Below are 72,089 nucleotides of genomic sequence, written 5' to 3' on the forward strand. Positions count from 1 at the left end.
AGGGCTAGCTTGGACATCTGTACTCGTCGTGTGATTAGCCAACACCAATCATGACCGAGGAGCTCATCAACGACCAGAAAACAGTGACCCATTATTGAAGAAACTGCCTATTTTCCGATCTCAATCATCAGAAGATAAAGTATCTCCACTTCCATCATATGACGAGCCCTTCCACGATCCCATCCATTTTCGATATGTTGCTTGAATCATCTCTTGGTAAGTGTTCTCGAGGTATGACCTCGTTCGATGCGAGATTCCGAGTTGCTACACTGAGGGAAGCCCTACACCGTACGATAAGATGAAGAAGATGGTCATCCTTAACTTCGTCTATATTCCACCAGGGAAAGGAGCTTGATCTCGGTGCTTAGATACGACGTCCAAGGGCAGGTCGGCAGGTCGGTGATTCACTCAAAGGTTAAGGAAAAACTTGACCATGGCTCACTAGAAAATTCAAGTCGATAAACTACTCTTCGGGATAGCTATGTAGGCCACCTCGGATGCTCGACCTCAACCTCCTACTACATGTTTCCTCTGATCTCAGAAGGTAACCGCGACATGTTCGAAAGATGACCATGACATGGGTCTATTCGAGACCTCAGCCGAAAATCTCAGAAAATATCAACGACACACTCAGGATACAATTCCCTCTACAATATGAACCTACTAAATAGGAGGTTATCATCTACGTCGCTGCACCTTTCAATTATAAATACGAGTTTCTCCAATGGTGAAAAGGTACACACAACCTAATGCGTAAATCACACCCAAAATTTCTACATTCAACTAGACCTAGTTTGTTTATCTGACTTTGGCATTGGAGGGTCCCCTGCTACAGCTAGGGTCTCCTTTGTGTTCTTTGTGTATAGGTATTCGAGGATCCAATGAGAGTTAACCAGATTTCTGCATCAACACACTATTTAGGTGGTCCGGATAGGCGTGTATCTATTATGCCACGTTCATCGTAATTAAATTATGGCTAAAGCACCATGTAGCCTAATCCAAATTTCCACGGAGAAACGGTTGCGGATAAGATTAGGTGAGGCAGGGCTGACAGCTTAATGGGTGAGGCCCTGACTGTGGCTCCATTTTGATGTATTTTTTATATCCACTCCGTCCATCCATTTTTTAAGATTATTTTAGGATATGTTCCAAAAAATGAGGTAAATACAAATCTCAAGTGGACCATAACAAAGGAGAACAGTGGTGATTGAACGTCCACCATTGAAAACTTTCTAAAGCCTATTGTAATGTTTATTTTCCATCCGACCTATTATAAGGTAAAATAGAGAAAAAATTAGCACTGTAGATGAATCCATACAACGCCCTTTTTTTAATCGCCAATCGGAAACTTATCTGACCAAAGGCGATTGTTAGGGTACGGACATTGATTTTTTGACGAAAATACCCCTACCTATTAGGGTAAAGCAGCTGGATAAGGCAAGGGTATTTTCATCCTTCTGGGTTCGTCCGTACAACTATAATCTACTTTGGTGCTTAAGGTTTTGTTTGGGTCCAATGAAAAAATGTGGGTAGTACATTGGGTCTATAGGATGCAAAATCCCTAAAACAGGCTGGGATAAAAAGAATATATATACACTCACATGAGACTATGGCGGCTCCAAAGAAGTTTTTAATGGTGAAAATTCAATTCGTACTGTGTGGTCTACCTGAGGCTTGGATGTACTAAATTTTTGGGAACATGTTTTTAAATGATCTGGAAAAACGGGTGGATGGCATGGATATACAATACATACATAGAGGTGGGACCCACGGACAGTGCCTCACCCATTAAGCTGTCACCGCTACCTCACCTAATCCGCCCCCGAGGTTAAACTCTCGTGATGTATTTACCACCATTTTGAAAATAGTGGTGGCTCAGGAAACGGATTGCTGGTGTACCACACCACCGACCTAGCTGGTGTGTTAACGTCAGCAAGTTATGTGAGTCCATCATAATTTATGTCTTGTATCCAAACCGTCCATCCATTTAACGAACTAGTAGTAAGTCTTGACCCGAAAAATAAGATAGATCCAATGATCAAGTGGACCACACTGCAAAATGCAATTAGGGATTGAATGTCTATAATTGATACCCTTGTTGGGGTCACAGAAGTTTTGGATCAATATATTTGTTTTTCCTCTTCATCCAGGTCTATGTGACCTTATGAACAGATTGGATGGAAAATAAATGTTATGGAGGGCGCACGATTGTTTATGTTTTAACGGTGAGAATCATTGTCCCACTACTATTAGTGGTATGGTCCATTTAAGCTATGCATATTATTCATATTTAGGTTCATGCTCTAAAATAACCTCCCAAAATAGATGAACAATGTGGAAATAATAAATACATCATTGTGAGCCCATGTAACATTCATCTACTTTCCCTCAAAATCTGATTGCCTACTGAGTTACTCAGCAAGCTCTTATCGTGCTGAGTAAACCCAGTTGGCCCACCTTGAATGTATGTGGTCTATCCATGTAGTCCATTTGCTTTTTCATCTAATTTAAAAGGTTGAGCCCAAAATTGAAGTATATGCAAAGATCAAGTGTATCGTAGGATAATTATTTCCACCATTGAAACCTTGTTAGGCCCTACGGTGATGTTTATTTGCCATCCAACCTTTTCATAAGATCATAAAGACATAGATGATAGGAAAACACAAATATAAGTTTCATCCAAAACTTACATTGCCCCCAAGAAATTTTCAACGGTAGAAGTTCAATTCAAATGTTTCCTATGGTGTGGTCCACTTGAACACTGTATATGCTTTATTTTGGTTTCAAGCCTTAAAATTATCTGGAAAAATGGATGTACGAAGTAGATAAAATACCTAAATCATGGTTGACCTCACAAAATTTACTCAATAGGCTTGTTTGGCCAGCAGCATTAGGTGGGATTAAGGTGGATGGAATCATACACCCTGATCCATAGCTCAAAGTGGTAGACTGAGTGAAAGATGCAGTGTTTCAACATTGAGGTCTTAGTATCAATTCCCTAATGGGAGTGGCACAGTGATGTGTGAATTGATAGTAGGGTGTACTAACAAGCTACCACAAAAGAAAAACAGGTGGATAGAATCATAAAAGTTACAATAAATGCATGAGTAGGGTATTGTCCCTGGATTGAGTGTAACCCATGTTTTTTAATAATATGTTTGGAACGTATGCATTCAAAAATAAATCCCATATTTTACTTTCAAATTGCACTTGGATTGAACCTGGATGAAGCAAAAATCCGTCATTCATGGGATTAGCAAAATCTCATCTCACACTTTCCAACACGAGACTTATTTTTCAAAGCCTACAAAGTTAATTTTAATCCCATCTCACATTACTTCCAAACATGTCATTCCCAACTTCAAAGTGGGATTGCCAATGAATCCCATTTAATATAACTTAATACCACTATCCAAACAGACCCTGACCAGTTGGAGCTTGGAACTCATGTACGTGTATACAGGCCATCCAAACCGTGAGGAACATTGCGATTGGGAAAGGCTCAGAAATTACACTGATTACCAAAACTTAACCGTCCAAATGTTGTCTACCAACATCATGGATAAAAGTAAATAAGTGACTGGGCCAAATTAGCAAGGGCAGAATCAGACGGTACTATTGCTTCTCGATATAATTTTTTTTTGTGCCCCTTACACAATCGGTTAAGCCATTTGAACGGTTTGGATTGCGATGCAACCATGTCATCGGTGCGAAACAATACTCACTATCATTTTTTAAATGGTGGTGAACAATTATACGTCCCACGCCAAGGAACGAGACGAGAAGTGTAATAATCAATCTTACTTCTCGCGAGATGAGAAAAAAGAGAGAGGAGAGTTGTACAGCAAGGTCCATGTTCACGCATGTGCAGGGAGATTGATATGGTTTTGAAGGAAAGGAGATGTGGGCCCCACAAGCAAGCATGTGGTTCCGACAGAGTTTGTTATTAAAAGGCCAGATGCGGTTCATAACGTCCATCTGTCTACGTCTTGACAGAGGAAAGATCCATGCCCATGAACCGAGGACTTTCAAATTCCTGATGCAACTTGAAATGTCCTGGGGAACCATCATGTGCAAATGGGACAGATGATTCGGCCATCCAGAAGGTTCATCTTGTGGCCCATACTTTGGATGGTGGGCTTCTTAAAATTCTCACAGATTAGATGCTTCTAACCCTTTCAGCAGTGGCCCAGAAATTAAAGGTAAAGAAATGCAGCAATGGTCCAGAACAAAGGCCAAAGATTTCATAGCTAGTATCTTTTAAACTGAAAATATTTTTGCATCATCCCCATCTTCGGAGCGTTGAACCATGGGACCACTTGTACGACGTGGATGCATCGGGACCCACTCGTTGCATCAGGAGAGTTATGAACTAGACCGTGCTTCGAAGTAATTGCCACGTACATGTCAGTCCACGGACTGGATCGGAACCGTCCATTTAGTAGCTCCAATAGTGGATGGGTCATAGATGAAAAAATCACCTTAATTGGTAGCATTCAAATGAATGCCGAAAAACAAATGAAAGGAATTAATTCCATTAGAGGGTGAGGATGGTCCGATCAAGGCAAATTCTGTTTAGTGGCCAGTCTGCATTGATTCATGCGGAATGAACTGTCAGGATCAGGATAGGATATGATACATGTAGGGTCCAGGATACGTGGGTAAGAAAGTTCCATTCCTCCGGAGGCATACGATATCTTCTCCTAACCACTGTACTGTACATTGAGGTTTAATGCGGACCATTGCCATCCGCTCCAAGAGGATCTAAAGAAAAAGTACATTCCCTAGGGATCTGATTCCAGGAAATAGTACATCAGAGGGGATCCTTTTAGGAATGGACCGTGGACCAGTAGACTATAAACCGGACAGCCGTGTGTAGTCTAGCGTATTCCTTCAACGGACTTCCGCACCTTTTTTTTTAAAAGATGGAGGCGACACGTCCACCATACACGTGGCTTGGAAGGAGACAAGGGAAATCCGAAACATGGCTAATCAAAGCCATCTGATTAATTAGCCCCACTAAATTTGAACCACGTGTCACTTGTACCCAATAATTGATGGCTAGGATTATCCAAAAACAGTAATTTTGGGGCAATAACTGCTCCTAACTTTCTCCACCCAGATCCATAGCTCAACTGGCAGACTGAGTGGAGATATCTCGTTTCAACACTTGAGGTCTTGGTATCGATCCCTAGTGGGGTTGGCTAACATGGAGTGTGTGTACTGGCATGGGTGTGTACTAACAAGCTAACCCGAAGGAAAAAAAAAAAAAAACCTGTTCCTAGCTTTCTTATTTTGTTTGAAAGGGTGAAATGTCCATGAAAAAATAAAATAAAATTTATACAACTGGTATGATTGTGAAAAGAGAAGGAGAATGGAATAAGTAGTAGTTGTGACTGCTACAAGGATATGATCAATATTGGGAAAGACCTCAACACTCTGGTAGATGTGACGATTGACCCGCAATCATCAAGAAACAATACATGACGGCATGTAAGTAACTAAAATCAAACCTTCTAACCTATGGCTCCAAATTTAGATGGATCGTAGACCAAAGAGGCGGATGGACATTTAATGGCAACGAAACTAGCCAATTGATGGACATTTGATGGAGGGATTAAATGGAATATTCAGCAGCTGGATTTTTTTATGACTGTTCCAGAAATTTACTATAAACTGGGGTTAATGCATGCCACGTATACAATTGCTTAGCGCTCAAAATCAATTATTGCCCCCCGTATTTTTCTCATTGAGCGTTGGATTTGGGACAGTAATCTTCCCATATTTTCTCATTTCTGTTCCTCCCCACAACCATCATGGTGGGACGAACTGAAAGAAGGCTGCAGGCGCTGGCCTGCTTGTCAGCAGAGAACCCATGAAAACCGTTTTTCAGTCCAAAAAAGGCCCTTAGATGCCATAAAGAATGCACAGGACATTGCGGCCCACTGAAGGAAAAATTGATTTCTAGTCGGCTCTGGTTAGCACCCAAATGGTCCAGCAGGCCACCCTCAACCCACAAAGGCTAAACCCAGCTGATGTCATATCAGGGGCTGGTAAATGCCCATCAGGGCATCAGCGCTTGCAGACCATGCACTGGGCCGACGCAGGTAATGGCCCCACCCCAATTGTTAAGGTCCAGAAAACAAGTACTTGGATCACTCTGGCCTGCACACCAAGATAATGGAAGAGGAACATCAGCAACAACACATCCCGGAGCATTCAAGAGAACAAATAAAATTCATTATCGAGGACAGTAGCCATGATGCACTAAAACAGCTGAGTACCAGCATATCTCCCAACTTCAAGAAGCAAACCTAGTTCCAAGCACAAATCAAAAGAAACAAAACTCAACCTCTACTGACTTTTGTAGCCCGAAGATTTTAAGCAACAGTGAACCTGTATTACAGAGTTAAGAGTCTGACTATGCACACGGTTTCAAGTGAGTGAGAAAAATGAGACAGAGAGACCCTCTGCTAATAGATTTTCTGTGCCAGCCATGATGTTATGATTTGATGCTGCAGGCACTGTTGGCACTCCCTCTGCCTGACCTGATATGGTATTTGAACAAAAGAAAAGGCAAAACCAACAAGTTCCTAATTACGATGATACCCTTTGCTTCAATTCATGGATATTTTTGACGTGCCTCTAACCAGAGCAATCCAAAGGGGATCTCGCCACCCACCTCTCAAGAATCTCACATGTATGTTTCACACTTAAGGGTTGAGATCCAACTGCCAAATCTCTCTCTCTCTCTCTCTCTCTCTCTCCTCTTCTTTTTTTTTTTTTGGCACTGTACAAAATACTTCTTACAAGTTTGAACGATAGATCCCAGTTTAGTCAACACCACCTATGTTTGCACATTGGCACCTTAGACGGAGGCTACACCTTGGAAGCTCTTGCGCTTGCACCGACACAAATACTCAGGGATCGGCCCTTCCTCTCCAACGACCCATGGATGCACTCTTACAGCTTCCAAGACAATCCGCTGTTTTGGATCTGCAATATAAATTTACAAATATTTAAAAAATAAATAAATAAATAAAAGATAAACAACATTCAAAAATTGAGGGTGATAATTGCATATAACTTTTGTACCAAGCACCCATCTGAACATGTCATGGTGAGGGCAACATCTGGACCACTTATCCAATGGCCCCACTATAAATTGCCCATTACCCAACAATCATTCCAATCAGAAACTCCTAGCAACCTCTGATTGGAACAGAGCCAAAAGCAGGAGTGGTTTTCTTTTTCTTTTTTGGTTTCTTTTTAGAACAGAACCAATAGTAGTGGTCTTCTTTTTCTTTTTTCTTTTTTTGTTTCTTTATTTTCATCATATCGACAGATTAGCACTGTCCGACCAAAGCAATTTTGTACAAGGGCAAGATCCAGATGCTCATCCAATGGCCCCACTATTCCAATCAGACAACCCTAACAACCTGATTGGATCAGGGCAACAAGTGGGTGGTGGTCACTTTACCTCAAATCAAGGTTTATGATTGTCCAACCAAACCAATTTTGGGCCACAGTCCATATATGGTGGACCAATGGATGATTGCTAAGCACCTTGCACACATCTGAACACGGGACCGCAAGGGGATGTGCGTGATGCAAGTCTTATGCAATCAGCATTGACCTATAAAAATTGCTCTCTCCAAAACTGAAGTAAACTGTCAAGAGAACTGATAGACCTTTGCAGAGAAGCGCTTCCAGTAAGTTCTTCAGCTGCAGATTGATGCCATCCGGAAGAGATAATGGGTTCTTAACAATCTGAAGCAGTGGTGTGCATCACTAAACTTAGTCACTAAAAAAGCTCAACCTGAAGAAAGTAGCAAAACAAAAAATAAAAAATAAAGGCGTTAAAAGAGCAGAAGCAGGTAGGACCTTGTCGTAAGTATCTTGCAACGTGTCCCCAAGAAATGGGTACTGACCCAGCAACATACAGTACAAGGTTACTCCCAAGGCCCATGTATCCGCAGCTTTACCATGGTAGGTTAGCCCTGTTTGGAAGAAGTTTCACAAAAGTATCAGTACAGTACATAAATGTTATTGAGTGCACCCAAAGCAACTTGCACAGGGACACATCATGAGCGTTGGGGAAATTTGGACCCTGAAAAACCCAGCAAACAGACACATTTCTACAAACATATATTGTTAAAGAGGGAATGTATTATTATATAAATATTAGTTCATAGATGCATAAGATATGGAAAGATGTATCTGCATACTTGAAATGCATTAGAACTGTATAAATCGATATTGCTAAATTACAAGAGAAGAAACATATATTGAGGTTTTGCCTGACAGGTCTGCAACAATTTTTTTTTTTTAATTTTATTTTATTTTATTTTATTTTTAAGATGTTGCAACTTGTGTCTGATAGACCACCAAATTCTACTTTAAAGAACATGACTGTCCTTACATAGGGTGCCTATTCTGGAATAATTTTCAGAATCATGCCTCACCTAAACAGCATTCTGGTGCAGTGAAGACGGGAGTTCCCGGAGATCTCCGAAGAACGTCGTTATTGTCCTGCAGACAAGAAGCAACTATGAAAAAACAAAGAGTGTTTTCCATACGAAGAAACACGAAGCAGTTTTCGAGAGAAATGGGATTGAGTTAGACATTGCAATGCATGTTTTTATTTTATTATAGCATCTCATAATGGTTCTCTTTTTTTTATTTCATCTATTAATGGTTAGTTGAAACACACCATCGAAAAGAGAGAAATAAAAGAAAAGAGCCATGTCATTTGAAACCCAAGAAACCACCGAAGTTTGTGTTTAAGGCAGAAAGCATTCCAGTGTATTTTTATGTTCCAAATTTTCAAATCATGTCCATGTTAGATATGCTATCATATAACATAAAACCTTGTAAGATCTTTTTGCATATGCACGTGTTTTTTTTTGTTTGCTTTGCTCTGATGAGTTCTAGCAGTTCATAATGCTTCGCTATCTAACATGCAGTGTTAAAAGAGGAATATATTTTTTTACCAAACTCCACTGTATCAAAGGGACACGGTTTAGATACTGACAGTGCCAGTAGCAAAATTGGCTACTGAAGTGACGTCGCCAAGTTCTGTATGCCCTACCATGATGCATGTGTTGTATCCACACCGCCCATCCATTTGGAGAGATCATTTTAGGGCATGAGGCAGATCCAAAGCTCAAGTGGACCCCACCTAAAACAGTGGGGGTTGAATGCCTACCATTAAAAACTTCTCTCAAATAAACATCTTGGTGGGCCCTAGGAAGGATTCAACAGTGGGCGTCACTGTCCCCACTGTTTTCTGTGGTGGGGTCCAGCTGAGCTTTGGATATGCCTCATTCTTTTCCTCATGTCCTAAAATGATCTCTCCAAATGGATGGACAGGTGGATACAACACATACATCATGGTAGGGCCCAGAGAACTTGGTGATGTCACTTCAGTAGGAATTTCGCTACTGAACCCATCAGTAGGTAATCAGCGTCCGTATCAAAGCATGAATTTTGATTTCTGCCTAATAATTTGAAAATGATCTGAAAGGCTCTAAAAGGGCAAGGGGAAGGCCTAAAAGGATGTGGGTGGAGGTAGAAAGAAAAGACTTCAAGACCAATAGTTTAACTTAAGATCAGTGTTCGTAATATTTGATACTATCGGCCGATAATATCGTTATCACATGCAAGCGATAAGAAACCCCCAAAAAGCACTTGGAATTTTATTTTATTTTTTTGAAGGATTCTTTGTATTGTGCGATATATCGCAAGATATCACACGATTTTCGTTGATATTGTCACGATTTTCCTCGATATTTGTAAGGATATCATGCATTATTTGCAGATTTTATGACAGACATTTCGACAATAAAAAATGCTGGAGATGCCGGGGTTCCATAACTACCGAAAAATCGAGAACAAAATTTTTAAAAATGAAAATATTTGAATCGATGTGAGAGATGGGGTTTCAGTGCATGTAGAGAAGAAGATTGCATAATCAGAGCCCTCTTTCTTCTAGAAATCCATGAGATTTGAGGTTCCGGAAGGATCGGAACTCTCTTTCTTCGAAAATGCCATCGGAAACGACGAAATTTCAGGGATTTTGGGTTCCGGAAGTACCGGAACCCTCTTTCTTCGAAAATGGCTTCGGCCGGTCTTTGTGAGAGAGAAATCCGATCCCTCTTTAACAGGGAGTTAGCATGTATGTGGTTTATCCACGCCGTCCGGTCTTTTTAAATGGTAGATCCGATACTCTTTAACAGGGCTTTTGGGCCCATCGTGAATAATGCATCTGGCTTGTCCACGCCGTTGATCTGTTTTTCCAGTTCGTTTAAAGGGTTGAGCCCAAAATTGAAGAATATCAAAACCTCAAATGGACCATATCATAGGAAACAGTGGGAATAATGATTTCCACCGTTGAAACCTTTGTAGGGCCCACAATGATGTTTATTTGTCATCCAACTATTCAAAAGACCACAATAACATGGATGAAGGGAAAACACAAATATAAGCTTAATCCAAAACTTTTGTGGCCCTTAAGAATTTTTCAACGGTGGATGTTTAATTCACACTGTTTTCCGTGGTGTGGTCCATTTGAGCTTTGGATATTATTTATTTTTGGTCTCAAGCCCTAAAATTATATTATAAAATGGATGGAAGAAGTGGATAAAATATATAAATCACAGTGGACCCCATAGAGTTTACTCAATAAAGTTACACTGGACACGGATTTGATGTGGTACGCGAGTTACACCGGACGCGGATTTGATGCGGAAGCCTTTCACAGGAATTTTCGCACTGGAAACCTATGTGGGGCCCAACTTGATGTTTGTGAGAAATCCATACCGTCCATCCGTTTTATGAGATCATTTTACTGTATTAGACCAAAAGTGAGTAGGATCCAAGACTCAAGTGGTCCGTACTAAAGGAAAATCTGGTTAGGGAAATTCCTACCATTGAAACCTCCCTGGGGTCGACACTGATGTTTACACACCATCCATACCGTTCATAACGTCATTCCTACGGGGATGAACTGAAAACACAAATATTAGCATTATTCAAAACTTCTGTGGCCCCACAAATATTTCAACTGTGGATGTTCAATCCTAACATTTTCGGCCCACTTGTGTATTGGATTCGGCTCTTTTTGGCATCATGTCCTAAAATAAACTCAAAAAATGGATGGAAGGAGTGTATTTCTCACAAACATCACAGTGAGCCCCACCTAGGTTCCCGATGAGGAACTTCATGCAAAAGGCTTTGGCAGCAAATGTGCCAGTTACAACCGTAGGCGTAGATCCACCGAGGTGGATGGGACTTTGATTGTGGGGCTCACAGTGATATATGTGTCTTAAATCTACACCATCCAACAGTATTGAAAGATCATTTTAAGCTATGATCCCAAAAATGAAGCAAATCCAAATCTTACGTGGGCCATACTACAGGAAACATTAGTGATTGAATCCCTACCACTAAAAACTTTACGGGGGCCGCCAGAATGTTTATTTGTCATCTAACCTGTTGATAAGGTCACAAATATCTGGATGAAGAGACCAAAAAAATACAAGATCGACCTAAAACTTTTGTGGCCCACATGAAGCTTTTAATGATCGATTACCACTATTTCATGTATTATGGTCCACCTAGGATTTGGATCTGCATCATATTTTGAATCATTGCCTAAAATGAGCTTCCAATAGGTATGGACGGTGTGGATGTAGCCACATACATCACGGTGGCCCCCACAATCAGGGGTCTCACCCACCTCGGCGGAATGATTCAACGAGGATTGCATACTGACAACGTCAACAGCGAGGTGGCTACTGACACTACTCTGTGGACCCCGTACGATATGTATGTTTTATCCAACTTGTCCATCTATTTTTCCAAATAATTATAGAGGATGAGCCTAAAATTAAAGGAGATACAAAAATCGAGTGGACCACACCACAAGAAAACAATGGTCATTGCATGCCCACCATTAAAAACTCTCTATGGCTTACTATAATGTTTATTTGGCATACAACCTGTTGATTACGTCAAGCACACTTGAATGAAGAGAAAACAGAAATATCAGCACAGTATTGTCGATTTTTGGAGCAACAGTACTATTCCCAGCCACGTTGAGATGTAGACGATGATTACGAGCCACCGCGCAACTCTATATGGGTCTAGGCCACAACCAGTCCCCATCATTGATATGTATGTTTATCAATTTTTACTTCTTTTGATTTTCAATGAATTGGTTGTGTTTTCATACATGTCTTTGATACATTTATAAATGTTATGCATTCAATTTAAATATAGTTGCATTAGTTCAATTAAACATCGCATAGCTTATATGCACCTTTTTAAAAAAATGTTATGATTTAAAAGCGTGTATTAAAGTCTTTTTTAACAATCTCTGAAGTTTCATTGAAAAATTCAATCATTTTCCCAATGTTTCCCCATGTTTCCCAAAAAGTGCGATAAATTATGTGATACAAACGATATATCCTGTGCGATAACCGATACATATTTGTATCCCAAGGGTGTGATACATAGCGCGATACCGATATTTTGAACACTACTTAAGATATGGTCTGAGATAGAGAGGAATTGCGGGTCAGGACTCATGTAGCTGACCCAAATTAGTTGGGGTAAGGCATATATGATGATGATTTGATAGTATTAAGCACCTTACAAGGATGCTTGGGGTGAAGGATTTGGAATAGGGATGAAATTTACCCTCTTTTTCTTTGGGGGGGGGGGGGGACGTCTCACATGCAACTAGCTGTAGATGCTACTAGTTGAGGGTGTCAAGCCCAGTGTTGTCATGTGCATTCGCACAATCGCATACATTGGCTCAGATCACGTATGCCATGGCATACTAAAGTATGAGATGGTTATGCCATGGCATAATTGCATAACCATGGCATACTCCGGTATGCAATGGCAGAATGGCCAATGGTCAAATTTCTTATAGATTGTAGTAAGTTGTAAGCTATACCTTGTAACTTGTATTGTATGCATCAACTCATCAAGATTCAAGTTATCAATACAATTTCTATATTTTTTGTTTTCAATAATTAGTTCTTTCTTAGTGTAACTTGTTGATTGTTTAAATTTGTTTTGTTATATATAATATAATATAACTCAATGTATAAATGGTCTAATAGTCAAACTACAACAAATTGGGTAAATAAACCCAATCCAATCACTTGTAGTAATTAGACAATTTTTCTTTTTTTCTTTTTTTATGATTTTTTTCATTTTTTTATTTTTTAAATTTTCAATAAATAAATAAATATCATCAGCCTGAGCGATCGCTTATTCGTTTATGCGATGGCATAAGCAATCAGCCCACCGTGGTGTAGATATGGCATCCTAAGATTCCCAACAGTCTGGCATGGTTCCCCATAATGAAAATGGTATGCTACCAAAATCATGCTCAACCTAATCATCAACTACATGAATTTCGAAGATTTTGGATGGTTGTTGATTGTTTCCTATCATGTAGCCCACATGATGATTGGATCAGCATACTTTAACCATCTGATTTTCATGATGAGGCAACCATGTCTGATGAATTGAATGTCCAACATACAAAGTGGTGGGCCCCACATGCAGCTTGTTGCAAGTTTTTAATAATAAATGCTCTGCCATTGTAATAAATGCTCTCTAAATCGACAGATTTGTAGTTTGATTCCCAAACAGTGGACTTGAGAATTTGCAAATCCAAATCCAAAGAAAATCCACAAATCTGACATTTGCCGAATTCACATTCTTATTTCCTTGATCCCAAACCGGAAAAAAAGGAACACATGCACCTGCATCTCAGGCTGCTTTCTTTGAACATGTTTAAAAAGATATGAGTAATGTAGCTGTTTACCTCAAAGACCTGGCTGACACTAAAGTCTCCTATCTTCACTGTCCCACTGCTCGTGACCAGAAGGTTATCAGGTTTAATGTCCCCATGCACAATATTCTGTTGGTTGAAAAGAATAATCAAGATGTGACGACATTAATAATATACAATGGTTAACAATAAAAATTATTTTACTAGCATGCACACATCTATATAGAAATAAAGAAAATAATGTCTACATAGCAAGCACAATGCCAAAAATACCACTGGCCCTGAATTGACATGAAAACAATGTCAGGCAAAATCTATGTGAAGAAACAGGGGATCAGATGTGACCAGTGTTTTAAATATCGACGATATCAGCCGATATATCCCACGATATATCTTGTATCCCACATGTACGATACGAAACACACAGGTAGTGCTGATATATCCCACCTATTCGATCCAGTGAGCATTTTCAATTTTTGATCTATGTTTTTGTTATAAATCATGTTAAACCAGCGTTAAATGGTTACAAATCTATGATTCTTCATGTTTTCCATGAAAAAATAATGGATTTGGAACTTCGATTTCGAGATTTGGGGAAGATGGGTCAAGTTGCGGAAAATTGAGAAAAAACAAAATTTCTCACAAACCAGTTGCAATCTTTATATCCAAACACAAAATTAAACAGGTATGTAACCCGATCTAGTGATTCTTCTTTTGCTTTTGAATGTATTGCTTGTGTTTCCATAAATGTCTTCTTACATTTATAAATTATATCAATAGAATTTGAATATACTTCCATCAGTTCAGTTGGAAAGCACATATATTAGGACCCCATACAAAGGAAACCCCTATAATGTGCACTTTTTTTGTAATGTTTTGATTTCTAAGTGTGTATTGATGTCTTTTTCAACAACCCCTAAAAGTTTCATTGAAACATTTGACCAATTTCCCAATGTTCCCATGTTTCCCAACAACAACGATACATTATGCGATACAACCGACATATCCCATGCGATAACCGATATTTATCCGTATCCCAAGGGTGCAATACATTACGCGATAACAATATTTAAAACATTGGATGTGACTAACTTATACCCAACATAAACCATGAAACGAAGGTCATGCAATGTACAAAAATCCAAAAGCTTACACCCAATAGGCACTGAACTCTGGTGATCAACACACTGGCTGCTTAAAAATAGCTATGGTTTATCAAGCTACCACAGCTTTCTGATAAACAATCAACATGTCCCCCAATTCGCTTACTTGTCTCAATCTCTAAACTCTAGGCCAGCTAAGCATGTAGTGGCTATGACACCTGCTCCCCAGCCGTCTCCCTTCTTATAACTGAAGAAATAAGTTTATAGCTAAATTAAGCATGGAGTGGCAATAGATTCAGATAGAGAAGCGCAAAAGCACCCATTTCAAAATGATAACAAGTATAAATGCTAGGAAGCATGAGCGGGGGCAACAAGTCCAAAACATGATTGGAAGTTAATGCGGACATTAGTGGTGCACCCTTTAGAGTGTACCAGAGGAGGAGACGTCGCCAACAGAGTACCGGAGCGGATGAGTTTATGTGGATGGACGTTGGGTCCATCAGACCCATTTTCTGACGTGCTACGAGTGCAGGAGCGGCATGACCACACCGTGACCATAGATCCATGGGTCGGATTTCACACCCTACTACACGGGTGTTTTAGTTCTAGGCGTTTTTGCTCTTTTCCCTATTTCAGAGGCTTTATTGCACTTTCTTTACTTTTCATCTTTTATTGTTATTTTTCTTGTTTCCAAAAGCTTTAGTGCACTTTTACTTTCCATAGCTTATATATACGTTGTGAGAAACCCTATTTTGGATTATTATTGAGTGAATAGAAATTTGACTCTTTTCTTCCTATTTATTCAAGAGATTAGGGTTTCAGGATTGGCCCTTGGGTGTTGAGGATTCCACCCCGATTTCAGGTTTCCTTCTTTCTAAGATCTTCGAGGTGCAGGAAAAGGTAAGAATCATCTTCCCCCTCCTTTTCTTTTGATGACAAAAGGACCTATACCTTCTTCATCTCAAACCCCTCATCCTTCACCCCTTTCATTCCTCACTAGATATCCCCTTTCTAGTTCGAACGGAAATGAGGGATGGTTAGTCAATAGAATCAGATCTAAGCTTAATTGTGTACTGACTTATGCTAGATCCGGGTATCTTCATATCCCGAGGTTCTTCCTTTTTGCTGTTTACGTGATCTTATGCTAAGGGGCATGATCCTAATGGAATAACCTCATCTTTGTATTGAGATTTACCTAATCGCTTGGATTGGAAATGGTTACTTAATTAGTGTATTTATTTGAATATTCCTTAACCTGATTATACATGCATCTAGGGTTAGGTCATCACATGTCCCTGCATCAGAAGTTGGAGCAGCACCTCACTGGAAGGTTTGGGTGCAACTAGTCATAGCCGGGCCACCGAAGTCTCCGTACCAAGAATTGTATTCCTTGCCTTCCTGTTTCTAGTGAGTACTACACTTATTGGGCTAGGACTGGGTTGACGTGAGCTTGGATTTGAACTGGTCGGGCCAGACATATTCAAAATCCTAATCTAGTTCCCCATAATCAAATCCATCACTTTTTTTCAACCCTCGGCACCTCAATAGAAGGTTCGGGTGCAACTAGTCATAATCAGGCCACCGAAGTCTCCATACCAAGAATTGTATTCTGCGCCTCCCTGTTTCTGGTGGGTACTACACTGTTATAGGGCTAGGACTGGGTTGACTTGAGCCTGGATTTGAACTGGTCAGGCCAGACCTATTCAAAATTCTAATATGGTTCCCCAGAATCAAACCCATTACTACCCCTTTAGCTTTACCCACGTCAATGGCATATTTCTATGCGGGTTTTACCAAAAAGGGATTGAGTTATTTCAGTAAATACATTCAACCAACCCCAATACTTTTACCAATTAACATCCTAGAGTGCTAGGACAGCCGATTGCCAGCTTTATTGGGTCCTCACTGTGGCTTTAAATATCAGCATTGGACCCTGTAACCCCGTGATGATACGACGTGGGCCAATACAGCCCCATATCTGCACATTCCAACCATATCTCTATTTAAAACCATGGTCCCTGTGACTAACACAACCACCCATGTGCCTGCAGTTACCAAAGGTGAAGACTGACTCTAACAATCTTATTTAAAGTTCAAATTTCTTAGATGATGAAGATGATTTTTTAACTTCAAATTTCTTAGATGATGATGAAGATGATTTCTTAACTTCAAATTTCTTAGATGATGATGAAGATGATTTCTTAACTTCATGAGCACTTTTTAATTCCTTGAAGAAAGAAAATGTAGCTTCTCAACGCGACTCAAACCGAGTCACTCACCATGAGAAGGGCAGACTTTATTAAAAAGAAAAATGGGATGAGTGAGAATCAAACTCGTAACCTCTCACATGGTGAGCAGCACTTCTAACCAGCAAAGTACATGCAGGGCTGTTGCTTTATGTTTTGTCTTTACTTGCACTACATTTAACTATTTTAAATATTTATTAATTTTCCTTTTAATTTCAATTTATAATAATTAAATATCATGTCGAATCGGGTCAAGTCTTCGAGTCAACTGTCAACCCAACCCAACCCAACCCAACCTCGAGTCAAGTTCTCATTTTTGAACTATGTATGGTACTAGGATTTCAAAGAATGATGAATGAGAAAATTGGTGTGCAAGGTTTGTTATCCTCGTATTGGGGTGGTTAACCACGGAGGGTTTGAGTTTTGAGGATTCTTGTAAGTTTTGTACCAGCCATTATCTTGGTATAGACTGATACTAACCCGAACCTGTTTAAACAGGTCCATGTCCAATTTGAAACCCATTTTTTAAATCAGACAGGGTTTAGGTCTAGCATATCAGACCAAGTTATGGCGTCAAGTCAGTTAACCAGTTTCGTAGGGCTATGTAATTTATAGTATCATTTATCAGTGTTTCTGAATAAAATTGCTTGCATGTGCAGCATGAGCTTTCTTGAATGACCTTAGGCAACTTCTGGTGCATCGTGAGCTTGCACGAACCTGAACCTTTGTCTTTTTCTTTTTTTTTTTGAAAGGTTGCACGAACATGAACCTAACTGAACCCAATGTCCAAAGACCCAACAGGTTAATTGGTTAGATTCAGGTCAGTGACCTCAAGTCAGCAAAGCCCATGAAAACAAGGGGTAATGGTTGTGTCCTGTAGAAATCAAGGTTTCAGAGCAATAGAGATCCCTCGAAACTCCAGTTTTTTTTTTTTTTTGACAGATAGCGAGAAATTTTATAGATAGAAAAACAAAAGGGGACTGACCAGCTGAGATAGCCGATCAGAAACTCCCTAGAAAAACCAAATTACAACCCTTTAACTTATCCACAGCAGAAGCCCATTCAACAATAGAGCGGAAAGCCCTACTGATAGTATCCTCTATAGACTTGGAAGTGTCATTAAAGCACCTCCCATTTCTTTCTTCCCACATGGCCCACCAAACTGCCAGGAAGGACATCTTCTAGAGTTTAGATCTTTGATTGCCACACTTAACACCCTGCCAGGCTTTCAGCAAACTGCAAACCGAATCTGGAAAAACCCATTGAATCTGAAATCGAGACAGAATTTCGGACCAAATGCGGTATGTGAACGGACAATGAACAAATAGATGATCCAAAGATTCTTCATTAGCCATACAACATAAGCATATATTTGTGATGCACATGCCTCTTTTTCTCAAGTTGTCCATTGTGAGGACCTTTTTTCTTAGCAATCAACCATCCAAAAGAAGCTATCTTTGGAGGCACTTGAAATTTCAAGATATAGTGAGAGTAATCTTCTTCAACTGAATGAGGATTCCTAGCAATATGCCTATATAAAGATTTGACTGAAAATAGCCCTTCTTTGTCGAGACGCCAAACTAATTTATCTTCAGAAGACTGGACCGGATTGCTACCCTGAATACGATTGAGCAAAGCGACGTATTCTTCGACTTCTTGGTCACAAAGATTTCTTCTACACAACGGGTTCCAAGCAACTACTCCCACTAGGATCGAGTAACATGAATCCACTGATATAGACTGGTTTGGAGCGAGACGGAAAATACACAGAAAAGCTGATGCAAGCATATCATCACCCACCCAAATGTCTTCCCAGAATCGAGTATGATTACCATTTCCGATTGCAATTCCTGATCTTTTAAGGACTGCCGCCTCATTTGATAAAATTCCTTTCCAAAGAGCCGAGGCTTTGTATGAGGAAGAATTCTTTGTCCAACACCCCTCTACCGAGCTACCATACTTGCTTTTGATCAGATTGTTCCAAAGAGATCCATTCTTGGTCCCTAGCCTCCAGGTCCATTTGCCTAACGGAGCCCGATTCATACTCTTGAGATCTTTTACTCCAGCCCCGCCTTCTCGAGTATGCTTACAAACTTCCTTCCAACTAACCAAATGGAACTTTTTCTTGTCCTCTTTACCGTGCCATAGAAAATCCCTTCTAAGTTTCTCGAGCGAAGCCAAAATTGACGCTGGACATCTGAATAAGGACATAAAATATAGAGGGAGGTTCGATAAAGCCACCTTGATAAGGGTGAGCCTACCACCCAGAGATAAGTATCTACATTTCCATCTAGCTAGATAAAAACCCACTCTTTCAATCACCTTGTCCGATAAAGCTATAGGGGGTTTATCGATACACAAAGGAAGACCCATAAATGTGGTTGGGAGGCGACCCATCGCACATTGAAAGAACGCTACATACTTCTCGATCTGATCTTCCGCCATATTTACCCCAAACATTTTAGTCTTTGCCATGTTAACTTCCAAGCCCGAAACTGCTTCAAAACACCTGATTATGGTCCGTAGATTGTTGATTTTATCCTGGTCTACTTCAAAAAACAAAAGTGTGTCATCCGCAAACTGAATATGAGAAATCGAATTTGCCATCCCTTCCACTCTAAAACCATTAATAATACTGACCTCATGGCCTTTACTTAGCATTCTCGAGAAGGTCTCCCCTACTACTCTGAAACCATTAATAATACTGACCTCATGGCCTAACGAAGACCCCTAGAACTACAAAAGAAACCTTTTGGAGAGTCGTTGAATAAAATGGAAAAGAAGGCCGAGCCCACGCATTCCCCAATCCATCTTCGCCATCTTCGGAATCCCATCCGTGAGAGCATATACTGGAGAAAGCCCCAATCGACGTGATTATATGCCTTTTCAAGATCCAATTTGCAAAGGAGACCCTGTAATTTAGATTTATGTCTAGAATCTAAGCTTTCAAAAGCGATAAAAGCATTATCCACTATCTGACGACCCGGGATAAAGGCACTTTGGTTATCAGAGATGAGAGATCCAATCACCCTTTTCAGACGAGATGCCAACACCTTAGCTAGAATCTTATAGGGGCCCCCCTAAAAGACCGATCGGTCTGAAATCCTTTAGGGATTCAGCCCCCTGAACTTTAGGAATCAAAGCAACAAAAGATGCCCCGAGATCCTTGGAAAGCCTACCTCTTTCATAAAATTCCTCCATGAATTCCATCACATCATCCCTTAAAGTATCCCAAAAAGATTGAAAAAAGACCATCAGAAAGCCATCCGAGCTAGGGGCTTTGTCCCCTCCCAACACATCTACGGCTCCTTTCACCTCAAGGATAGAGAACGGAGATTCGATCGCAGTAGCATCCATCTCGAAAAGACGATCCACATGTAAGTGATCCAGTTTGGGTCTCTTCCATCCTCCTCCCTGGAGAAGGTTACTAAAGTAGCGTATGGCCTCAGCTGATATACTATGTTTGTCTTCCAATCGAACCCCATTAACTACTACTATGCTTCTAATCTTGTTAAATCTCGCTCGGGCACTAGCTATACAATGGAAAATTTTGGAATTTTTGTCGCTCTCTTTTAACCATTTACAGCGGGACCACTGTCTCCAGCAAATTTCATCCTCCATCACTCTTGCTGAATAATCTTGAATCAGCTGGATTCTTCTAGACTGAGAGTTTGAAGAAGTGGAAGCATCTTCCGATATCTGATCAATAGCTTGTAACTCAGCCAAAATCTCTCCAGTTTCCACTTATCTTTTACGAAGAACTTCCACTTTCCAGATTTTTAACTTGGCTTTCAACAATCTCAACTTACTGCAAAACTTAAAACCAACATATCCTGACGCACTAAAGCCTGCCCACCAGTCTTTAACCAGTTGTTTAAAGCCTTCAATCTTCAACCATGAAGCTTCGAATTTGAACGGCTTATGACCCCAATTTTCCTCCTCTACTTCTAGAAGAATAGGGCTATGGTCAGAAGTAGGACGCGGGAGAACTGTTTGGGATACTCGAGGAAAAGTTTCCAACCACTCTGGCGAGACCAAGAATCTGTCCAGCCTAGACATGGATTAGTTCTGCCGTTGGACCACGTAAATCTTGCATCGAGAAGAGGGAGATCGACCAATTCCTGATCTTCGATCCATTGAGAGAACAGACGCATACTAGCCGAAGTCCTACCACCCTGGGATCACTCGTCAGGGTATCGCGTGATGTTGAAATCACCGCCAATACACCAAGGACCATCAAATTTTTGTCTGACAAAATTCAATTCCTCCTAAAACTCTAATCTTCTATCTTCTTGGTTGGGACCGTAGACTGAAGTGATTAAACAGAAAAAAAACCTAAAACCTCTTTGAGCAAGACTGAAACAAAGAAAATTCCACACCAACTATCTATAGCGGACCAAGAAGAAGAATTCCATGCCACTAAGGTACCTCCTGAACTTCCAACAGCATCCAATGCCACCCACTTAGCTTTTTTTTTCTTTCCGAAGAGTTCCTAGCAATTGATCACTAAACTTCTGAACCTTTGTTTCTTGGAAGCATATCACCTCAAGTTTACTTCTTCCACAGATATCCTTGATAAGTCTCCTCTTCCGCTTGGACCCCGCTCCTCTAATATTCCAAGATAGCACTTTCATTTAGGAAATTGATCTGCCCCGTTGCATTTGAGACCCACCTGTAGAAGAGGAGCGACTGATCGTCGTGGGGCTGAGAGCAAGACTAAGTAGTTCTTTATTACTGTTAGATCTGATGAGAGATTTCCTGGGAGTTATGATACGAGACAGTGGGCGGCCACGATCTTCAATACAGTGAAAAAGCGCTATATAACCTTCTGGATGATCGCCAAAAGAAACTCCTATAGATCTCCCAACATGACCCATTGCGTCCCTGATCCATTTTTTCTTTTGAATAGTATCGATCAACTTTGTCCTCTGTTTTGCTTCATCTGCACTTCCCTGATGTCCCGTCCCCGTCTCACCAAAGGATGTGCTCACTCTGATCTGTAATGGTTCCACCTCCATGACTCCTCCTGGATCTGCATGGAAGAGATCTGCTATGACCCGATCGACCATTGGAACTAAAGGAGAAGAGGAGTGAAGTGAGGAGCAAGCAGAGGAACCCGTGGTATTTGAATTCCAGGGCAAAATTTTGACGTCGAAGCCATCCGACGCACCCCTCTCTAAGGATGCACCACTATCTAAGGAAGGGATTACATCCATCTGCAGGGGAAGATAGCAGAAATCATTTGCACGCAGGCAGGATCATTACATGGACAGGGAAATGAACCGTTGGATCTGATGTGCATCATTGACACTTGGCACAAGAGGAGGATACAGGATCGGAATAATCTTACGATTGGATGGAATCTCCGCATTGAAAGAACAGCCTGGATCGAAAGTAGGTAGAGTCGGAGGGTCCGAAGCAAACACCTCGATATTAGTAGCTACCAAGCCGACTAATAGCTTCTGAGCCTCTCATTCGGGTCCTCCAGGGTCTCCGAGGCAGCCACCTATATCGCCACGACAATCGCTCTGACACAATTGAAATTTCGATGTAGGAAATAATTGATTGCGCTGTTCCGACTCGGGTTCTATGTGCGGCGAGGATTGAAACCCTATTGACACGTCACCCGAGAGAAGACATGTCGAACAATCCCGCCAAGGGCTGACGACCTCTCCTCTATCAGCAATAGGCGCTCGACACGTCTCCATGACTATTAGGGATGTACATCAAGTCGAACCGAGTCGAGCTGGCCTCAGCTCGACTCGACTCGGCCACTAGCTGACCTCAGCTCGAACTCGGCTCAGCTCGGCTCGGTCCTCAAGCTTGACTGGCCAGCTCGGCTCGGTTCGGTCAGCAACTCGGGCCAGTTCGAGCCAAGTTCGCCATTCCAGCATTTTCACAAACACCTTGACTACACCTATAAAATCTCACTGTATTTGAGACAGCAGCAATGGTTTTACAAGTATTTTATCAAACACCTTCTAAGCAACATAAAAATCAAGAAAAAAGGGTGTTGGTTTCATATACATACCTTCCTTGCCACCAGCCACACTTCTTTAAGTCATTTCATCAAACACTTGGTGAGCAACATCAATATCAAAGTAACTAAGTCACTGAACTGGTTCGATCCAAGTTTGATTCGAGTTGGGTTCGATCCGAGTCGAGTCGAGCTGGGGCCAGCTCGAACTCATTTTCGAGCTCAAAAAATCAGCTCGACTCAGCTCGAACTCAACTTCGAACCGAGTCGAATTAAGCTTTTTCGAGTCGAGTTGAGCGAGCTAATCGAGCTAGCTCGGTTCATGTACACCCCTAATGACTATGTTCCGTGCTCCTCGATAGCTTAGGGCTTGTACTCCATCTTCCGAAGCCCCTACCAGCTCCGCATCTAATGGAAAGCTGAGTTCCCCTTCTACCTCCAGAAATCACCTCATCTAGGAATGGGAGAATCCTTTTCCTCCCTCTGGACCGGAAGTAGAAGCTCTCTATCTTCCGCCTTCACCTGGACGTGAGGTGGAAGGAGTTCTCTCTTCCTCCGCCTAACTCTGACCCTGATAACACCCATCTCCTCTGTAAGCTTTGTTTTGGAGTTGAGTTCGATAAACTGACCAAGTCGAGCTGCGACTGCTAGGAAGAATTCATCATAGCAGGGGAACCGCCCAAATCAACAACTAGACGTCTTCCATCCCAAACAAAGAAAACTCCTCCCATTTCAGAATCTTGATGATCAGCCCATCTTTATGAATTGCTCCCGCCATGATCAGACAATCTAGGTTAATACCTACACCCGATTCGATCCAAAGCTCATTATACCCCATGGGTTTGATGTTGTAAGTCTCTTGCAGGAGTCTGCAACATTCATCCAACCATTTCCTAACTTGCTATATCGACACTCCATCTTTTGTAATCGCCGCCACCAAGTCTTGAAGGGCTCTTCTTGAATGGTTGAAGGAAACAAGGTTAATACGAACCCAGGTATTGTTCCCTGTGGAGGTACCCTCGTCATTCTTCTGCCTCTCTTCTTCATCTATATTTGTTCTGCTAGCCTGTGGTCCGATTGCGTGGCTTTCGATTTGAGTAACACCTCCTTGAAGGAAGGCATCTCACCACTATTTGAAGATCTCTGCTCCCCTTGTGAGTCGGAACCACAGCTGATAGGATTCCTCCTTCTGGAGAGACTCTTCGCTTTCATCACTCTCCTGTTTTGTTCTTCAGCTCTGGTCCAAATCTTGCTCTTTAAGCCATCAGTTTAATGCCACTGAATCCTTAACCGTGTAACATCTAGACTGCCTTGCTAAGTTCTTCCTCCAAACTCAGCCTAACAAGGGTAAAACCTCTGAATTTCCCTGTCACCCTGTTCCTGGGCAGAACGACATCCATCACCGCTCCCAGCCCGGCCAAAGACCCTAGAGAAGTTGATGGGAAGCCAACCTACTGGAAATCCCTTAACGAATAGAGTAGGGAATGCAAAAACATCCCTCCCTCTATTTAGATCTAACCCTTTCTCTCTTCGCCCTCTCTTAACTATTTGCCAGGCCGTTCCTTCCTCGCTCTCCTTCTGTTTTCTGATCATCTCTTTCCACTGTTCTGCCATTTTGATCATTGTTTTCCGATCATCTCTCTCTCTCTTGGTCCTCGCTCGCAACAATTTCCTTCCTCGCCCCACGAGAAATATATTTTTGAACTATTACATAATGTTGGTTAGCTGGGAGCTGGGACAAGTAATACTCGTTCTGGCCACCATCTCGAAACTCCAGTTGCTGCTTGCAAACCAAGAATGCACCCGGATTACAAGCCTCCATCATCGGGTCTAACAAGCGACAAGGAATGAAGAGGACCATCAACTTTGGAAAACCAGACATTCGTCGCTTGACAGACCCACTGCTCACCCAAGTGGTTGACCGATAGGGTAGACCAACAAGCTTGCCATTCGCACCAGCAAATGACCAACATACTTGTGGAGGGACATGGCTCAGACTGAAGGAGTAGAGTGGCTACAATTAGCAGTTGGATGGGGGTGTTTCCCATGAACTAACAGGAATTGGATTCCACGCCAATGTCATCGACATGATCTATGGGATTCAGTAGTACCATGACTCGATGACTATTAATGCTTACTGATGTCATTTCAACAGGGCATTAAACTCTAGACAATTGACTCAGTAAGAGACACGGGCTTAAGTAGTGATTCATTAAGAGATTGCAGATCAAGGCAACACGTGTCATCTCCTAGTTTTAACCTAAGACTCATACGAGTTGACAATCAAGGGTAGGGTTGTGGATCGGTTGGGTTTTCAGGTCTAATCCTAAAGTACACATACCCGGGGCTTATCGAGTTCAGGTCTTACCGTGTCTGAGTCTCCCTTTTGAGGACCCAGGCAAGAGCCCAATCAGGTTCAAGTAATGGTCTTTGGACCTTGGTTTCGAGTTAGATTCAAGTCAGGTCCAGGTCAAATAGGGATTGCATGGTCAAGCTCACTCAATGGATGGATTAAATCACACAGAAGTTTGCCACATTGAAATATTCGTGGTGAGTAAATAAGCTTTCTTACATGCATTTCGCTTAGCAAACCTCATTGTTGCAAGAATAATTAAAATAGAAAATATTACTATTAAAATTAACCAGGCTCAGTTTTAAATGGGTCCAAGACAGTGGATCCAACCTGAACCAAATTAAACCCAGTTCTTAACTGCATCCAAAATGGTGGACCCCAACCAACCCAATATCTAAACTGGTCATAAAATTGGATAGAAGGGTCCATCAAATAGCCACAAGTCTGGGTACCTGTTGACAGCCCTAGCAAGGACCCCTTGCTTATGAACAAAAGCACATTCACTCCCCAAAAACTCACTCCAGTCACCTCTACTCCTTCCTCCCAAGCCATTATTTCCCAATATCACGCCAAAGGAGGACCACAATTCCCAAGGTTATCCGAGCAGTCTCCCTTCAGTGCAGTCTTGCCCAAGGGGTCTCTCCTTAGCTCCAAGAAAATCATTTTTCATTGCGTTATGGGCAGTTGTAGGGGTGGCGATGGGTCAGCCGGCCTAGCCCAACCTTGTAGGACCAAGGCTAGGGCCTCTGAACTTGGTCTGAGGCACTTGTTAGTGGCTCCCATTCAACCTACAGGTATAGTTTAAAGATGCTCATTGGATCCAGGGCCCTATTCCAAACCATTATATGATATTTTAAGGCATGGGCTCGAACCTGAGACTTGAACCTGAGACCTGAAACCTTTGATCATTAACTCATTTCCTTACGAAGTCAAGGCTTAGGCTTTTTCGACCTAATTAGGGCCAAGGACTAGCACCAAGCTAGGGCCAACCCCAGCCCACCACCCCAGTCAATCGTTATTCCATGAGTCCTTGTCCACTTGTGCACCATTAGTCATCTGTATCCACTCTTTTCGCTTTGTAGTTTAAACAAAGCAAGCTTAAAACCTTGCGGCTAAAAAGATTAGCTAAGATAACAAAGCCACAAGAGTCCATCTGTATAAAAACCTGCCCATTTGTGTAGGGAGTTTTTCCCCCCTTTCTTTTTAACATTCATTTTTGTAGGGCAATTGCCATCTTCTCAATACAATAATAGCTTATTTTGATAAGGAACCTTGAAACGCTGAAGCGTGGAGGGTCTGTTGTGTGGGTCCTTCTCTAGCTTCTTTTTTTTTAAAGGATTTTGATTAGTTTCTCTATGCATCTTTGAGCCAAGGGGCGCTTGTAATCACTCCTAGTGCCAGTTCTCTGAATACAATTCCCGTCCGTCAAAATAAAATCCATGACCATAACTTCCAGCTCATATTGTGCCCCTCGTAGTAAGTAGTCTCTGACAACCCTTGCACTGAGCACCCCTACACTTAATCATTGTTTTCCCTTGCATGGACCCAAGATCGACACAAACAACCAATATGATTTTAAATTTTATTTAAAAAAAAAAAAAAAAAAAAAAAAAAAAACAAACAAACAAACCTTGGACTATTGCAGCTCTAGCTATATGATAGAACAAACATAATTCTCTTAGGGATGTCATTCAATGAGATAGCTTCATAATTCTTAGCTTTTTCACGCATTTGGTCAACAATGATTTTTTTACAATAATAAATTAGTAAACAGCAAGCAAGTAGCTAGAACTGTCAATATACTTTTGGAATATGCAAATTTGTATAGGCATGCTTGACTTTTAATTATATGCCACCATCCATCAGATACTAATATGAATTACCATGAAGCTAAAAGGCACAATATCCACTAGTGAGACCTCCCACAACAGCTGGTTGGCCAATGATTTAGGCCTTTGATGTAGTCTCCACAACATTACAGTAAAATAGAGCAACAGTTAACAATAAAAATGAAATTAAAAAGAAGGGGAAAGAAGAAGAAAAATGATAAAGAGATTGGCGTTGGTGAGCACAGGAGAACAAAAGAAATATAAGCTTAGCAAGAAATAAGATCTTTCCTTCCAGAAATCATGGACTACATTTTAGATAGCATGTCTACCGTGTGCAAACAAGTAGAGCAAACTAGCATTCAGAAAGCATATGAAATTAATCATCTTACATGAGTATGGAGATATATAAGCCCAGCAACAATGTCACGCAAGTATCTTCTTGCAGTACTTTCCCCCATGCCACCTGGTGGACCAGAACCCTCACATACCCATTTTCCCTCTACATACTCCAGAACTGCACAAGAAACAGAAAACCTCAAACAAAGCAATAAGGTTTAGGTACTATATAGCCTTGTGCTGCTTTAAAAAATACATCCTAATACATAAGACTCGTATACTTAGCTGAGTGATGGAGCAAAAAAAGAAAAAAGTAACAGACAAGAAAGTATCAATAAATACCCATGTAGAAGTTATCTGTGTTTGGGTCATCAATCACCTCAATTAGATTAACTATATTGGGATGGTCCAACATTTTCATGATTGAAACCTGTAAAGCAGAAAGTAGATAACTTTTAGCCTGAGCCTGGAGTTACTAATAAACATGATGAAAATTGCTTGCATCACACATATAAGCCATCTTTATGTTCTTTTTCCTTTTTTGATTGGTAACAGTCTAGTTTGTTTTATTTAGGAACAAATAAAAAGCAAAAAATATATCACAGTCACTTCACAATAGAGGAAATCAACTCCCATAAAGAAAAGGAATCCTAGTATAGAGGATACTGCACTACATATTTGTACCCAATTTTTTTTTCTAGTAAGTGCAGCCTTATATATGTAAGAAGGAGAAAAACAACTTTACAACTATAATCTGGTTTTCTTAAGTAAGCTGGGATCAAACATGATATCTCAAGGTTGCAGCATTTTAACACCATCATGCAGGAATATTTCCTGGCTGGCAGGAAAGCCATTTCCTACAGCCAGAGGATTTTCAAGACCCTTTCCTGGTTAGCAGAAACTGGTTTCCCACCAACCAGTGATTCATACAGTTGTCATGTGGACTATATGGATGACAGGCAATGTTGTCAGAATCGTTATCATATTGCAAATCGTAATAGAAGTTGAATCATATTGAATCGCAAATCGTACCGTAAATCATAAGATTTTTTATGATTTTCTTAAAAATATGAAAATATAAATAAATCAGGAAAAAAAAAAAAAGAAACTTTAACACTCATGACATGGTATTACTTAAAAATTAAATTATTCTCATCTTTCTATTTTTTCTCTTTCAAGAAATTTTCCTTACAAAACATGCAAGGATTCTTTGATAATTTATGTTTTTGTTGCCTTTCTTGAAGGTAGAATCGCGTAGGAAAGTGGCATTTGATTCCGTAGACCGGCGAAAAAAGATATTTGGATTTGTAACTATTATTCCACAATATATAAGTCAACATGATCGTAACCAGTGTTCGAAATATCGGTATCGCACTATGTATCGCACCCCTGGGATACAGATACGTATTGGTTATCACACAGGATATATCGTTTGTATCGCATAATTTATCACACTTTTTGGGAAACATGGGGAAACATTGGGAAAATGGTTGAATTTTTTAATGAGACTTTGGGGATTGTTAAAAAAGCTCTTAATACACACTTTTAAATCATAACATCTCAAAAAAAAAATATGCACATAATAAATTTCCTTTGTATAGGGTCCTAAGCTATGCGATGTTTAACTGAACTAATGCAACTATATTTAAATTGGATGCATGATATTTATAAATATATCATAGTTATGTATGAAAATACAACCAATTCATTGAAAAGACGAAGAATAACTGAAGATGTAAAATTTGAGAAATATACGTATCAATAATGGGGACATGAAGTGACATCACCAAGTTCTGAAGGGCCCACCAGGATGTATGTGTTGTATCCACACCGTTCATCCATTTAAAGATATCATTTTAGGCCATGAGAAAAAGAATGAGTCAGATCCAAAGCTCGAGTGGACCCCACCACAGAAAATAGTGGAGAGAGTGACGCCCACCATTAAAAATTTCTAAGGGCCACAAAAGTCTTTGATCAAGCGGAAAGTTGTTTTTTTCCCTTTTTTCATGTCTATCTTAACTTATAAACAGGTTGGATCTCAGATAAACATCATAGAGGACCCACGATCAGGGTTTCAATGGTGGGTGTCCCTCTCCCCACTGTTTTCTATGGTGGGGTCCACTCCAGATTTGGATCTAACCCATTCTTTGTCTCATGCCATAAAATGATCTAGCCAAATGGATGGACGATGTAGATACAACACATATATCATGGTGGGCCCCACAGAACTTGGTGACATCACTTTAGTAGCCGGTCTGGCTACACGTCTTGAGAATCCGAGGACGCGGATTTCCTGTGCAAGCCATTTGCAGGAAGTTCTGGCGCTGAAAACTTAAGTGGGGCCCAACGTGATGTTTGTGAGTAATCCACTCCATCTTTTTAAGATCATTTTAGAACAAGGAGCCAAAAATGAACAGGATCCAATTTTCAAATGGGCTGAAAATGTAAGGATTGAACATCCACAGTCGAAATATTCGTGGGGCCATAAAAGTTTTGAATCAGGTTAATATTTGTGATTTCAGTTCATCTCAGCTCCGTGGGCCCCACCATAATGTATTTGTTTCATCCATTCCGTTCATCCATTTTTACGAATCATTTTAGTGCTTGATACAAAAAATTAGAGGGATATAATCTCATGTGGACCACACCACAGGAAAACAATAATGATTGGATATCCACCATTAAAATCCTCCTAAGGCCCACTGTACTGTTTATTTGACATCCAATCTGTTGATTGGGTCATAAAGACCCAGATGAAGGGAAAAAATAAATACTTGGTTGGATGACAAATAAACATCACTGTGGGCCTTAAAAAGGTTTCAAGGGTGGAAATTAACAGTTCCGCTGTTTCCTGTGGTATGGTCCACTTGAGTTGTGGGTATGGTTCAATTTTGGGCTGAACACCTAAAATGACTAGTAAAAATGGATGGACGGCGTGGATAAACCACGTGCAATCACGGTGGCCCAACAGAGTTTACTTGGTACGGGCGTACCATGTGGCCCGTCATTGACGGAAACGGATTGGCTACTCCACCAGCCAATGGCTGACGGTTGGTGCTCTGTGGGCCCCACCATGATGTATGTGTTTCATCCATGCCGTCCATCTATTTTTCTAGATCATTTTATGATATTACACAAAAAATTAGATATATTCCAATATCAATTGGACCACATTACAGGTAATGGTGTGGAATGAACGTTGACCATTAAAAACTTTTTGGGGTCCATAAAAGTATTGGATCTAGCTGATATTTGTTTTTTCCCTTCATCTAGGTCTTTATGATCTAATCAACAGATTTGATGTCAAAAAAACAGTACAGTGGGCCTTAGGAGGATTTAAATGATGGATATCCAATCACTGTTGTTTTCCTGTGGTGTGGTCCACCTGAGATTTATATCCCTCTCGTTTTTGGGATAAACCCATAAAATTATCTTTAAAAATGGATGAACAGAATGGATGAAATACATACATTATGGTGGGGCCCACAGAGCACCGACCACCATCCGCAGGCTGGTGTTGGGGGGAGTATCCAATCCGTTTCCGTCATTGATGGCGCCATTGCCACATGACCAACTTATGTGGGTCCCACCATGATGTATTTTTTGTATCCACACCGTCTATACATTTAAAGAGATCATTTTATGGCATGAGCCAAAAAATGGGTCAGATCTAGAGCTCGAGTGGACCCCACCATAGAAAACAGTGGAAAGAGTGACTCCTTAAAGGTGGGCCCTTAAAATTCCTAAATTTAGAGATCAACCCCTTAAATAAGATGGGAAAACGGATGGATGGCGTGGATAGACAACATACATTAAAGGTGGGCCCAACTGAGTTTACTGAGTACGATAAGAGCGTACTCCGTAACCCACCGCACGATCGAAACCCCCTTTTCACCCCATCTCTGCACCCTTCTTCGTTTTCCCTCTCCTTCACGCACGCAGAGGTTCCAACGATCGCAGCAATGACGATTCTTGTCCGGAGGAAGGGGTTCCTCAATCTGGCCCGATTTCTTGCTGGAATCTCCGAGAAATCCCCACAGATATATCATACTTGCCTGTCGAATGGCCCACCTCCGATCACCAATCTTCGCGGGTACTCTCCGATTTCTCCTTCTTTTTTTCTAATTCAAATTTTTTTTATTCTTCACCTATACGCATGGCGATATCGTGCGATATCTGAATTTTTGCATTTTTGGTATCTTCCGGGCGTTATCGCCGAGTATCGTCTCGTTGGGGGCCGATAACGATAATATCGGCCGATAGTATCGATAATTCGAACACTGATCATAACCATAAACCATCCATAAAAACATTCCAGATAAGCCATACATCAATTTGGTATTTCAGCCAATTAAGAATTAAGAAATCATAAAAATTAAACTGAATTAAATTTATAAAAAAATAAAAAAATAAATAATATAAAACAAAAAAAAACAACTCTAGGAATTAACATTGAAGAGAATATATATCATTTAATCTCTTCTAAAGAACAAAATAAAATAATTTACCATTTCTAAACTTTTTTTTTTGAAAGGTTTTTTTTTCTAAATGATTCTTAAAGCCCCCATCAATTTAAAAGCATAAAATGAAAGCTGAGTGAAGCTTAAAATACAAGAAAACAAGTATAATTTGAATCATAAATCAGGATTTCAATTGTAAATCATAGGATTCAAATCATAAAATCGTAGGATTCATATGAAAATGGATTCAAAGGTGGGATTCAAACCATTTTGCTTAAGATTCAACTCAAATTGTAAATTGTGAATCATAAATCATAGCATTTTGACAACACTGATGACAGGGAACAGATTTCCACCAACCAGTGAATTCCTTGTTTCCTTAGCGAGCCTCTTTGTTTTGGTTCTTTTTTTAAGTCCAAAGTGTTGGTTGAGTACCACTTTTAATGGACACATGGGTAAGATTAGAAGATAGGAGAGGGATCAAAGGGCTGAGAATTTTTGTTGTTAGGGTCGTGTGAATACTATTTTGTAAGAATGAAATCTAGTGGCTGATTTATGAAATTGAATTGAAAACATAGGAGCTAAGAAAAGGGTGCAGTTTCCTTCTTCTTCCTTGATTAGGTAGGTATCCGAGATGAGCTCTCCTCTCCCTACACCTCGTTGCAATCTGATTTCCCTTCCAGTTCTCTTTCTTTCTTTGTTGGCTGCTTCAGAGTCAGGCAATCCCTTTCCTGTGTTACACTGCACTTGCATAGCTGGGAACCCAGTTGGCTTCAACTCCAGACTTGTCTAATCCGATACTTAAACCTCAAATCCCAAGACTATAAAAAATAAAAATAATAAAAAATAAAAAGAAATAAAAGAAAAGGATCCAGATTTTAATAGATAGTAGAATTCGAAGAAGAGAAATTAGTGTGCGCAAGCGCGCGCGTGTGGGTGTGTGCAGGAGTGCTCTCACAAGGTACCAGTACCACCACAACATTTCATGATACCTGGCTATCATGGGGCCCATGTGATGTGTGCAGCTAATCCACTCCGTCCATCATGATAGCCCCTTCATGTTACCATAGACCAAAAATCAGGCCGATCCAATACTCAGTTGGGCCACACCATAGCGAACACGGTCAAATCATGCCTAAAACTTCTAAATTCATGTGGTGTGACCAGCCTGAATTTTGGAATTGCCTGATGTTTGGTCTCCCTTTATCCTGGTGGGGCATGTATGATGAATGGCTTGGATGATATATATAAACAACATGGTGGGCCCCAGAAACCTCAGGGGAGGTTTTATTGGTTGGGGGTCCCCTCCCAACTGTCCCTAATGGTGTGGCCAACCTGAATTTCTGTTCTGGACGAAATTTGGCCCCGTGGCCTAACATCAAAGACCCCAAATCCTAATGGATGGAATGGATTTGATTTACTCATCATGTAGGCCCCACAATAGCCCAATGCCACCACTAATAGCAAAGGTACTGGTACCGTATGAGTGTTTTCCATATGTATATGGTGTGGCCTGCCTCATGTTCTATTCAGTCTAAATTCTGACCCTAGAAGGGAGACCCAATGGATGGGACAGATTTGATTCATTCATCACATGGCCCAACAATAGTCCAATACCACCGCCATCCAAGGACTATAAGAATGTCTGCTTCTCATGGACATATAATGGCAGATCCGAACGCGAATTGCATTATTCCAATCACAGAATGTGTACTACAATAAATATGGCCATCAATCTCATCATGAAATGCTTTATCAATGTTAGAGAAGAACTTGTCTTTCTTAGGTTTGATTGTGCTAGCCATCATGTCTCCCACTCGTTAGATGAGTTTGGGGAGATAGTGTTGCGTTGCGTGTGTGAGTGATCTAGGGTTCAATCCCTGGTAGTGTTACCTTTCAAATATATATATATATATATATATATATATATATATATATATATATATATATATATATATATATATATATATATATATATATATATATATATATATATATATTGAGCCTCATTTGGATGCTCTAGCTTGAGGGGGGAGTGTTGAAGGGTTGATAGTTGAATAAGGCCCATTGATGCCAAGTCCATGAAAGAAGGCCCATAGCGGCCATTCACATTTTTAGTATTATAAATAAGAGTAGAAGGCTAGAATTTCAATACACCCTAAGCATCGTATGTTCTTGTTATCTCTCTACTCTCTCTCACTCATTTCTCTCTTCCATCTTTCTTCTCCTTTATTCTTCTCATAGGCCCTTAAGATTAACACCACGTAGCCGTTTAACATGGTATCGGAGCCTAAGTGCTCCTAGAGTTTCTTCTTCTTCTTCTAGGGCTACTTTTTCTTTTCTCTTTCTATTTTCTCTTCACTTTTTTTCTTATTATTCTTCAATTGTTTTCTTCTTTTCTTCTTCTTTTTTTTTTTTTTTTTGGACTTGTTGATTTTTGTGTTGCCTTGGCTAAGGTTTGTTAAATGTTTTCTGCTGAATCAAATTTTGGGGTTGCCTTGACTACGGTTTGATGGATTTTTCTAGTTGAAACAAATTTTTGTATTGCCTTGGCTAGGGTCTGCTAGATTTTTCCTGTTGAAGCAAATTTTTGTGTTGCTTAGATAGGGTTTGTTGATTTTTTTTATTATTATGGCAGATTTTTGGGTATATTTTTGTGTTTCCTTCCTAATTCTCAGCGGTTCCCTTCTTTTCCTTCCTTTTTCTTTTTCTTCTTTCTTTCCTTCTTTTTCCTCTTAACTCTATGAGTTTTATTCTTCTAATCTTTCTCAACAAATGGTATTTCCCTTTCTTCATTTCCTAATCTTCTTTTCTTTCTTTCCACTTTTCGTTTTTCCTTTCCTATATGACAACAGCCTCTTATTAACCCTTTTTCCCTTCACCCTTCATTCTTCAACAAGTGGTGGTTCCCTTCCTTCCCTACACAAGCACAACTTCTTATTAATCATTTTCCCTTCAACCTGCATTCTTCTTTTTCATTCTTTTTCTGTTTTGAAAGTAATGAGGCCTTTTCCTCACTGATTCATTGTAATTCGTGAGAAGGGGGTGGCTTGCGGCTGGATTTTTTTGACAGTTTTGCATCATGTGCTACTTGATTTGAAGCCTCGATATGTGGTTAAAGCCCTTGTTGACTTTCTATTGTCTGTGAAATAGAATCTCATTTTGGATTGCTCTCACATCATATTTGAATATGGAATGAAACAAATTCATGTTGACCACTCTTATCTTTGTAAGGCGAAGTGAGGCAGGCATCATTGTGTTGGCAATGACAGTGCGGTTATTGACAAGGTGATGACATTTTTGCGGCAGCACAATGGACTTAGGCCGTCTTCAATACTTGTTAAGTATTAAAGTGGAAAGATTTAAGGTGGGTATTAATTTGTCGCAACGAAAATATGTGATGAATTTACTAGCCGAGACCAATGTTTTAAATATCGACAATATCAGCCGATATATCCCATGATATATCTTGTATCCCACCCGTGCGATACGAAACACACGGGTAGTGGCGATATATCCCTGCTATTCGATCCAGTGAGCATTTTCGATTTTCGATCCATGTTTTTGTTGTAAATCGCGTTAAACCAGTGTCAAATTGTTACAAATCTATGATTCTTCATGTTTTCCATGAAAAATCATGGATTTGGAACTTCAATTTCGAGATTTGGGAGATGGGTCAAGTTGCGGAAAATTGAGAAAAATCAAAATTTGTCATTTTCCTGCAAATCAGTTGCAATGTTTGTATCCAAACAAAAAATTAAACATGTAACCTGATCTAGTGATTCTTCTTTTGCTTTTGAATGTATTGCTTGTATTTCCATACATGTCTTCTAACGCTTATAAATTATATGAATAGACTTTGAATAAACCTGCATCAGTTCAATTGGAAAGCGCATATATTAGGATCCCATACAAAGGAAAACCCTGTTACGTGCCCTTTTTTTGTAATGTTTTGATTTCTAAATGTGTATTGATGTCTTTTTCAACAATCCCTGAAGTTTCATTGAAAAAATCGACCAATTTCCTAATGTTCCCATGTTTCCCAACAACAACGATACATTATGCAATTCAACCGATATATCCCATGCGATAATCGATATGCATCGGTATCCCAAGGGTGCGATACATTACACGATAACGATATTTAAAACATTGGCCAAGACTAGTCTTCTGAGAGCCAAACCAATTAAAACTCCTATGGACCCAAATCAAAAGCTTAATGTGGACTAGAGAGAGTTAACTGATGATCTAGGAAGATATCGTCGACTCATTGAAAATTGATTTACTTAACGATCACTCAGCCTAATATCACTTTTCCTATAAGTGTAATTGATTAGTTTATGCAAGCCTAACATCACTTTTCCTATAAGTGTAATTGATTAGTTTATGCAAGTTCCTCTTGTTCCTCATATGGAAGTTGTGTTTCATATATTCAGATACTTAAAGACAAATCTTGGTCGTCGTATTCTATGTGTAATGATCATCTTCGAGTAGAAGAATATTCATATGTAGACTTAGCTAGTTCTCTATATGACAAACAATCTACTACGGGCTATTATACCTTTGTAAGAGAAAACTTGGTTACATGGAGAAGTAAGATGCAAAGTGTGGTGGCCTATTTAAGTACAGAGGTGAATATAGGGCAATGGCTCATGTTACATGTGAGCTTGTCTAGTTGAAGACATTGATAAGTAAGTTGGGGTTTATGGTTGATGTTCCCATGAAGCTATATGGTGATGATTGAGTTGCTTCTCATACTGCCAATATTCTGATTTATCACGACAGAAGCAAGCACATCGAAGTTGATTATCGCTTCACCAAAGATGTTGTAAGGAAATTTGAATGCCATTCGTCTAGTCTTAGGATAAATTGGTAGACGAGTTCACTAAGTCTCTTGTTCACACTCATGTGGATCGTCTATTCATCAAGCAGGGTATTCATGATATATACCCCAGCTTGAGAGTGAGTGTTGACGGACCGTGGTGGATGGTGATGATCACATGTGAGGATCACTTCATATGGAGATTAAGGTTTCTATTGTTTTATTTCATTACTCCTTTTGTTTAGTCCTTAAGGTGATGTGTTAGCATAGAGTTTAAGCATATGGGCTTTGGTTATGGACTAATTAAAGCATGAGGATATTTTTGTACTTTAACATATATTATGAAAGCCCTAATGATGATGAGAGGAGAGGCTAGGGGCGTAAAGACCTTCTAAGCCTTCTTTCTCTTTTCTCTCGCTTCTTCTCATATTCTCTTTCTCCTTCACAATCTAACTCAAGGAACACAATTGAACACAACATTTTTTCAAGGCAAAATTCCCAAGGAAACAGACTGCAAAGTTGTTTTGTCAACTTTGCTTAACAAAGAATGATTTGTGGATGGCCCCCAAACAGCCCCGATTTGTAGTCCTCCTAGAACACCTCCTCTTTTTCAAACGAGTTGTACTTTTAGCCTCCTATAGTTCTGATGAAAAGAAGCCTCTGAATACTCGACACGCCCAATATTTATTTGACCAAATGCACCAGTCTCCATGGGAATGATTCCCTTTGGTATTATGCGCTGGTATGCATGAATGTCCTACAGTGGGTAAAGAATGAATGGAAGGGAATAACAAATCCTAGACTGGTTCTTCATTTTATGGGAGAGGTCAATAAGGAGTCTCCTTCTTGTTCTTTGCATTTAGGGTAATGTCTAGGCTTCTAGGGAATGTATGGTTTCTCATCATCCCATCCTTCTTTTTCAGTATTGGGGTTGTTTTCACCTCCACTTGGTTTATAATAAATTATCAGTATTCCCCTGCAGGTTGTATGCCAAGGTGTCCCGTATCGGTATCGGTTGGCGTAACGGTGACCTCCAAAACCGATACGGATACGGGGGCGTAACGGCCCGTAACGGCGCAAAATTTTTTTTTTGCCAAAAAAATATGAAAAAATATGGATTAAATCCGGAATATTCTAAGCATTCCAAATATGCATTCATTTATCAATTGGAACATGTTTATGGTGGTGTAACGGTCCACTCTTTAGTGAGAAGTTGTATCGGACTGTCTGATGAATTTATGAACCAGATAACCTGAATTTGACTACAAAATTCATATATTTAATTTTCTAACTATCTACTATCAATGATAGATATATTAGAATGAATGTAATATGAAAATATCTTACATTTAGGTGTTTGCAATTATTTTTGAGGGCCAAAATTCATGCGTTAATAGAAAAAAAAATATAAAATGGCACCCCAAATATGTAAAATGCACATTAACATGTTCTAATATGATTAACACATCATATGGCATCATTAAAACAGCAAAAGAATCATTAAAAAATGATTTTTCGAATTTTCAAAAAAGGGCCAAAATAAATGCGTAAATAGAAAAAAATAAAAATATATATATAAAATGGCACCCCAAATATGTAAAATGCACATTAACATGTTCTACTATGATTAACACATCATATGGCATCATTAAAACAGCAAAAGAATCATTAAAAAATGATTTTTCGAATTTTCAAAAAAAGGGCCGAAATAAATGCGTAAATAGAAAAAAATATAAAAAATATATAAAATGGCACCCCAAATCTGTAAAATGCATATTAACATGTTCTACTATGATTAACACATCATATGGCATCATTAAAACAGCAAAAGAATCATTAAAAAATGATTTTTCGAATTTTCAAAAAAAGGGCCGAAATAAATGCGTAAATAGAAAAATATATATAAAATATATAAAATGGAACCCCAAATCTGTAAAATGCACATTAACATGTTCTACTATGATTAACACATCATATGACATCATTAAAACAGCAAAAGAATCATTTAAAAATGGTTTTTCGAATTTTCAAAAAAAGGGCCAAAATAAATGCGTAAATAGAAAAAAATATTAAAAAAATATAAAATGGCACCCCAAATCTGTAATATGCACATTAACATGTTCTACTATGATTAATACATCAAATGGCATGATTAAAACAGCAAAACAACCATTAAAAACTGATTTTTCGAATTTTAAAAAAAGGGGCCAAAATTTATGCGTAAATAGAAAAAAAATATTAAAAAATTATTAAATGGCACCCCAAATCTGTAAAATGCACATTAACATGTTCTACTATGATTAACACATCATATGACATGATTAAAACAGCAAAATATATTAAAAAAAGTATAAATACCTATTTTTGACGAATTTCTGAAAAATGGCCCACCGAGCTTTGATTCAAAAAAATCTATAATATAATGTGTTTTTCTATCAAATACCTAGCTAAGGTTGGTCGAAATTAGTAGTAGAAGGAGTTAGAAACAGTTTGGAAGCAAGAGGTTTCAAAAAAACAGCAAAAACAGAGCTTAAAAAAAAAAAAGTTACCGTTTCGGGCCCATTACGGGCCCGTAACGGCCCGTTTCGGGCCGTTACGCCCGTATCGGTCCCGTATCGGCCGATACGGGTACAAAAAATCGAATCGGCCGTTTCGGCCCCGAAACGGGTAACGGTTCGCACCGTTACCGTTACGTATCGGCCGATACGGCCGATACGTAACCGATTTGGCATACCATGTTGTATGCCCAATTTTTGAAGTATGGACCAATAATGCATATTCGTCTTTTTCTTTTCGGAAAGGCAACTAGATCTTATCCTTGATCAATATTTCTCATCATTCTAAAACATATATAAGAGTGTAACTAAATCCCTTTCCAGAATGGCTGGGACTTTTCCCAGCTTGTATTTATTGTAAAGCCAGGATTTCTGAATGATGAAATATTCAATTTACTACTTACATTTAATCTTCAAAAAAAAAAAAAAAAAAAAGAAGAGGAGGAGGAGGAGGAGCAGCAAAATCATATGTACAGCCAAGAACAACGTACTCACCTCCCTAAGCACATCTGTCATGGCTGTTTCAGAAGGTGCCACTCGCAACTTTAATAAATGAGACTTGTGGAAAGCCTGCAGTAAATGACAAAGCTCAGAACATATGCCAAGATTGTTATCTGTTCTGGACAAAAGCTATATTAAATCCAGTGGGCTGTCAAAAGATGCTACTTCGACTCTATTGGTTTAAATGGTCCCATAAGGTGAAAAGGGACCAATATACAGGAAAATAAAAGCATTAACAAACTTAACAGACAAATTATATAAATGGGCAATTGAATTGGGCGTTCTGATGCCTATGCCATGTGTTCTGTGTTACTGTGTATTGATTGTATGGATACATTCCCAAACCTAACCAGCAACAGTGAGCTAAAAGACTGTCCCCAACAGAAGAAAATGCACCTAGAAGAGTCTTCGACACTATAGTATGCAAATGTGACCTCAAGCACCCATAATTTCTAGAGAAAACTAAAACTATATTCATTTACTTTTTTATGCATGGTAAAGTGGAATTATTGGAAAGAAGCTAATAACCATTCAAGGAAAAAAAAAAAATGATCAACGTTGCCTACATTGAGCAACTTCATTTCCATAAAGGTTCATAATAGACCCCCAACCACGTAAAACAGCACAAGAGTAGAGCACAAGAGCAATAAAAGTGCCTCTTTACATGATAAAGAAGCCTCTACACTTAGACAAAGATGCACTACCTTAATTGCATACTGCTTCCCGTCTATAGTGCTTCTATATAAAACCTGTTGCATTATGAGAAGGTTGTAAAATTTGTTGATATAAAAAATGTGACCTGTAATTTAGCAACAAGAGCTTCAGACTTACCACTTTTCCATAGCTGCCAGCACCGATCTTGCACTCACGAACATATTCATTGACCATTTTATTTCCATTTTCATCCTAACCATGCATTCAAAATCAACAGTTAGCATCCACCCACCAGTACTGTACAGATAAGAGTGGACAACAAAAATAAAAGTGCAAGATAGCCAACATAGGCCAGTCGCAATCAACATCTTTGGCCTTCCTCGGTATTTTTTTTTTGAAAGATGACGATTTCATAAAAGAAAAAACAGAAAACAGAAACAAGGAAGATCCGCTGAGATAGCAGATCGAAACTAAAATCCTAGAAAAAGATAATCACTGTCTTTAAAAGAAGCAACATGGGCGGCCCATTCGATTAAGGCTCTTTTAGCCTTAAACGGCACAAAGTCAGCAGAATTAGCCATGTCCCGAAAACAACGATTGTTTCGCTCTTCCCACACGAACCACCAGACCGCGAGGAGCGCATCCTCCAAAGCTTAGTTTTGGACTTGCCTATTTGCACACCATGCCACGATAAAAGCAGGGTGTCGGTCTTCTCTGGCAAACACCAACTAACGTGGAAAGAGCGAAGTAAACTCGCCCAAACAGGTTGAATGAAAGGACAGTTGACAAGAAGGTGATCGACTGTTTCTGCTTCCCGCATGCAACAAAGGCAAATATTCAGAATGATCATCCCTCTGCGCCTGAGGTTGTCAATAGTGAGAATCTTCTTTCTTCCTGCAAGCCAACCGAAAGCCACTATCCTAGGAGCAGCAGCATATTTCCACAAAAATGGGGCGTGACTGGGCTGAGATGTGGGGCTGATGGCCGTCAGGAAGCTGTATAGAGATCTGACAAAGAAAGATCCTTTCTTGTCAGGGTTCCATCTCAAATTGTCAGCAGCAGAAGAAGAAGGCAGGATGGCTGAAAGGCATTCCAATAATTCACCGTATTCGGCAATTTCCCAATCGTGGAGATTTCTTCTACAACCGATACTCCAAACAGACTTTCCGCTTATAATCTCGTGGCAGTCAGAAACAGAGGTTGATTTTTGTGAGGCGAGAGAGAAGATGGTTGGAAAGCGAACTCTAAGGGAATTGTCTTGAATCCAATTATCTTACCAGAAACGAATGTTTGCCCCAATGCCAAGATCGAAGCCAATACCTCTAACCACCTCCCTTTTCAACTTGAGGATGTCCTTCCAAATGGGGGATGCCTTGTAAGAGGATGACTCCTTGGTCCACCAACCAGCATCAGATTCCCCATATTTGAGCTTGATAACAGAGTTCCAAAAACTCCCTGATTCTACTCCCAAACGCCAAATCCACTTTCCCATCAGCGCACGATTCATATCTTTGAGCACTCTAATCCCCCCCCCCCCCCCGGGTCAACCATGCGACAACAAACCTCCTTCCACTTGAGCAAATGGAATTTCTGCTTGACCTCCCCTCCGTGCCATAAGAAGTCACGCCTTACTCTTTCTAACAAGGCCAGCACCGCGCTCAGGCATTTGAGAAGAGACATGAAGTAGATCGGGAGGTTGGACAAGGAGGCTTTAATCAGGGTAATACGCCCACCTAATGAAAGGTATCGACATTTCCATCTCGCCAGCAGCTTCTCGCATCTGGAAGTGACTTTCTCCCACATCAATAAGGGGGGCCTACCAAAGCAAAGGGGGAGACCCACGAAGGAAGTAGGGAAAGCAAACGCAGTGCAACCGACAATAGACGCAATGCCCGCAATCTCGTTGCTATCCATGTCGATACCGAATAGCTTGGATTTCGCCAGATTGACTCGCAGCCCCGAAACAACTTCGAAGCATCGAATAGCAGTCCGAAGAATTTCTACCTTATCAGTACTAGCATCTGAAAAAATTAGGGAGTCGTCCGCATATTGGATGTGAGTGATCGAGTCACACATGCCTGGGATAGAGATCCCGAGGAGGACGTCTTCGACCTGACCTTGTTGCAACATTCTGTATAAGGACTCCATCACAATGAGAAACAAAAATGGGGATAATGGATCGCCTTGCCTAAGGCCCCTCGAGCTCTTGAAAAAACCTTTAGGGGATCCGTTATGAAGAACAGAAAAATGAGCGGACCCGATGCATTCCTCCATCCAACCTCTCCACTTCTTGTCGAACCCCATCCGATTCAAAAGATACTAAAGAAAAGCCCAATCCACGTGGTCATAAGCCTTTACGATGACCAGCTTACAGACGATGTGCTTCTTTCCAGATCTAGAAGCGGAGTCCAGGCACTCGATAGCGATGAGGACTGCATCCACTATCTGCCTGCCAGCAATGAAGGCATTTTGGTTGCCAGAAACAATGCTTCTGATCACTTTACTGAGACAATTAGCCAGCATTTTAGCTAAGATTTTGTAGGGGGCTCCCAGAAGACTGATCGGCCTAAACTCTTTGAGAGACGCTACCCCTAACATCTTTGGAATGAGGGCGATGAAGGATGCCCCCAAGCTTTTGGATAACCTGCCTCTGTCATGAAACTCAAAGAAGAACTCCATCACGTCGCCTTGGACCACCTCCCAAAAATGTTGGAAAAAAATGATGGGGAAGTCGTCCGAGCCAGGGGCCTTGTCCCCAGCCATAAAGGCTAGAGCGCTGCTGACTTCCTCAACAAAGAAAAGGGCCTCTAGAAGATTGGCATCAGCGTCCGAGAGCCTCTCAAAAAAGAGATTATCAAGAACTGGTCTGCGCCTTTCATCACTTTTGAGGACAGCTGCGAAATAACGGACAGATTCATCGACTATTCTGGCTTTGTCTTCGATCCGGGTAGCTGATCCGGTTGTTCCTAGCGTGCATACTAGCCACACTGTGGAAGAACCTGGTGTTACGGTCCCCTTCCTTTAGCCAAGAAACTCTAGCCTTCTGCTTCCACGAAATTTCCTTATGCAGCGCCCTACCTGCCAAGTCTTGAATAATCTGAATTCTTCTAGCCATAATGTCTGTAGACATGGGAGTCCCTTTATCCTGAGAATCGATTCTTTGCAATTCATCAAGCAGAGCGTCGACTTCCTACTCTTTACCACAAAATTCATTGAAACTCCATTCCTTCAGCGCAGCCTTCAGACGTTTCAGTTTGGAGCTAAGCTTGAACCCTACATAACCTTCAACCAAGAATGTCGACCACCAATCCTCGACCATCTTCTTGAAGCCGTTTATCTTTAACCACGAGCAGTTGAACCGAAAAGGCTTAGGACCCCAGTTTTGATCCTCCACATCTAGGAGGATAGGGCAGTGATCCGAGGTAACTTTGGGAAGGGCGGATTGGGAGGAAGAGGGGTGCGAGTCGAGCCAGGCAGTAGATACAAGGAACCTATCAAGTGTGGAAAGAGTTGGAGTGGCCCGGCCATTGGACCAGGTGAATCTAGCGCCAAGCAGCGGGAGGTCCACTAACTCGTGATCTTCAATCTATCGAGAGAAGGCAGCCATTGCAGGAGTGACGCCATAACCATGGGACTTTTCATCCAGGTATCTGATAATATTGAAATCGCCCATGATGCAGCAGGGCCTTGAAAATCTGAGGATGGAATCCGATACCTCTTCCCAGAACTGAGGCCTGCAGGAATCAAGATTCGGGCCATAGACAGTGGAGACGAGACAGAAGAAGCCCGAAGATGTGTGCTGAAGAATCACCAAGACTAAGAAGGAACCAGTCCAACTGGAGAGGAGGGACTAAATGGAGGACTTTCAGGTGACAATTATACCTCATGCGCTACCGATAGCATCCAGAGAGATCCACTTGATGTCTCTGCACTTCCATAGGGTACTCAGGAGCTGCTCGTCGCAACCCGAAACTTTCGACTCCTGAAAACAGACCACATTTGGATTGGAGCGATCGCAGATGTCCTTGATAAGGCGTCGTTTCTGCTTGGATCCGACGCCTCTGACATTCCAAGAAAGCAACTTCATTAATCAAACAAACTTCCCTAGTTGCTTTGGCTCCTCCCCCTACCGGAGGAGACCTCTGAGTGTGAAAGACCATCCGTAAGACTTAGCAGCTCTTTGCTGCTCCCAGATCTGGCGCGACGAGTTCTTGGAGACTTCGAGGCTGATAGAGGCCTACCACGGTTCTCAACGCAGTGAAGGAGAGCTAAAAAATTGGGCAGTCGCCAAAAGAGAGACCTAGATACCTCCCAACATGCCCCATGGCATCTCTGATCCACATTTTCTTATGAATGGTGTCAATGAGTTTAGCTCTAACTGGACCGTCTTCAATGTGGTTGTCTGCAACCTGAGCAGATTCAGAGGTGACTCCAAGGCAAACCTGCAGAGGTTCTGCTTCAATAACATCAGTGTTTGGTTGTTCTTGAAATAACGTCAGAAGGCTATGCTCAGTCCAATTGCGGAGAGAAGATTCAGGGGAAGAGGGCATGAATGATGGGGATTGGGTTGTCTGACTCGTAAGAGCCCTGGTCGAGCTCCGAGCATTCTGGTTCTGGGGGGATTCCTGGAAGAATGGGCGAACCGCAGAGGGGCGGAGGTGGACCGCGACTGCTGTCTACTGCCATACTTAGAAGCTGATAACGGCCTGATATTTTGTTGCATGCAATCCGACTGGTCAGCAGCTTGGATCATAGCTGGGGAAACCGAAGCGGAAGGGGGAAGATCGGACGTCTCTCTGGAAGATATACCTATCCTGCAATTAGCATTCGAATTTGTAAGAAGTGAAAGATTTAAATTGCACGGGTCCGAATCCGAAAGGCATAGGACCCGGGACCCAGACTCGAGAAGGTCTGAAAAGGATGACCGATATGAAACATTAAGATGCCCGATATTGTACCCGACTCCCATTGACGAGGGGGAGTTAGGTCTGAATGGTATCCAATCAAATCCGAAGTTGCCACGTGACCGAGGGGAGGGACCCCCTGAGAATGAACGCCCAGAAGCAAAGTGATGGGAAGAAACTCTGCAAATACGTGGTTCTATCATCGACAACTGGGCTACACACGTGGTCGCTGCTCCAGCAAGATCAGAAGAGGGACCGCCACGTGTCGAGGGAAAGGCCTCGATCATCACAGAAGACCAGCTATCACTGGTAGCGGGGCGATCAGCTAGCCTCAACTCGGACGGAGAAATGCCACGTGGAAGAGCAGCATTGGCGCGATCCCGATGGGCCGCTGAAAAAGCGTCACGCGTCTCACGAGGGGGGCACTCCTACCAGAGAACCTGCAACCGTCATGATGAGGGCCTGCAGCCTCGACAATGGGGAAAAGGCACTCGTCACTTGGACGGATCACGTCCGGTCGAAGGACGCGTGTCGAGGCCTCCGAAACCCGCACCCGATCCGGCAACACAGGAGCGCCACGCGTACTGAGCGACGTCTGCTCTCTGACAGACGCGATAATGGTCGTAGCGAGAGCAGCAGAGTGGGTATCTGGTACTCCCCGGGAGTATTGAGGTCGTGATCCCGCGTCGTCTTCCTCCACTCCCCTGGACATGGCTGGAGAGGGAAGAGAGTCCTTAGCGCGCCAATAGTCGCCCCACCTTGGAAGCGGGCCATCCTTCTCCTCCAGCTACACTGGAAGAGGGATCTCTCTCCCTGCCGCATGGACTTGAATGTGGGACGGAAGGGCCAAACCTTTCGAATTCACATTCTAGCCACCGCCATCTCCTCGCCTAACTTGGTTTTGCTGTCGAACTCGATCAACGTACCCTGGAGCTTGGCTACGGCGATGAAGAACTCATCGTCCCAGATGTCAAAGGGAATGCCCTAGATGAGGACCCAAATGTCCTCCAACCCAAACAGAGAAAATTCTTCCCAGCTATGAACCTTAACAATTGGTCCGTCCACATGTAAGGCTCCTGCCATGATCAGAATGTCTGGGTTCAACCCCGAGCAGAGCTTGACCCAAAGCTCGTTATATCCGATCGGCTTGATCGAGAATTGAGCCGGACAGATGTGGCAGCAGTCATCTATCCAGCTGCGAACCTGCGAAATGGACGCTCCCTCCCTGGTGCTGATAACTACAGAATCCTGTAATTTCTTCTTAGCCAAGGCTAATCGTTCTGGGGGGATGGTTAAGGAGAAGGAATTGTTGGATCCTATCGGAGTTGAGTGGATGTTCCCGGTTGCTTCGCAACCTGTTTGCTTCGGGGCAAGGTCAGGCTCAGCCGTTTTTTAGGATCTTTCTGAATCAATCAGAGCGTCTCTATAGAAGGTGCCTGTGCAGATGTGGATTTCCGACGATGATCCGCAGACAACGGTCTGTTGGAAGGAGGGGGAGGATGTGGACGGGGATCGGAGAGAGATGTCCGATGAGGGCCTAATCTTGCCCGTTGAACTAGAAGCGGCATCCCGCCGAAGCATTCTCTATGGAGCATGAAAACTGCTCTGGAAAGTTCATCTTCCGAGCTCTCATACGAACTAGGGCGAAACCTCTGTACTGCCCTGTGTGGGCATCCCTGGGCATAACTACGTCCATCACTACACCAGATCGTCCGAAAACCCTAGCGATATTCATAGGAAGCCATCCAATCGGGAATCCTTTAACATAGAGGGTGGGGTAGGAAGAAAGCTTTCTCCCCTTTTTGGGGGCTCCCGGAGCCCAACCCTGTTGTCGTTCAACTTTGGTCCAGCCCTCCGATGCCGACTCGCGACTTTCGTAGTTCTTGCGAAATCAACTCTCTTGCCTCTACGAGTGTTGTCTACATCTTCTAAGGAGCATTGTCGGGCCTCTCGGTGATCATGGTTGTCCGTCCGTGGTCTCTCGTCTGACTGTCGATGTGAATCAGGTGTAGATCGATCATCGGGGGCTCCATATTCATCAGGAGGATCGGGGGCGACGGGAGGTTTCTCCATATCTTCGATGCCGACTCACGAGGGTCGACTTCCTCAGTAATTTAAGAAGGTTGCAGGGTTATATTCCCTGGATCAATACTAATAGGATTCCCTAAAACTCAAGGTGGGTTCCCCAAAACTCAAGGTGGGTAACATAGTTTAACCGTGTTACAGAATAAATTCCTCATTAGTGAATCCACTCGTAATCAAGTTGGATAGAGCACTCTCGATCCTAGCAAACGCCACAGGCTTGAGCCCCACAGGTATCAATTGGTTTGTAACCAACTCCTATCCACCTGTACCCGTGTGTACTCACCAAAAAATAAAAGATAAAAATAAATAATCCTCATTTATTTTACAGTGGATCAGGGTAGCTATTGAGATGATATAGGGATATCATTGTTTTTAATTTTTATGTAAGGATGTTATTATTGAAAGTCTATAGGGCAAAACTCTGTGAAGCATAACGAATTGTCAATAGAAACTTGAAACAAATTCACATACTACTCTGCAATAGTCCCAAAGTAAGAGTCGGAAACACCTTAAAAGGGAAGTTAAACTAACATATGGTGGAAATATGGTAACAGTGATGTGAATGAAAATCAATACCAGAAAGAGTCAACAGGAAAGTCAAAAGAAACATCAAAATGAATATTTTGAAGGAAAAAAAAAAACTACTCGACACAGCATATCTAAAACACCTTATCCGTAAGAGAAAGTGGCATCCAAATTTTGAAAGGGTACATGTTAGAGGACATTGTGAGAAACAACCAAATTTGTATCCTTCCCTAGCATGTTATCTTGAAAAACAAGTTTATCTCTCATCAAATCAAGAACTAACTTTTTCCATTCACTCTTAAAAAGTCATGTTTGGACAGACGAGATCCTAGAGAATCCCAAGGAAAAGGAAAAGGTTTTCTCTTGATTTGAAATGCAGGCATGTTTGGATGTCAATGAAACCATGGATTCCAAAATAACTTTTCCATCTTATCCATATACGCATTCCTCTAGAAATGAATGTAGCCATTATTGCATGGAGATTGGGATTTCAGCTTGCAAAACAAACATGACCACATGAAAAAGGATTTTGCACGGTAGCAATGGAAATATCACTACATAATCATGAGTTTTTCCATTTCCACACCTAGGATTCCGTCTATCCAAGGATGGCCTAAATTCACTTTGTCTACCTCTGTGCGAATAACATGACGCGTTTCCTTGACAGGAACTTCCCTGCAAATCATTCCACTTTGAGCTCTAAGAAAGAGAATCTCTTCAGAACTTTTATGGCTTTGTTGCAACTCCTCATCACTTCCATGAAGCATACTGGCTGCTTCGCCATTATATAGAACACCATCCGCATCTTCTGCATTGTCGAGTAGCAAGAATTCTCGGGAAAACCGGCCATGGGAACCATGAATGGACCTCACCGATCTCTGGGGCTTGCCCAAGAATCCAAAGCAACTACAGCAGCCCATTTCTGCCAAGATTGAGATAGAAAAATTCTTCCAAACCATAAGAACTTTGACGCTGTCGAAGATCAACTATAATTCAAAGCAACGCGAACACAAATAAATCCCCAGACCTTGAGGACACAGAAAACTTCCAAATTCCTGCAGTTTGCATATGAAAAAGTAATATAGAAAGTCCATCCATTCTCAACAAAAGGAAAATAGTCAAAGTGACAGTATAAAAAAGCTCAGTGCATCTCCGTGCATATATTGGCCCTCTAACTATGCAACCAGGTGCACAGAGCTACCATACCCTCTAAAAGAAGATTGGATGAGATCCAGACCATTCTTTCAATGGGTTCAATCGTGAATAGGCCATGCATCAATAATCGCAAAAATTGGAAAATCCTAACTGTCAATCTGAACATGCAAATGAGCATTAAAACAAAAGTCCTCAATTGTCTAGATACAATAGACAAACTAATCAGACAGTTACATTGTCTCACCGAGGCAATAATCAGGCAGTGGCTAGTCTATGGTGTATCCTATGAGATGGACTAACTAAAAAAACTAGAAATGGGTTACCGTTATGCAACATCCAACCCACCCATGAGGATCACCTAGTGTTACAATAACCAATCCACCCATTTGGTTGACCACGACATAGAAAACACTGGATATCCACTCATACAATAAAGATGCAGGTATGGCCCACTTGATGAGTGGATCGAAGTAATTTTCGGAAAATGTGATCCTCATGGTTGGGCCAACCTTTTTAATGGGTTGGATGTTGCACAAATACGATGGAATGGAAACTATATGCTGGTCGTGCAGTAGATATGCAGTCCAACCAATTGGACATGAGCATCCCCCACCCCAAGATCCATATTCGGGTCCATTCCAGAAATATGCTTTCCAATAGGACTCGTGCATACTGTCAGTTCAAGTTCCAAATACAACTAGAATTCAGAAGTGGGTTTGGATTTGTAATCATCTAGAAGCAGGTCCATTCCGGAAATAAGCCTTTTGTAGGATGGTTTTCAAATAATAAACATGACTAATAATTAATAAAGGATCTGGGATGTAGACTTAGATAGTTTGGTCATGTGCAATGGAGACCAGGAACTGCGCCAATTAAGAGTGAATTGGTTCGAGCTGAAGGCCCTAAAAGAGCAGGGGGAGGGCCCAAAAGGGCATGGGTGGAAGTAGTGAGAAAAGACTTAATGACCTTGGTTTAATAAATGATATGTTCCTTGATAGAGTGGAATGGCGGAATAGGATTCGTGTAGCCAGCCCCAGTTAGTTTGGTTAAGGCTTAAATGGTGACGAAGAGCGCGTCCCCACTCACACACACACATGACATTTCACATATATGTAAGTGGTATTGGTAATCATATATCAATGAACACTGACATATACATGGCCTATCATGTACATGTAAGTGGCACTGGTAATCATGCATTGGTGGGGCTACCTGCTAATTACTTGCGCATGATCTTTCACGCATATGGGTACTTCACTATGTTCTTAGAAGTTTCCTTGGAAAATATCACTCCATGGCTCTACTTTGATTGCTCATCCTATGCAACATGCAAGTAGAGCCCTAGATTAGTTTATGCTTTCCCATGTGTGTCTCCCTTGTGTGTCGATGAATTGACTGAGTTCCACTAAAATGTGCCAAAGGGCCAAATATAATAATAAAAGATTCCGGTCTGGGTGCATGAAACCCGTGTTATTTCTAAGTTGCGACACGCCTTAGTCCATAAATAAAATTTTAAATAAAAATATTGCCTATAACAAGAGTTTTATGGCGAAACAGGAATTGTAAAGCCAACCCACATAACTGGGGCAAGCTATGATGGTGATGATGACGGGGATAATCATGAACAAACAGAACTTCCCATTACATCAGTTAGATTTGACCATAACAAGAATCCAGGAGATCACAGACTAGAAATCAATACCTGGTAAACATACAAATAACGAGGTAGAAGACACGAGGGCATCAAGCCCCGATCACCTTCGCTAATCTAAGGGATGCCATTCACACAGCGGAATGAAGCAGCTGATGAAACCAATGCCATTGCAGCGGTTCAACACGAACATCTTGAAAATAAATCCAGTTTATTCCAGCTGATGCAGAAAAAGACAGTTTCTTGACCTTTTCCAACAATAGAAGAAAAAATATCAACCAGCAATAAAATAACACAGTCAAAAGGTTAAACCCACCCGTCTTGATAGGTATATCCTTTCTTTCTACTTTCTGGTAATACATATGTACAAAACCATCCTCATGTATCACCATTCACCAGAAGTGGAAAAGAGAGGCATTTGCGCCAAAAATGGTGGGTGTAAATATCAATTCCCTAAAATAAAGAATTTTCGATGTGGACAAACTGCTAGATATCTCTCCAACAAAATCGATCTTATAAAAATCAGATTGATTAAAAAGAAACTAATTTTTTGAGTCAGGCCTATATCAAATCTCGAAAACCGGTCTGAAATCGTAAATTCCGTGAAGAAAGGTGGTGTAATTCAAGAAAAACCTAGCCTCTATTTCACATGCGTCAATGGGAGGAGATTTTGGAACCCTACCTTTGTTATCACAAGAGTGAAGAAAGATCTCTACACATTCCGTCGGAGGAAGGACGAATCCTCGATCTGCAAAACCCTAACTCTAATTCAAGCAAGGGTTTATTTTGCATGCATTTGGGATAAAAGACGAATCGGACACGGAGTAGACGGCCTCAAAACCCTACATCAGAGGATTTCTCTTTGAGTCGAGGAATCGATCGCCGAGAGAGAATCTGCTGCTTTGTTCTCGAATGCACGAAGGAAAGCGCTGCAGCGCGAGAAAAACGAGAGGAGCGCTGAAAAGCAACGGAGGGCCGAAAGCATAAAAATAAAGAAGACGATGAATGTGATCCGTCGTGCTGAATTGAGAAAGTGCGTTCATTTCCGACACGTGGTAGACTGGGATGCAGGTACACGGAAGCAGATTGGCTGGTGTGTCACACCAGCAATATAGCTGCTGTATTGACGTCAGCAAGTTCCGTGGGTCTGATCACGAGGTATGTATTATATCTAAACCATCCATCCATTTGACGAGATCATCTCAAGTCTTGCAACGAAAAATAAGACAGATCTAACAATCAAGTGAACCACATTGTAAAAAGTAGTGAGGAATTGACTATCTACCATTGAAACCTTTTTGGGGTCACAGAAGTTTTGGATAAATATGAAATTTGTTTCTCCTTTTAATTTAATTTAAGTCTATTTGAGCTTATGAACGGATTGGATGGAAAATAGACGTTATGTTAGGCCCTATGAATGTTTTAACAGTGAAAATCATTATCTTCGTTGCTATTTGTGATGTGGTCCACATAATATTTGGATATGATTCATTTTCTGAATAATTCTCTAAAATGATCTCTAAAAGTAGATAAATGGTGTAGATATAATAAATACATCACTATGGGGGCCATGGAACTTTGATCTACTCCAACTTGGAGATTGAGGAGCGTCAGTGCTCGTCTTCGCACTCACACGATCCTACAACAGCTATATAGCTTGTGTGAGGTACACTAGCCAATCCGGTTCCCAGGTACACGGACGTGACTTACCTAGAACCTCGGGTTGCAGGACTCCTTAAGTTGACCATCGCGATACCTGTGTTATATCCACTCCGTCCACCCATTTCCTCAACTCATTTTAGAATATGAGCCCAAACATGAGCGAGATATAATACAAAAGCTTTGCTAGGTCATGATCAGGAATTAGGCTTCCCTTGTGAACGGGTTGGATGGCATCTACACATCACAATGGGGAATGGAAGGTTTTCGATAGGGGGTGTCTCCATTTACACTGCTCATGTGGTATGGCCCACTTGAGTTTTGGATCTCAGTTGTTTTTGAGCTTGTTTCCTAATTGAGCTGACGTGACGGATGAAAGGAGTGTATATAATGGACACGGATTACTGAACTTGCCAAGTAGCAGGTCAAGTGACGTCACCTCATTATGTGGGCTCCACCATGAAGTAATTGTCGTATCCACACTGTCCATACATTTGGATACATCATTTTAGGGCATGATCCAAAGAATGAGGTAGATCCAAAGCTCAAGTGGACCCCACCACATAAAAAAGTGGGAATTTAATGCCTACTATTAAAATTTTATTTGGGCCACAAAAGTTTTCCATCGAGCAGATGTTTGTGTTTTCCCTTGTTTCATATTTATGTTAACTTATAAATAAGTTGGATCTCAAATAAACATCATGGTGGCCCCTAAGAAAGTTTCAATGGTGAGTGTCACTGTCTTCACTGTTTTCTATGGTGGGGTCCACTTGAACCTGGGATCTGCCTCATTCTTTCTATAATACCATAAAATGATTTCTCAAAATGGGTGGATGGTGTGGATACAGCAATTACATTATGGTGGGGCCCAAAGAACATAGTGACATCACTTCACTAGACAGACTTGCTACTGTCGGGTTCATTAGCTAATCCGCGTCCGTATAAAACCGAAACATCGTGGTGGCCCACTGTGTAGCCCGATTAGAGGTACGGTCATCAAACATGATCGAGTTATCCGGACTTCATTTCTAAACCATATATGGGCCCATTAGGTGGACAGTCGGGATCCACCTCTGCCACACGTAAGGGATGAGGCGACGAACGTTGTTTATCCAGCGCACTGAAACCACAAACTCCTGAGAAAATGATGGAGGCAGAAGGACGCCTATTTTCAACCGTTGTGCAAGGCATACTCCCCACAGCTGTCAGTATCTTCTCTTCCGTCGTTTGATTTTTTGGTATGCTTTGCCCCTGTTGCAATTGGATGCAGAGTGCTTGATTAGTAAACTCTATGGGCCACCATGGCCTATGTGTCTTGTCCACGCTCATCCATTGTACCAGCTTATTTTGATACATGAGCCTAGCATGGAAGTATATCCAAAGCTCAAGTACACTATACCATAAGACGTAGTGGGGACAACAACATCTACCATTGAAACCTTCTTAGGGGCCTCAGTGAGGTATATTTGTTAAACAACCTTTCAATAAGGTCACACCGGTGGGGAAAAAAGAAAAACATAAATATTAGCTTGATCTAGAACTTATTTGCCCCCAATGAGTTTCCAAAGGTAAGCATTCACTTCCCACTCCTTTTCGATGGTGTGGTCCACTTGAATTTTGGATATGTTTTAATTTTGAGCTCATGCCTTAAAAGTCCCAAAAAATGTTATGGATAAGACGTACATCATGGTGGCCAGTGGGCCTATAAAGTTTACTCAATATGCAATCCATGTCGATTGCGACTTAGGATCCACCATGTGTCACTGCTCATGACTAAAATGCTAAGATGGTCCGACTGAATGGGTCATATTCATATTACTACTAAAAATAAACTATTGGCCCAATATTAGGCTTGAGTGATTCTTATGCTCAAAATCTGGTCGAAGTACATGCATATAATGGTGGGTGTGCCAAAGCCTATTACAACTTAATTTGAACTGAGTACCTATGATTCCAAGCTTTAAGATAAGTTGTTTATGACTAAAAACTGAAGCAGTTCAGCCATCTATTTAGTCACCTATAAATAAAACCGTGCAATTTATGAAATGGAGGGTTTATCTTTCTAAATCTAATAAGTCATTTTTTTCTTTCATTCAAAAATGTTTCTCTTGCCATGATAGTATATATAATTTAATTCGTGCAATGTGAGAGCAGAAGAAACTTAATTGTATTAAATGAAATAAAAATAAAAACTTACAAAAGTATTTCTCGACAATCCAACATCTATAACATAGATGATGATATCATAGATATAAGTCTTACCTGATCTAACAACTTGGGTATAAATGAAATGAACTACACTAATGAAAATAAAAAGAAAAAGTCATCCTTGTAATCTAACGCTCGACGTAGGTCAAACCAACGTATTAGCGTAGATAAACAAAAATGCGTTGCTCTTATGCTAAAGTCAATCCAACGTAGCAGCATAGATGGATTGGATTACATTACTCTTAGTCTATGATAAACAAAGATAAGATAGGCAGCGTTGTGCTGTAAATTTGATTTGTGTTGGGTTGGTGGTGGCCAGAAACTCTTTGATATTTTTCCTATTTATAAAGTTTTGAGGTGGTAGCTGGAGAGAGATCTCCATAGACACTCTTCACAATTACTGATGTGGAAATAACCATTTGGGTGCAAAGACAGTTATGACTTTTCAAGAACGTCACGTATGTTAGACGTTTATTGTGGGTTGGCCATTAGTTATGCGCACGTCCTGCTCATATTACGTAGATGAGATATCTCTCGTGACGCCGTGTGTTGGTGATGGTCATCTTTTTCTCCATGCAAACATGTGTAGTGCACCGTGAAACTCAACCAACTTAGAGTTGCCATTCCGCTCCTTAAGTGGTTTCAGTCGTAAGGGCTTTTACATGATGCTATGATGCATTAGCCAAATCCGTCACTAAGGGATTTTACAAGTTTCAGTCGATACCCATCTTCGGTCATCAAGTCACTATGGCAAGTAGTTGGCTCCACCATATAAGAGAGATATGCAACATGTGTCTTATGACTATAGTCAGTTGGACTTAACAATTTTTAGCTACTCATGTCTTTTCATATTACGATCACATTCAGCGTCAGGGCAATCAAATAAATCTTTTATTTGTCTCTTGTTGAGATTTCGTTATTTCGTTAGCTACTAGATTTGATGTCGTCATATCAGACAAAAACAATGCCCCACGTCTGTTTGCATTCAACGAAATGTGAAGAGACAAAGACGCATTTCATATAAAGTTGTACTAACGCCCCCACGTGGCAGAGTTTGGTTAATCCGCGTCTTATATTCGTAACGAGGTGGTAAATCTCTCACACAAGAATGTGAATCGGTGGTTCCATGTGGCGTAGCCCCTTTATTCGTTGACCACCTACGTAATCCTTGCTTCGAGAGCTGCTTACCATCATGATGTCCCATTAAATGTGGACATTATATCATGACATTTCTCTTCCCATATGAGGCCTTCTCCTCCATTTGTTCTCTCATCTCCCTGGCTTGCCTGTTCAAAATATTTTCATGATAGTGAACATCACTTCCTTTGAACTCTTCTATGCTCGAGCCTTATTACAAGACCTTTTTAGGGTGGATTTCCCAATTCTTATCTCTTTTTACCATCTCTTAGAAGTTCGGTCACTCCTCGATCGCCATCAATTTTTTGTTATTGCAGGTGTTAATTGGCATACTATCTTGTAGCATCTTAATGAAATCCTAGTGATCGCCCAGACATACTGCAATGTGAGGAAAGAACATGATCGCCTAGGAGACCTATCATTCAAATATTAGACTTAGGAGCAAGGAAATACTAAACAACTATAACTAGAGTATGATGAATGTGAAGATAAACACCAAACTCACATAAATTAAGAACTAGATCCGTGAACTCTGTCAACTTTGAAAAATAATGAAGGAAGAGTTGCGCCTTGAGGAAAATAACCATACCAAAATGAGGGAGGCAATCAGATAAGGTGCATTGTTTCCTTTAAGAAGTTATTTATGAGGGTAAATCTTAAAAGAGGATGATGCACTAAGAGGCCTTTCAGGATATGACGCAATCCCTAACTTGTTATCGCTTCTTCTGTTTTAAAGTCCTTAACGAATGGGCCTCAAATCTATCAAGAGGATCTCTCTCGTTTTTAATCAACTTATAGGGCTGCCAATGTTTCTTAGTGAACATAGATACTTTTTGGTTGTCATGCCTACTATTTGACAATTTAATCCTTTGTAAGGCTTCTTGGCCTTTTCATGCTTAAATGATAGATCGTTTTGCCAATAAACCATTCTCTCTTGAAATTGTTGCTTAAAGATTTCGACCGATACTTTGACTGATGGTGCCTCACTTATAATGGAATCTCTTCAATTATGAAGTTGTTTAACAGTGGTCGATATGGAATAATCGCATTTAGCCGATTCGGTTTTGGGCGTCTCCTTGATATTTACTACAAACATTAATGAGTTAGTAGATATCACACCTTGAAAACAGAGCCTGGACCCCTGACTTTGCTCATAAGAAGTGACTCAAAAAAAATTATTTATTTGGTACAGTTGGTTAAATGGTGTTCATCCTTAACCATGATATCCAACATCACAAACAAGAGGTGGGAGCAATATAAAATAAAATTTTATTTCATTTCCAAATACTTTTCGAAAAGAAAGACTAAGTTAAATGTTATGTATGTTCTTTTCTTGCTTAGCTACTTTGGTTAGTTGGGATTCCATGAAAAAATAAACAACGGTTAGAATGAGATTTATAAGCAAGTGGGTACATATCCCATGTGTGAGGTATGTTCCTATATCTTATTATGATTTACCCGAGTAATGAGGTATAAAAGGGTATGTGTATGTTTGTGCAATGTAGTGTGGTAATGAATGATATGCGATCATAAACGTGTCAACATATTCAATATAGTTAACTTTCATAAACAACCGAGGCCATTTCTTCTTAGGCTAGCCAGGACTCATGACCAACGTTTACTCAACTTTGATAATGAGAACATTTTATACATCCCATGTGCTCACCCACCTAGCCTTACAATAGTTAGCCCTTTTCACAATCCTGCTGTGTTAGGCTAGTCAAACCTAAACCATTCCACAATCCTAACATGCTAGGCGGGTCAAACCTGAACCCATTTTGCAATCCTGATATGCTAGGCTAGTCAACATCTTCCCATCCAACTTCGAGAATATGAATCTTTTGCAATCTTAACATACTCACCTACCCGACTAGATGATTGGACACTCTATTTGTACAAATGAACTTTAGGAAATTTCACCCATGGAGCTTCTCAATCACCGGTATTGTTTCCATAACTCATTTGTTATGGTGTTTTAACCATTAATAAGGTTTTGATTCCAATCATCCATAAGCATGGTGTGCATAAGCTAATATCCAACCATCCCATGGTTCCATCATCCATGAACATGCAATACATGGATCAACATCCAACCATCCCATGGTTCCATCATCCATGAACATGCAATACATGGATCAACATCCAACCATCTCATGGTTCTAGCATTCATGAACATGCAATGCAACCAATCATCTCATAGTTCCAACATTCATGAACATGTAATGCAACCAATCATCCAATGGTTCTAACTTTCATAGGCCATATATCCAACCATCCCATAGTTTCAGCATTCATGTGCAATACATCCAACCATCCCATAGTTTCTATCACACCACAGACCCGATAGTCTTGTACGACCGCTATATCTACTGGATCTTGCACGCGATAAGCCGAACTTCGGGATTGGTACCCAATGCCCACACACTAAGTCTCAATCCCGACATCCGACAAGGTAATGTAAGGAATAAATCTCACCATTCATTCTTCACAACAGAGGGACATCAAAGACAAGATAGGTAATATTTGTATACAAGTAAACTGGGTACTACAAAATTCCAAAAGTACATTATTTGTCTATGCGATACATATATACATCATATACAATTCAAAATTTCAAAAGTCAAATCAGTCCCCCGACGTGACGCCTAACTCATGGTCGCTACTTGTTTTTCTTTTTTAAATCCTTTACCTAAGTGGTTAAAAGAGAAGTAAGTTTTATAACTTAACAAGTGCAAAGTCCTCATGATAAGTATGCAAGATAAATTAACATGAAAGATATAATGAAAGAACTACCAAAAGTGATAATCTATGCAAAGCGATATCTTAATGAATGATGGAGGGTGATCATGTGTGAGATGCATAAAATAAATGTATGCTAGCCGTAGAAACATATGCAATAGTCCTCTCACCACGGACTTGACCGCACTACTCCTGAACATCACCGTCTCGATTATGATCCATATACTTTTAGAATTTAGGATCCACCAGGATTGATGCCCATGCACTAGACACCAGCAATCGACCTCGCTACCCACTAGTGGGGTTACAACTTTCATTGTGTACACTAGTAGCGGACCTCGTTCATGCTTCTCCTCACCAGCGGGTCAAACTGGTCCTTGTTTGCCACCTCAGCCCTAAGGCGGGTCGGACATACCCCTTCTCAACCTGGCCTCGTCAGTGGGAGTCAAATCCATAGCCCATGTGTCCACCCAGCCCAATGGTGAGGCATCCCTAAGTACCATTGGAGTTTAGGATTTTCCAACCTAATGGGCACATCATCCTCTACTATTTTCATATTTCCGATGTCACATAATTTAATATCATTATTTGTAACGTCTCTAAAAAAAATCCATACAGAGACCCGAGTACCATCTCAGGCAGAAATCACTAAGGACCGAATCCTTTAGAAATTAGACGAAAATTTATAAGTACCAAACTAAATAAATCGGAGAATTAACTCGAACCACTTTCTATACGAACTGTAAGACCTAAAACCATTAGAATCGCTAACCCAACATTTCCCAGAAACCAAGGATCAGTCTCCAAACCCAGTTGCTCTCGGGAGCACATTGAAACTCCGTATCGGGCCTGTACCGCGCGTCGAAAGTCCGATGACTGTAAAACTATAAGGTTATGACTACCTTACTGGGCTTGACAACCATTGTGGAATCGAGTCCAAATAGTATCCAGAAACACACAACTTGAGCCTGAAGCGAAGTGTGTGAGAAATGCGAATATCTTAAGGAAATGAACTCAAATTTAAGTGAATTGGGACGTTTGCTTGCAGGCCAAATTTAAGGTTTCAGACCATCAGATTCTAACCCAACTACACCCTTAGATCAGGAAATTTTTTTTGCACCCATTGGTATACTTGTGGCCCTGATCGAGTGACGATGACCGTTGAACTGAAACGGGTCCTCCACGATCGATCCACTAATCTGATCGGACCGAAATCTTAACCTGGCCCAGATCCATTGTCAGGGAACTTTCTCCAAACCGTATGCAAGTAATGGACCTCCAGATGAGCTCTGTTGGCCCGAGGCTCCTTTGGCTATACCCTAAGTATACCATGGCCCTGGGGCCATTGACATCAGTTCTGGGCCTATATAAGGACCTTAACCCACCCTCTCTCATTCCATATGAATTTTCCTAACCTTAGGAGAGAGAAGAGAGAAGAGGAGAAAGGAGTGAGGAGAAGAGAGAGAGTTCAAGAGATCGTTACTGGGATTCATTCCCACTGCTCCTCGTATTGAATCACCACCCCACCGTTGCTAAACCGTCGATTCTATCTTCGATTTAGGTAAGAAATTCTAACCCTAATCTTGTTTTAAAAATCCAAATAGAGAAACCAGTGAAATAACTAACCATTTCAATGTTTAGGTAGCCATTGTGCTGCAGATAAAAACATGGTGTATGAACCGAGTTCATAACGAGCGTACCGACAAAAGGTGTAGACTATAAATGTTTAGGTTATAGTTTTCAAGGCTTTCAATGTCAATAATGATTTATGCTTGACTTGATTGCTACCATATGATATTAGTTATGACGTTTTGTTTGACAAACTATACATGTGTGAAATATGTGAGTTTAAAATGCATTTTATGTGTTTGTTGAAATGTTTGAATGAAAGTGTAATTATGATTTATGCTGGCCAGGCCTATTAACCTAGAATACATGTTCGTTGTATGTGTGACAACTCCTTTATGAAAGGATTTATCATAATACATGCTATAACTAGATTAGTTCATGTATGTAGTATTATGTAGTCTTACTATTTATTAAAATGTCTGAATGATATTTTGTTGATGGATTGTACTTATTAAATGTATTGAGATAAGATTCTTAGTTTCCTTAGTCATATGATTCGTTTTTCTTCATGTGTTGCAAATTGTCATTATATGATTTGTGGATGAAATGTATGTGTATGTTAACTTGTCAATTGTGTTTGATAAAATGCACAAATGAGATTCATGTTTGTATTATTTGTTAAATGCAGCTATGAGTAACATATGTGATTTCCTATTGCATTTAAGTATGTTTGGGACTACCACTTAGTCCAGGCAATTGGTAATGACTCCTAATCGAGTGGCTGAACTAGTTTCGCCATGTTAGACATGTTCGAGGAATTCGAGTCGTACGGTGATTGTCGACAGTGATTAGGCCACGCGAAGTGCTTACGTGCTTCATGTCGATCAATCAACGTGCGCTTGTGCTCTCGTACAAACCGAACTTGACAAATAACCTGATTGGACTATTGTGTGTTTACCATGTATGGATCCTACTGCTTGAATCTAAGGTACCACTTACCAATGTAAAGCCCGTTTTAATCTTGGTACTACAATCTACTAAGACTCATGAGCAGGGCATGGTGGTATGGGATACCGTGGTCGAGCTGTCGGCCTACACTGGGGTGACGAGCCTCCCCGTAGTGACTAATGAACAACCCAAACTCGTGAGCCAAATACGGTGGTATGGGACATTTTATTTGAGTTGTCTGCCTACGCTAAGGTTACAAGCTTTCCTGTAGTGAGCTCGAGTATAAACTAGGCCTACGCCGAGGTGACGAGCCTCCATAGTAACCTGAACTTGCCTATCCACTGCTTTTAAATCAGGGGTGGTGTTGCCCTATAACTTGCTATTGTATGTGATTAACTATGATTGACAACCCTAGATGGATCATCGTTTGTGTAAATGATATAAAGGGAGATACCTTAGCTTCCCGAATCTGTTGTATGAATAAGCTTAAATAAATTTCTTGGCTAATACAACCATACACCGCATTACATGTGCTTTGGTGAGGAAGCGCATGTTTAAGGAGTTTGCTATGCGCGATCGTGAGATGATGTCGCTGAGGGAGTTCAGGCAAGGGCACGCATCATTAAGCATATCATTCCTGCATTAACAAGAGTATTTAGGACATGATTGTTGTATTGCTTTATCATTACTGCTTGACTAAATTAATAACATGTTAACCTTTACCTTATAGTACCACTGAGTTGATCACTCACTCTCACTCTGGGACGGCGTTTTAAAACACTAACCAGACTTTGTTTTAGCTGCAGATGATGGCAAGGCTTACGAAGCAGAGCCTGACTTCTACGACGATGAGGAGTTATCCTATATGCAGCTATCAGGCGGGTCTATGTAGACCATGTACTGATCGACGAGATTGCAGGGATACGAATTAGTGAGACACTACACTTTGTCATTTTGTATATTTTGGAACAAACATGTATATATTCAGCCTGGTGACATGATCATACTCTAGGGATTTGTAACCACTCATATACCTTATATATCTATCACAGTCTTTCGCTTACTAAATTTAATCATCTCTGGAGTATGATATGCTATTTTAGTGTAATCTCATTCATGTTTAATGCACTAATATGAACAATATTTAATCATCATTATTTATGTTGCATAAGTGATTCATTGGAACTCGGGAGTTGAGCTTTGCTCGATCCTCGATTTTCAGGGTGTTACAAGTTGGTATTAAAGTATGATTTAATCATCTCGAGAGGGAGATGCCATCGCCCTAGGTCCAGGGGACCGCGATGACATCACGCCTACCGTGAGGCCTCGCGGTTCCGGTCTAGTGGGCTGAGTCGAGCTCGCGGGTCAGGTGGCCCGCCGACCCTTTGCACATGTGTGGGCCCATAAAAATCATGTGGGACCCTCTATAAGTCCCTTTTTGTTTCATTTTAACCCCCATCTAGCTTCTAAGCCCTTCTAACCCCTCTAAAAACTTGATTTTTCACCTCAAATCCCCCTTTTATTCTCATATCTTCTTCTTCTTCTTCATTACATACCCACCTCCACTATCCTCATCAAAACCCATCTCCTATCCCCTTTATTTCTTCTCATTTGAGTACACAAACCCACCTTTGTGTCTTAAAAATCTCAAAATCCTCCAACTCATCTCATCTTGCTAGCTCTCTTAACTCTATGGCTCTTTTCGAGCTTGTTGTCACGATTTTCTCCCTCGTCACGCTTCTTTACCTCATGGGAAAGAAGAGGGCGCTTGCGGATGAAGCCGGGCCTAGCCGCCCTACCCGTCCAAGGAAGCAGAGAGGCACCGAGGCTAGTACTAGGGTTGAGTGGGAGCGAAGGACGAAGTGGGATCTCGATCCCTAAATTCCTATTGAAAGAGCTCTGCCGGTGGGCATCACACATGGTAGGTTTCAAGGCCGTAGAGTTATCTTTGAAGTGCACGTGGACGAAAGACTGTTTGGGCTTTATCCGGTGATGGACCTCCTATTGGACACTGGGTGGGGTCCCATATTTGAGGGCAAGTCACGTGGGTGTGTGAGCACTGTTCGAGGCTTCTACGCCCACATACGAGATCCACTGCTGGAGCCTCTACAGTTCACTATCCCCGTGGGAAGGCAGGAAGCCATTGTCGATGTTTGTGTGATATCCCAAATCATGGGGATTCCACGTGGAGAAGTGCATGCTAACGAGAAGAATCTCAAGAGTATACGAGAAAGAGATCGCTGCACGTAATTTCTTTGTGGCGACTGGTCCATTAGAAGCGAGGCAATTACCTTTCAGCGTTCAAGATGATTCCTGACTTTCACCTACTTATGAGTAAACAATGTGTATCCTAGGTGGAGCAATCGCAGCGAATGCACGGGTTTGATGGTGGACTTTCTATACAGAGCTGGGCAGGGAGACAAGCTATGTCTGCCTACGTACGTACTACTACAGATAGTCCAAACCGCATGCTTTGTTAGGACAGATATTTCACACCCATTTGGCTGACTTATATGCAAGATTGCTCATGAGTTCGGCTACAGACTTAACGCGAATGAGCTTGCGTCGATACATTTCATCAATGACACCACACTCAACAATATGGGCATTGGGCCACGATAGCATCAAGCTCGACTTGATGAGTATGGTGACGAGATAGAGGAAGAGGAAGAAAGTGAAGAGGATGAGGTGAGTGAAGATGAAGAAGGCTAGGAAGGAAGTGATGAGGAAGAGCAGGAAGAAGAAGAGGAGGCCCAAGGCTTTGATGGGGGCTCTCCTCCTACTATGCAAGAGCACCACCGTGATCGGGCTACTTTAGAAGCCTGCTTGGCTCAGCTTAAGGAGAGCCAAGTCGCCCTGAGATAGGAGGTCAGAGAGACCTGGGCCGAAGTAAAGCAAAAGCTTAACGAGAGTCAGGCTTACATGAAACAAAGGTTTAAGAAGATGTCTCGTACCTTGAAGGCTCTCCTGTGTTGTATACAGGACAAGGGTGCTCCTCCGCCATCACCAGATTCGGATGACTAGTCCTATGATGTAGTCATCTTTGGGTTTTCCTTGTTTTCTTGCTTTCCATGTTACAGCCTAGATAGGTTTAGTAGTAAGGTAGAGTTGTTGGTGTGTTTTAGTGTTTAAAGCTTTGTTAGATTGGCTCACATGCATCTTCTGTCATGATCCATGTAAAACTACATGTCATGTATTATGACAATTTTGGTTAAATGAAATGCATGAAGCTCCTTTTGTTATGAAATGTATAGAATGCTTGAGAAATTGAGTATTGTTATGCTAAATCTTACACATGTTGTACCCTATGTTGTATATAGGGAATGCCACCTAAGGCCACTCGGAGTGCAGCATGTCTTACACTTGGCGAATTGAGTGACGAGGCACCTCCCCTAAGCGATAGCCACACGGACCCCAGTTTGGGCTTGAATCACGAGACTATGCCGGATTCTCTATCGGCCACTGGCCCCACAAATGGGTCAACACCTAGGGCACCAGCAGTTCCTGAACAGAACCATGCGTCCTTGTCGATGCCACACATGCATCAGGCGGCTCCTCCTCCTAATAGGTTGGAGCAGATAATGCTCCTTATGTAGCAGCATCAGCAGATTTTGACCACCATTGCGGGGGCTCTTACCGAGAGTATGAATGTGGCCCCGCATGCGCTGCCTGTGTACCATGATGGAAAATGAATGTCAGTGGCTTATTTGAGCGATTCCAGCGCTTCCGACCTCCCACCTTTACGAGTACTCACAGACCCGAGGAGGCCGAGTACTGGCTTGTCCGCATCTCTAAGATGCTAAAGTCGTTGCATTGCATTAAGGCGGAGCAGGTTGAGTTGGTTACGTACATGTTTGAGAAAGAGGCTAGTCTATGATGGGACAACATCCTATAGACAGTGGCTGCCGGGTATGCATGGACGTGGGAATCTTTTGAGACCCGCTTCCATGACAAGTACTTTCCCCTCATGTACCGTAATGAGAAGGAAGGAGAGTTTCTTCACCTCGGACGGGAGGGATGACCGTAGCAGAGTATGAGAACTGCTTTACGAAGCTGGCCAGATACGTTCCTTTGATACTAGTAGACAAGCCGATGCGAACGCGGCGCTTCTCAGATGGTTTGCGGCCCGATATCCGCATGAAGAAGTGTTGCGCTAGCATTTTCAACTATGTTGAGTTAGTGAACATGTATCTGTGAGTTGAGCACGATGGGGATAGACTGTCTTGTACATGTGTACCCATGGGCCCTAGGCCTCGACCTGATTTGCCGAGCAGACCATTCCTCGGCAAGAGGCCATGTGCAGATTCACCTCACATGCTTATGGCTCAGCCGACATAGCCTAGGTGATCAGATCTGTGGTATCTACTGCAAGAGGTCGGGCCATACTGACACTTATTGTTTTACCAAGATGAGGGACAACGGCTTCGCCCCTCCTCAGAAGATTAACCATCAGTTACCTCAGGCTATCTCAGCTCCACCTCTATAATCAGCACCGCTTGCACAATCATCTTACCGGCCACATGTACCTCGATTTAGGCCGCCTTAACAACCTACGACACCGCAACCGAACTGTTCTCAGTAGGTGCGAGTACATGCGCTTGCAGGTGAAGCGTTTGAGTCAGCAGCTACAGTGTCTTTGGCCTTCGAAGTCACTGCCCACATCTAAGGTACACCCATATTTCTGTTAGTGGATACCGGGTCCACTATTTCAATAATATCATGTGCAACGGTCAAGCGACTAGTGATGAAAACTACTCCTATAGTTGGTGTGAGACTCCTTAGCACTACAAGGACCTTCTCAGTCACTACCAAGATTTGTAAGGGTTGCTCGATAGACATAGGGAGCAGAACAGTACTCGTTGACATGATTGTTGCCCCACTGTGTCATTATGATGTCATCCTCGGTATGGATTGGCTCACCAAGATGAGGGCAGAGATCGATTGCGATACTAAAGTGGTGATAGCCCATAGATCTGAGGGCACGACCTTTACTTTCCTAGTTTAGGTCAGTTAGTACTACCGTATCAGTTGTTATGCTACCTTGCTAGAGAATGTTGATGGTCCGACACTTGGAAACACACCTGTAGTCCGAGATTTCATGGACGTGTTCAGGACGATACCTAGACTACCTCCTTGCCGCGAGATCGATTTTAATATCGACCTTATGCCTGGTGCGACACTCATTTTGCTACCGACATATCGCATGCCTCCATGTGAAATGGAGGAATTAAGGAGACAGATCGATAGTCTGTTGGAATTAGGCTTCATACGACTAAGTGTATCCCCTTGGGGAGCACCTGTGTTATTTGTGAAGAAGAAAGATGGATCACTGCGATTGTGTATTGATTATCGTAGGTGGAACCACGTGACAGTGAAGAACAAGTATCATTTGCCTATGATAGATGATCTGTTTGACCAGTTGAAAGGGGCACAATATTTTTCAAATATCGACTTATAGTCAGGGTATCACCAGTTGCATGTCAGGGATGAGGACATGCAGAGAACAGCGTTCAGAACTAGCTTTGGGCACTATGAGTTCCTTGTGATGTCATTTGGACTCACAAACATGCCAGCCGAGTTCATGGACCTTATGAACCAGGTGTTTCGGCCGTATCTGTACCGATTCGTCATCGTATTTATAGATGACATCCTGATATACTCCAAGAGTCAGAAAGATTACGAGGAGCACTTGCGAGCAGTCTTTGATACTCTCAGGGAGAACTAGTTATTTGCTCAGTACAAGAAATGCAACTTCTGGAAAGAAGAAGTCAAGTTCCTGGGACATGTGGTGTCCAAAGAAGAAATAGCTGCGGACCTTACTAAGGTGATCGTAGTTCAAGACTAGGAGCAGCCTACTTCGGTTACTGATGTGAGGAGTTTTCTCGGCCTGGCAGGTTACTATCGTCGATCCATTAAGGACTTTTCCAAGATAGCCAGACTGTTGTCGCAGCTCACTTGGAAGGATCTCAAGTTTTCCTGGAATGAGAAGGTAGAAGTAGCTTTTCAGGAACTGAAGGACAAGTTGACGTCTGCACCCATGCTAGTATTGCCAGAGCAGGGGGTCAGATATACTATTTACACTGATGCCTCTTGTGTTGGTTTGAGTTGTGTTCTTATGCAGAAGGATAGAGTAATTGCTATGCATCGCGACAGTTGAGGAAACACAAAGAGAACTATCCTATGCATGACCTGGAATTAGCGGTCTTTACATTAAAGCTCTGGAGACATTACCTATATAGAGAGGAGTTCGAGCTCTTTAGTGACCACAAGAGCCTTAGGTACATATTCACGTAGAGAGACCTGAATATGAGGCAACGACGATGGATGGAAACCTTGAAAGATTTCAAGTTTGAGGTCTCCTACTATCCTGGCAAGGCCAACCTTATGGCAGACGCGTTGAGCCGTAAGAAGACGATATCATTTACAGTTCCGCTGATGATAGGAGAATGGAACATGGTAGAATTCGTGTGAGACTTTGAGCAGAAACTTACGATAAAGGAGCCATTTGAGAGCGTCACACACATTCGCTTACAACCACTTATTGACGACCGAATTATTGTGACCCAGAGAGAAGATGAATGGTTGATAAAGGTGAGAGAGCAAGCAACCGACAGTGAAGAGTCCGAATGGAGAGTTGGTTCGAATGGGGGATTATGTTATCGTGCCTGCCTATGCGTCCCGAATCTTCATGATTTGAGAAAGGAAGTTTTAGAAGCTGCTCACAATTCGAGAATGACAATGCAACCTATCAGTACGAAAATGTACCGAGACATGAAGCGTTCGTACTGGTGGGACAACATGAAGGCCCACATAGTAGACTTTGTGTCCCGTTCCTCACATGCCAGCAGGTCAAGGCTGAGCATCGCCGACCTCCTGGTTTACTTCAGCCCATGCCTATAGCTGAATGGAAATGGGATTTCATCTCTACGGATTTCATTTCAGGGTTGCCGAAGATGAGGAAAGGACATGACTCCATTTAGGTGATTGTGGACTGATTGACGAAATCAGCTCATTTCCTCTCGATTAGAGTCTTAAACTCTTTAGACGATTTGGCCAAGCTGTACATCAAGGAGATAGTACATCTGCATGGAGTTCATATGGAGATATTGTCGGATCGAGACACGCGATTCACATCTATCTTCTGAACTCGTATCTAAGAAGCAATGGGTGTGAAATTGAAGTTCAGTACCGCGTTCCACCCACAGATTGACGGGCAGACGGAACGGGTAAATTAGGTATTAGAAGACATGTTATGGGCATGTATGCTTGACTTCAAATACAGTTGGGATGATTGTCTTCCCTATGCTCAGTTTGCTTATAATAGCAGCTTTCAAGCGAGTATTGGCATGGCTCCCTACGAAGCACTGTATGGACATTCATGTCGAGCACCACATTATTGGGCAGAAGTTGGCGAGAAGAGTTTGATTGACCTAAATTTAGTATAGGCGACCTCAGAGAAGATCAACATTATCAGGCGTCGACTTCTTACAGCACAGAGCAGACAGAAGAGCTACACCGATACGAGGCGGCGATAGCTAGAGTTTGAGGTTGGGGACCATGTATTCCTGAAGGTTTCCCCAATGAAGGGAGTCCTTTGATTTGGTAAGAAGGGGAAACTGACACCACAATTTATTGGTCCGTTCCAGATTCTAGACCGAGTGGGTATGTTGCATACCGCCTCGCTTTGCCCACTCCACTTGTAGGTGTGCACAACGTATTTCATGTATTGATGCTGAAGAAATACGTTTCTGATCCTTCCCCACATTATCAAATGGGAGCAGGAACAGTTGAGTGAAGATGCTTCTTATGTACTGCGTTCGACGCGTATCTTGGACAGGAAGGAACAAGTACTGTGCAGTAAAGTTATCTCGCTTGTGAAAGTACTGTGAACGCATCACATTGAGGAAGAGGCTACTTGGGAAACAGAAGTCGGGGTCCGTAAGAACTACCCTCAGATTCTCAAGGAGTACGAAAAGGTACTAATTTCGAGGATGAATTTTTTTTAAGGGGGATAGATTATAACGACTCGAAAAAAAATCCGTACAAAGACCCGAGTACCATCTCAGGCAGAAATCACTAAGGACCGAATCCTTTAGAAATTAGACGACAATTTATTTAGTACTAAACTAAATAAATTGAAGAATTTACTTGAACCACTTTTTATACGAACTGCATGACCCAAAACTATTAGAATCACTAACCCAACATTACTCAGAAACTAAGGATCAGTCTCAAAACCCAATTGCTAACGGGTGCACATTGAAACTCCATATCGGGCTTGGACTGCGCGTCGAAAGTCCGATGACTGCAAAACTATAAGGTTATGACCACCTTACTGGGCTTGACAATCAACGCGGGAATCGAGTCCAAATAGTATCCAGAAACGTATAACTTGAGCCTGAAGCAAAGTGTGTGAGAAACGCGAATATCTTCAGGAAATGAACTCAAACTTAAGTGAATTGGGCCATTCGTTTGTAGGCCAAATTTAAGGTTTCAGAATGTCAAATTCTGACCCAACTACACCCTTGGATTAGGAAAATTTCTCTGCACCCATTGGTATACTTGTGGCCCTAATCGAGTGACGATGACCGTTGAACTAAAACGGGTCCTCCATGATCAATCCACTAATCCGATCAGACTGAAATCTAAACTTAGTGCATATCCATTGTCAGGAAACTTTCTCTAGACCGTATGCGAGCAATGGACCTCCAGATGAGCTCCGTTGGCTCGAAACAGCCATCCTTTGGCTATACCATAAGTATATCATGGCCCTAGGGCCATTGACATCAGTTCCGGGCCTATATACGGACCTTAACCCACCCCTCTCTTATTCCATATGAATTTTCCTAACCCTAAGAGAGAGAAGAGAGAAAAGAGGAGAAAGGAGTGAGGAGAAGAGAGAGAGTTCAGGAGATCGTTACTGGGATTCATTCCCACTGCTCCTCGTATTGAATCACCACCCCACCATCGCTATACCGTCGATTCTATCTTCGATTTGGGTAAGAAATTCTAACCTTAATCTTGTTTTAGAAATCTAAATAGAGAAACCAGTGAAATAGCTAACCTATTTCAATGTTTAGGTAGCCGTTGTGCCTCAGACAAAGACGTGGTGTACGAACCGAGTTTGTAACGAGCGTCCCGATGAAATGTGCGGACTATAAACGTTTAGGTTATGATTTTTAAGGCTTTCAATGTCAGCAATGATTTATGCTTGACTTGATTGCTACCATATGATATTAGCTACGACGTTTTGTTTGATAGACTATACATGTGTGAAATATGTGAGTTTAAAATACATTCTATATATTTGTTGAAATATTTGAATGAAAGTGAAATTATGATTTATGCTGGCCATGCCTATTAACCTAGAATACATGTTCATTGTATGTATGACAACTCCTTTATGAAAGGATTTGTCATAATATATGCTATAACTAGATTAGTTCATGTATGTAGTATTATGTAGTTTAAGTATTTGTTAAAATATCTGAATGATATTTTGTTGATGGATTATACTTATTAAATGTATTGAGACAAGATTCTTAGTTTCCTTAGTCATATGATTCATTTTTCTTCATGTGTTGCAAATTGTCACTATATGATTTATGGATGAAATGCATGCGTATGTTAACTTGTCAAATGTGTTTGATAAAATGCTCAAATGAGATTCATATTTGTATTATTTGTTAAATGCATATATGAGTAACATATGTAATTTCCTATTGCATTTAAGTATGTTTGGGACTACCACTTAGTCCAGGCAATTGGTAATGACTCCTAATCGAGCGGCCGAACTAATTTCGCCATGTTAGACACATTCAAGAAATCCAAGTCGTATGACGATTGTCGACAGTGGTTAGGCCACGCAGAGTGCTTACGCGCTTTATGTCGAACAATTCAACGTGCGCTTGTGCTCTCGTACAAACTGACCTTGACAAATAACCCGATTTATTATGTGTTTACCATGTATGGACGCTACTGCTTGAATCTAAGATACCACTTATCAATGTAAATCCTGTTTCAACCTTGGTATCACGATCCGCTAAGACTCATGAGCCAGGCATGGTGGTATGGGACACCATGGTCGAGCTGTTGGTCTACGCTGGGGTGACGAGCCTCCCTGTAGTGACCAGTAAGCAACCTAAACTCGTGAGCTGAATACAGTGGTATGGGACATTTTATTCGAGTTGTCGGCTACGCTAAGGTGACGAGCCTTCCCGTAGTGACCTCGAGTATAAACTAGGCCTACGCTGAGGTGACGAGCCTCCCGTGGCGACCTAAACTTGCCTATCCACTGCTTTTAAATCAGGGGTGATGTTGCCTATAACTTGCCTATCGTATGTGATTAACTAGGATTGACGACCCTAGATAGATCATCATTTGGGTAAATAATATAAAGGGAGGTACCTTAGCTCCCCGAATCTGCTGTGTGAATAAGCCTAAATAAATTACTTGGCTAACACGACTATGCACCGCATTGCATGTGCTTTGGCGATGAAGCTCACGTTTAGGGAGTTTGCCATGCAGGATCGTGAGATGATGTCGTTGAGGAAGTTCAGGCGAGGGCATGCATCATTATAGCATATCATTCCTGCATTAACAAGAGTACTTAGGACATGATTGTTGTACTTTTTTATCATTACTACTTGACTAAATTGATAACATGTTAACCTTTGCCTTATAGTACCACTGAGTTGATCACTCACTCCTACTCTGGGATGGTATTTTAAAACACCAACTAGACTTTGTTTTAGTTAAAGAGGATGGCAAGGCTTACGAAGCGGAGCCTGATTTCTACGACGACGATGAGGAGTTCTCCTATATGCAGCTATCAGGTGGGTCTATGTAGACTATGTATTA

General features: G+C 41.3%; 1 protein-coding gene across 9 annotated transcripts; it reads right to left on the minus strand.

Annotated features, from left to right (window-relative positions):
- Positions 1-6,218: 6,218 nt before the first annotated feature.
- LOC131245991 (serine/threonine-protein kinase GRIK2-like) lies at positions 6,219-52,012 on the minus strand. 9 transcript variants are annotated; one of them, XM_058245833.1, is made up of 14 exons: positions 51,652-52,006; positions 51,021-51,217; positions 49,191-49,218; positions 48,796-49,085; positions 40,827-40,901; positions 40,700-40,744; positions 39,990-40,064; positions 28,000-28,087; positions 27,711-27,835; positions 13,847-13,942; positions 8,466-8,532; positions 7,885-8,000; positions 7,692-7,770; positions 6,219-6,996 (listed from the first exon to the last, which is right to left on the minus strand). In XM_058245833.1, the coding sequence occupies exons 2-14, from the start codon at positions 51,060-51,062 to the stop codon at positions 6,869-6,871; spliced, it is 1,254 nt and encodes a 417-aa protein (XP_058101816.1). In that variant the 5' UTR covers positions 51,063-51,217; positions 51,652-52,006; the 3' UTR covers positions 6,219-6,868. The 9 variants fall into 9 exon arrangements, with proteins under 9 accessions (XP_058101816.1, XP_058101815.1, XP_058101814.1 ...); XM_058245832.1 differs by lacking the exon at positions 49,191-49,218 and having other exon boundaries at positions 48,796-49,149; positions 51,816-52,006; XM_058245831.1 differs by lacking the exon at positions 49,191-49,218 and having other exon boundaries at positions 48,796-49,149; positions 51,021-51,189.
- Between the last annotated feature and the right edge of the window lie 20,077 nt (positions 52,013-72,089).

Source organism: Magnolia sinica, chromosome 5 (assembly GCF_029962835.1).
Source record: "Magnolia sinica isolate HGM2019 chromosome 5, MsV1, whole genome shotgun sequence".
In the NCBI taxonomy this organism is placed as follows: Eukaryota; Viridiplantae; Streptophyta; class Magnoliopsida; order Magnoliales; family Magnoliaceae; genus Magnolia; species Magnolia sinica.

Coding starts and splice junctions, on each gene's coding strand:
- LOC131245991 (XM_058245832.1), bottom strand. CDS start 51,062: ATGCCCTCGTGTCTTCTACCTCGTTATTTGTATGTTTACCAG. Junction 40,902..48,795: donor GTCATGTTATTCGCACAGAG/GTAGACAAAGTG, acceptor ATGCATGGTTAG/GATGAAAATGGAAATAAAAT. Junction 40,065..40,699: donor GGAAGCAGTATGCAATTAAG/GTAGTGCATCTT, acceptor CATTTACTGCAG/GCTTTCCACAAGTCTCATTT.